The 60,948-nt window shown below is 44.4% G+C and overlaps 1 protein-coding gene across 1 annotated transcript; it reads right to left on the reverse strand.

The window, feature by feature from the left end:
- Window positions 1-23,057: 23,057 nt before the first annotated feature.
- Window positions 23,058-57,403, reverse strand: SUSD1 (sushi domain containing 1). Its single transcript, XM_033173297.1, has 16 exons — window positions 57,224-57,403; window positions 54,448-54,579; window positions 52,031-52,186; window positions 50,066-50,218; window positions 44,764-44,940; window positions 44,273-44,455; window positions 43,357-43,536; window positions 40,796-40,887; window positions 39,055-39,241; window positions 37,752-37,840; window positions 36,966-37,152; window positions 33,484-33,577; window positions 31,576-31,834; window positions 27,482-27,521; window positions 25,852-25,945; window positions 23,058-23,240 (listed from the first exon to the last, which is right to left on the reverse strand). Exons 1-16 carry the CDS (start codon window positions 57,333-57,335, stop codon window positions 23,096-23,098), a joined length of 2,280 nt encoding a protein of 759 aa, XP_033029188.1. The 5' UTR covers window positions 57,336-57,403; the 3' UTR covers window positions 23,058-23,095.
- Window positions 57,404-60,948: the final 3,545 nt, after the last annotated feature.

Raw genomic sequence — 60,948 nt, forward strand, 5'->3', positions numbered from 1 at the left:
TCAGGGTTATCTATCTTTTATTATTATTTCAAATGGTGAAAATATCCAGCGTCTTCCTCTTGGAACATAAAGCAGTTGAACCAGAATCCCGCTCACTAAAGTCCACCCAAAATTGACTTGATAAAGAAGAGTTTTGGGGACAATTGTGTGTGCTTCAGTACAGTACATACAGTTCCATATCTTGGTTTTCTTCCTAGCCCAACCTTTACCTTGGAGGCACCTGCAGGGACGTCTTAGCCATTGAGGCTACTGGCATAAGGCGCCACAGCGCCATGGCCTGAGGAGGGCGCCTGTGCCCTCCAGCCCCACTGGCAGCGCTGCTCTCGCCCACCTCTCCTCGGGCTGCGGATGCGGGGAGGCCATCGGCGAGCCTCCCAGCAGTACTGCAGCCAGGGCTCCCGGGACGGCAGTGCCGCGCCGCCACTTCAGCCGAGCAGGCGGAGCAGAGGCAGAGACCGAGGCAGAGGCGGAGCACAGCTGGCAGCATCCCCACCCACCCCTCCACGCCCTCTGACTGCCTGCCGCGCCTGGCCCTGCCCAGCAGAGCACGAGTTCGGCGTCCCTGCCCGCTGCGCCCTCCAGCTGCCCGTTGTGCCTGGCCCTGCCCGACGGAGCGCGAAGGGCGCCGGAGGGATCTTCGCACCAGGGCGCCAGATTTACTTAAGATGGCCCTGGGCACCTGCATGGGAAGATGAGGCTTATCTCTTCACCTCCCTGCAAGATTGGAGTGGAGATTCCACGCACACACACACACACAGAGAGAGAGAGAGAGAGAGAGAGAGAGAGAGAGAGAGAGAGAGAGAGAGAGAGAGCTAGGAGCCTTTGGTGGAAAAGTCCTCATGGGCACCAACATCCTTGCACCAGAGTGAAAATATTGCTGCATGTCGGAGAAGCTTCCCAAAATGAAGAGAGGTCATCCAAGAGCTCAAACTAGGACCAACTGGTGTCGGTAGGGGATATCCCCTCAATACAAAAAATAAAATAAAACTAGCTTTGTGCAAATATTTTCTTTAGGGTTGCATTTAGTGAGGAAAGGGTTGAAATCTCCTCCTTTGCTTGCTGCGATCCCATTAACAATCTGCCCCTCTGCTGATGCAACCTGCATTTAAAAAAACCAAAAACTTTGTTTAATTTTGTGGTTTAAACACAACACACACACACACACACACACACACACACACACACTTTATTACGGCCCAAAGACCAGCAAAAACAGTGAAAGCAAAATACAGCAGGGGGAAACATTTCAAAGCAGTCACTATGTTTTATCCAGAGTACTGGCGGAGGAAATGGGAGTGGGGGGAGCGCACCGCCCCAGCACCATCAGTGAGGGGGAACCATCACGGCTGCCCCCCCCTCCAGAGATGCACCGCACATACACACACACCACGCCAGGCTCTATACCCCTGCAGGCAGCGTGTCACACCCCTGCGGGTGGCATGCCACGCCCTGGGACACGCACCACGCCCTCCCGCAGACCCATGCCAGCCACGCCCCCGCCTGCTCTTCGTCCCTGGTGCCAGAGCATGCAGCTTCGCCACTGTTCCGGAGCATGTTGATTTCCAAATCTTATTACCTCTGAGAGAACGTTTGCCACAGCCAGAGTAATATCATTTGTCTTATCTTCGAGAAAATACTTAAGATGAAAGGTTTCGGAATTTCCAGATAAATTTACCAAGGAAGGAAGATGCAAAATGCAAGCTATAAAAATGAATAGGGAAGAGAGGGGGGTAGAGAAAGGGAATTTCCCCTCTTTGCTCCAATCAAACTACCCCTATCCTGGCCAATGTACATCATCAGCCCTGTGGGATTGAGGAAAGAAAGGCAGGGAGGGAGGGAAGAGCAAAATCATCTAGCCCTGATCCAGACACACTGTCCCCTCTCCACCACAGGGCAGGGATTGAGGCAGGAAGGCAAAGGCAGCTGTCAGATTGTCTGCTGCATTGGCTCATTTTAGTATTTTAAGATTGCAAAGTGCCTTGGGTGCCTTGCCTTATTACAAAGGCAATAAATAAATAAGTAAACCCTGGAGCATGCCTAGAAGCAGAACAAAAGTGGCAGAAAGTCTCAGCTTCATATTCTTCCATGCCGGATATACCGTAGTTGGGCTTTTTTAATGTCAGCATGGATGGATAATAATAATAATAATAATAATAATAATAATAATAATAATAATAATAATTTATTTATACCCCGCCCATCTGGCCGGGTCTCCCCAGCCACTCTGGGCGGCCTCCAACAAATACCAAAATACAATACAAGTCACAGTTTAAAAACTTCCCTAAACAGGGCTGCCTTTAGGTATTTTCTGAATGTCAGGTAGTTGTTTATACCCTTGACTTCTGATGGGAGGGCGTTCCACAGGGCGGGCGCCACTACCGAGAAGGCCCTCTGCCTGGTTCCCTGTAGTTTTGCTTCTCGCAGTGAGGGAACCGACAGAAGGCCCTCGGCGCTGGATCTCAGTGTCCGGGCTGAATGATGGGGGTGGAGACGCTCCTTCAGGTATACAGGACCGAGGCCGTTTAGGGCTTTAAAGGTCAACACCAAGGATTCTCTGTGCTTTGTGTTTGCTGATGGAATATTACCTGCTCTGAGAGCTGCCCTTTGCAAATGTTTATGTTTTCCTGTTTTGCACTGCAAAAAAAGGATCCCTTGTTCTTCGAGAAGGGAAGAACGGTAAACATGTAACTAGAAGATTACATGTCCTCACGATAACTGCTACTTCTAAATAACCCACATACCTCTTGCATTGTCTCCTGATGAGTGTCCTGCTGTGGCTAGTGGGATTTGCTAGAAAGGTTAGCAAACTACAGCATCTAGTGCAACTGCAGACCCTCCAAGTGCCCCTATTTTTCAGGTACGTCCCTGATTTAGAAAAGCTGTCCTGGTTTCTGATTTGATCCCGGGATGTCCCACGTTTCCTTAAAAGTAAAGGTAACGGTACCCCTGACCGTTAGGTCCAGTCGCAGATGACTCTAGGGTTGCGGTGCTCATCTCGCTCTATAGCCCGAGGGAGCTGGTGTTTGTCTGCAGACAGCTTCCAGGTCATGTGGCCAGCATGACTAAGCCGCTTCTGGAGAACCAGAGCAGTGCATGTAAACGCCGTTTACCTTCCCGCCAGAGCGGTACCTATTTAGCTACTTGCACTTTGACTTGCTTTCAAACTGCTAGGTTGGCAGCAGCAGGAACCGAACAATGGGAGCTTGCCCCGCCGTGGGGATTCAAACCGCCAACCTTCTGATCGGCAAGCCCTAGGCTCATTGGAGAAATGTTGGAGGGTATGGAGCTATCTGACCCCCGAGCCATATATGTTTTTATATATGTTGGAAGCTGCCCAGAGTGGCTGGGGCAAGCCAGTAAGACATGTGGGGGTATAAATAGTAACATTATCATTATGGAATGGGATGTCCTTATTTTCACCGGAGAAATGTTGGAGGGTATGCAGCTGTCTCTCTCCCTTCCCTCAAATTCTGTGGCTTTGAAATCTGCTAGAACAAAGCAGAATAAAGCCGCTGTTTGTTCTGATTTTAAAGCAAAATAATGAATGTCCTTCATTTGTACTACTCCTTTTAAAAACACAAGGGACATGGGTGGCGCTGTGGGTTAAACAACAGAGCCTAGGGCTTGCTGATCAGAAGGTCAGCAGTTCAAATCCCTGTGACGGGGTGAGCTCCCATTGCTCGGTCCCAGCTCCTGCCAACCTAGCAGTTCGAAAGCACATCACAGTGCAAGTAGATAAATAGGTACCGCTGCGGCGGGAAGGTAAACGGCGTTTTCATGCAGTGCTCTGGTTTCGGGGTTCTGTTGTGCCAGAAGTGGCTTAGTCATGCTGGCCACATGACCCGGAAAAACTGTCTGCAGACAAATGCCGCCTCCATTGGCCTGTAAAGTGAAATGAGCGCCGCAACACCAGAGTCGTCTGTGACTGGACGTAACTGTCAGGGGTCCTTTACCTTTACCTTTTTACAAACAAGAAGCGCACGCCAATCCTAAAGGAGCTTTCACCAAGGAATAAGTGCATAAATGAGCAGCCCTACATTGCAATCCTGTCCTTGTCTCTTTGGGGACAAGCCCCACTGAGTTCAGTAAGGCTTAGTCTCAGGTAACTGTGTATAAAGGGATTGCAGTCATAATCTTTCACTTTCCCCCACAAGCTGTTTACGGAGATTGTCTTAATAGCTTTGCAATTTTAAAGGGAACAATATTTGCATAGAAACAACTCTCTTGAACTTTGCTTGCCCTGATAAACTGGCTTCATCCCCAGCATGTCTCCTTGGCTGGAATTAATTATGAGCACCATGAGTAAAATCTTGGGGTGGAAAGGAAGTTTAATTTCTTGAAACCATGCTGGTGTTCTTGAGCACCATCTACTGGAACATATTCTAGTGGCTTTCTGAATCATGGAGTTGGAAGAGATTTGAAGGTCATTACTTAGCTCTTTGCATTCTCTAGCTCATTTGGGTGTATTTTTATCTTTTATTTTAAAAAGGATGGTAAGAGTATTAATTTTTTTAAAAAAACCTAAAATCATAAAATTCATGTTGGATGCCCCCTGCTCATATAATGACGTTGTTTCAATTGCCCAATCATGTGTTAAGTCTCTATAACTTAGATCAGGCATGTCCAAAGTCTTTCCATGAATACAAGCTTAGAGCAGGTGTATTTTAATATTTGTTGGAAGCCGCCCAGAGTGGCTTGGGGGACCTAGCCAGATGGGCAGGGTACAAATAAAACAACAACAACAACATCAACAACAACAACAACAACAACAACAACAACAACAACAACAACAACAACAACAACAACAACATAAAGACTTGAGGAATGAGAGTATCACCCCTCTTTTATTGTCCATTCCAGGTCGCCCAACAACTGCCACAGTGCCCTTTCTCTTGGCAGATCAAGATGAGCAGGTGACAGCAAAGGTTGATCAGAATAACATCCACTATTTGACTATTGATTGAAAACCCTAAAATGTATTTTATATAACTGACTTTTTATTTCTATTATTTGTATATCGTACTGCTGTTTTACTGCTATGGCCGATGGCTAGTGCAAATAAAGATTCATTCATTCATTTGACCCCCAAGCCAAGGAGATAAGTAACCATACAACCTTTAGAAGACATCTGAAGGCAGCCCGGCATAGGAAAGTTCTATAATGTTTAATGTTTTATTATATATGTTGGAAACTGCCCAGAGTGGCTGGGGCAACCGAGTCAGATGGACAGGGAATAATAATAATAATAATAATAATAATAATAATAATAATAATGTCCGACTCTGGGGTTGCGGCACTCATCTCGCATTACTGGCCGAGGAAGCCGGTGTATAGCTTCCGGGTCATGTGGCCAGCATGACTAAGCCACTTCTGGCAAACCAGAGCAGCGCATGGAAACTCCGTCTACCTTCCTGCCTATTTATCTACTTGCACTTTGACGTGCTTTCGAACTGCTAGGTGGGCAGGAGCAGAGACTGAGCAACGGGAGCTCACCCTGCCGCGTGGATTCAAACCACCGACCTTCTGATCAGCAAGCCCTAGGCTCTGTGGTTTAACCCACAGCGCCACCCGCGTCCCGGTAATAATTGAATAGGACATCCCTATTTTCATCAGAGAAAGGTTGGAGGGTATGGGAGCCCTGCTGAAGAGTGGCATGCAGTGAAATTTTCCATAGGGGAACAGAGCCAGCTTGCGAGGGCGATTGCAGGTTGTGTGTGTGACGTAGTGATGTCTTAACGTTGAGTGTGAGAACATTGCACCTCCCTCCCTAAACCGGACAGGAACTTCCCAGGCTTTGGGAAGGAGACACCAGGCCTCTGACAGAATGCTGGAGCTCTGCTGTCTCCTTATTCCCCAAACCTGGAGAGCTTTGGGGAAATGGCAGGAGGGCTCTTAGATCTATTCTACTGAGCGCACTCCACTGCTGCTTAATCCCACCAAAGGCCAATCTAGTGCAGCGTCCCCAACAGCTGACCAGACAGGTTTCCACTCAGATGGCCTCCAAGGCCAGGCATGCTTTGTTTTAACCCTTGGTTTCATGCGCCTTTGTGAAATCAGCCAGGAAGGGAAAGGGGAACTCCTGCAAAAGGATATCCTGGCAGATTGTGTGGCGAATCTACAACAACAGGATGCCTTGAAAGGAGTCAACTAAAAGCCACTTTGTCATAGCATGTAGCAACAGCTTATAGGTTCTGTTCAAGGAAAAAGAGGCACTAAAAGCAGATGACCTGTCAACATTGGAAATATTAAGTTTCTGCTTCACAAAAGATGCAAAAGCAAGGCAACGTTGCCAGCTATCCCCCACCCCCAAAGGGAAACAAATAAGAAATGAAATTGAAAATTCTTTCTAGTAGCACCTTAGAGACCAACTGAGTTTGTTCCTGGTATGAGCTTTCGTGTGCATGCAAAGCTCATACCAGGAACAAACTCAGTTGGTCTCTAAGGTGCTACTAGAAAGAATTTTCGATTTTGTTTTGACTATGGCAGACCAACACGGCTACCCACCTGAAATAAGAAATGATACGCCAAGACTATACAACTCTAATACATTCCTGCACACTTGTGGGAGAGAAACTGTGGTCCCCTTATTTCAGCTCCTGAAACCAGTGAGAGCTTATTCAGAATCCTTCAGCAGAGTTTGGTTTTATTTTTATTTTTTTCCAAAACTTGGATTCGGATTTTTATTTTATTTTTTGCAATCTTTGATGTTTTAAAAATAAGCTTCTAGCCTTCATTGGTCCAAACATGAATTGGAAATCACAAAGGCAGAATTACAAAAGACTCCATTGACACTGCACATCCTTCCTGCAAGAATTTCAGTCCCTTTTTCTGATGAAAGATAACACCTCTGTTACACATCTCTTCCATCTAAATAAATAGATACAGACTAGCAAAAAGAATTTACTCAAAATTTGCTCAAATTTGATACAGAACTAGAACAAATCAAATATAACAACAACAACAACAACAACAACAACAATTTATTATTTATACTCCGCCCATCTGGCTGGGTTTCCCCAGCTACTCTGGGCGGCTTCCAACAAAGATTATATATGATGAAATGGGCACAAAGTATTGGAGAAAATATTCCTTTGGACATCTGGGGAAATCTGTGCACATCAGGTTCACAATTTCCCCTTCAATATGGGTAATCTAGAAAATTGCTGCAAAGTTATGAGCGAGTGGTACATTACACCAGCAAAGATAAATGAAATTAACATAAATTATCCCCACTCACCCCCCCCACACACACACACACGTGGTGGAAATGTAAGCTGTCAAAAATATTAGAAGATGATAATTTTTTAAAAAAGTCAAGTCGCAAGCATTTTGGGATATGAAGTCCCACTTCCCCCTGTTTTCTTTTTACTAACCTACAGTATATGAAACAGTTGGCTCAACCAGAAAATAAAGAACTAGTTTCTTATATTGCTGCCTCAGCCAGAATTATTCATGCCAAATATTGGAAATTACAAACTATACCTAAAATCAAAGAATTGATTGATAAACATCAAGATTTTGCAGTTATGGACAAATTGAGAAAATATCAAGAAGGAAGAAAGAGACAAGATAACACATTTTGGTAAAATGGCAGAAGTTTCTTTATTATAGTAAAAGATACAGTTTAGAACCAAAGAAAAGCAATGGGTTTGCAAAGTTGACAATGGGTTTCAAATTTATGGTGCCTTATGGTAAGTGGATATGCTTTATTGTTTTGAGAAATGTTAGCAAAATGGTGAAACTGTGCTCCTGGTGTGTTTATAATTTGGGACTAAAATAGGTAGGAATGAAAAGGTACTGCTCCGGCGGGAAGGTAAGTGGAGTTTCCGTGCACTGCTCTGGTTCGCCAGAAGCGGCTTAGTCATGCTGGCCACATGACCCGGAAGCTGTCTGCGGACAAACGCTGGCTCCCTTGGCCTATAGAGCGAGATGAGCGCCACAACCCCAGAGTCATTCGTGACTGGACTTAGGCTCTTGTTAATTCCTGCTCGTGGGTGAAGCAATTATAGTGTTATTGCTTGCTCTTGTTAGGACCAATAATTTTTTTTTATTCGGCATGAAAATATGTATGTTGTTGTGAGTATAATAATCAGTGGAAGTGCAAAGGAAGTAATATAATAGCCATCTCTATAAGATGGAGTAATATAATATAGTAATATATTATATAATATAATATAATAGCCATCTCTATAAGACTATTATATAAGTAATATAATAGCCATCTCCGAAGAATTGATGCTTTTGAATTATGGTGCTGGAGGAGACTCTTGAGAGTCCCATGGACTGCAAGAAGATCAAACCTATCCATTCTCAAAGAAATCAGCCCTGAGTGCTCACTAGAAGGACAGATCCTGAAGTTGAGGCTCCAGTACTTTGGCCACCTCATGAGAAGAGAAGACTCCCTAGAAAAGACCCTGATGTTGGGAAAGATGGAGGGCACAAGGAGAAGGGGGCGACAGAGGATGAGATGGTTGGACAGTGTTCTCGAAGCTACTAACATGAGTTTGGCCAAACTGCGAGAGGCAGTGAAGGATAGGCACGCCTGGCGTGCTCTGGTCCATGGGGTCACGAAGAGTCGGACACAACTGAACGACTGAACAACAACAACAACATGAGAGAGAGAGAGAGAGAGAGAGAGAGAGAGAGAGAGAGAGAGAGAGAGAGAGAGAGAGAAATGTCCAGGTTGGGTTCCATATAGATGTAGCCATCACCATGTCACCTCCTGCCACAGAGCCCTGGGTTGGTGACTGAGAGATGGCTGCTTATGGACTTAAGCTCAACCAGGACAGTTCATCATTGAACGGCAATGCAAAAGGAGTTCTACTTGATTAGGCAAATGCTATAGACCAGTGTTTTTCAACCTTTTTTGAGCAAAGGCACACTTGTTTCATGAAAAAAATCACGAGGCACACCACCATTAGAAAATGTTTAAAAAATTAACTCTGTGCCTATATTGACTATATATAAAGTAATTCTCTTGAATAGGAATCAAATAAACACAATTTTTCCCACGGCACACCAGGCAACATCTCGCGGCACACAGTGGTTGAAAAACACTGCTATAGACACTATACCGCACTGCTTCTCCCCCATGCAAAGATAGCCTGGGGACTGTGGGTTCAAAGCCCTCTGTCCCTCATGCTGAGAACAGGCAGGAAACAAACCAATAAATGTGTTATTATTTATTCATACTTTACTGAATGCTCTATTGAAGAATTCTGGTTTTGTTTTGTTTTTAATGAAAGTGCCCTTTCAGAACTGAAAACCATTAAAGGCTTTGCTTTGAAAGATGGCCATGTGTCCTACTTTACAAAGTATAGCGCTCTGTTTGAAGGAGTCTGGTTTTGAGATAAAGAAGATTTGGTTTGAAGATAAAGAAGGGAGAGGGGCAGAAGCCCTAAAGCTGCCCATCAACAGGTCACCTGCTCAGTCTTCTTCACGGTGGTGAGATGTATTGCATTTCTACTTAAATCATAGCAATTATTTCTAAATTTACATCAATGCAGCTCAATTAGAATTTGCAAGCTTTATTGAAATCTGTTTCTTTGTTTGTTGTGGGGTTTTTTTGGCGATTCGTTTCCTCTCTCATTTTGGTGGTGGGTTGGTCATCCCTATTACTCTGTCCTTGCTGCTGCCTATCAGAGGTGAAAGGCACTTTGCATGTGCTCAGAAGAACTGTGATATTAGGTTCATTTCTGCAGACACTGGTTCCCATCAGAAATAAAAGGCACTCTTCAGAGAACCTAAAGGTACTTAGATTAAGGAGCCAATTTTTATTTAAAAGAAGAAGTTCACACTCCTGCTTGTTCAGCCAACAAGGACAGAGTCCTGTGCACTTTAAACAGAATGTGCACTTTTAACAGAATGATGATGATGATGATAATAATAATAATAATAATTTTATTTATACCCCGCCCTTCCCAGCCAGAAAACCGGGCTCAGGGCGGCTAACATCAATTAAAATCACAGCAAAAAAAACATAAAAACGATCAATTTAAAATAACAGATTAAAATACAAATTTAAAAATTCAATTAAAACTGCAGGTCTCAATTTCAAAATAACCCACCAATAAAAGATGAAGCATAAATATTAAACAGAAACCAACCCAAAGGCCAGGTGGAACAGCTCCGTCTTGCAGGCCCTGCGGAAAGATGCCAAATCCCGCAGGGCCCTGGTCTCTTGTGATAGGCTGTTCCACCAAGTCGGGGCCAATATTGAGAAGGCCCTGGCCCTAGTTGAGGCATGTTTTTTTTCTTTTTTTTTTGATGAGCATGTTTTCCAGAAAGCACTTGCGAACTAACATCCTGTGAATCCACTACTTACTCACCCCTGTCAAAAAATTCTCCTCTGGCATTGGAACACAGAGGAAAATGTTTGTTGTTCTTTTTTCCAATCAGAACTCTCTTGTCCCAAAATTCTCCCACGAGATTCCAAACCATCAGCAAACTTTCTGGGGGGAAATTGCTCTTTGGAAAATCAGTCAGGGTTAGGCCTTTTTTCAAGGCAGAACTTACCGGAACTCAGTTCCAACCCCTCTTATTTGGGCGCCGTTGCCCTTCTAAGAGAATGAGAGAAATGTTCATGGTGGGTTCCTCATTTTCTAGTAAAATAGAACTGGTCCGGGTGATAAGATTCTCAATCCTCCACTCCCTTTTTTTTAAAAGTGTTTTAAACTGCTTCCTTTGAAATGAACAGATATATCCTAGTCTGACCAGCATTTCCCAAACTTCTGACCGCTGAAGGACACTTTGTTTCCAAACTAAAAAATAGGAGGCATGCATTAATCTTAAAAAAAATATTTTCATTTACTGTAGCATGTTTGCTAGTAAGGCTGCATACAGATATATATCAGTTCAGCTGGGAGCCCAATGTGAAAGTATACCCATCACATATCTGATACGTGTCTTCTGATTTGCTTCAGTTGAGCCTTTTCTTGTAGTTTAGAACAGAAAACAAATTTCCACAGCACAGACCTGCTAACCTTTGTATCAATCATGAAACAAATCTATCAGAGCCAATGTTGATTGGGGGTAGCCTTTTCATATCAGTCCTGAAACAGCCTCCCCTTCCTATCAGAGTAGATTTCAAGGTTAGGTTTGAACAAACTGTGGGAAATAAGCTCTTAAAAATGCTGAACAAACCAAAGCAGGTAACTTACCCGGAACCTAGTGCAGATAAGCACTTTCAATCTCATGTGCTATTGAGGAACAAAAAAGGTTTTTTTTGTTTTTGACGATGGAGGAGATAACTTCTCTGGCTGCATCCCATTTGTGAATGGCTGAGTCAGACAAGTTTGTCCACCATTCTTAGGATGTTGTCTATATGGATAAAAATCAGGGATGAATATGTGGGGTGCTCCCTGAAGTGTAGGTGGGTCCCACGAAGCAAGACACAATGATAACAACAAGAACCTTTATTGAACTAACAGAACTGGACAACAGGGGCAAACCAACTGCTTATATACATTTCAGAAGGCCTGGGCCACTCCCACTCTCAACGTGATTGGCTGCTTAAACTCCCACGCTGCAAATCATGACTCAGAGTTTAAGGGCCAATGGTAGAGGCCCAAATCCTGAAATGTTCTGTGATTGGATATCATGTATCGAATCAGATCACAGGGGCTCAGAATCCTTAATCTAGACTCAAGCTCAGGCAAACACAGGCCACTGAATAGAAAAAGACTCTCATTCACTAATCCAGCCCATGGCATTTTGTGGCCACAGAGCACGCTCAGTACTTCCTGGGCTGTTCAGTGTTCACTTGCAAAAATGCACCTATTAGAAGATATATACACAGTAAAAAGCAGACTAATTGTTCTGAGAATTCTTTTTGCTTGGGTCCATTCCTATCAGCGACTCATTAGGAATGGATGGATCTGTCAATTTCAAGTTTTTGTAGAGGGAAGTTTTTAATGTTTGATGTTTTACTGTGTTGGATGTTTTAATTTGTTGGAAGCTTCCCAGAGTCACTGGAACAACCCGGTCAGATGGGCGACCTATAAATTATTGTTGTTGTTGTTGTTGTTGTTGTTGTTAGTTATTAAGTTCATTAATGTGGTGAAGGGAACCTAAGACTGAAGAAATGAGAAAAAACAGAGAGACTGAAACTGTCCATCGCTGCAGAGGGGTGAGCCCCCTTGAACGAAAGTAGACTTACTTCTCGGTAAACAAGCACAGGAGTACCCTGAAGAATGATTGTGTGCCAAAAGAAAACAAGGAAATAAGACTTTTTGAAAAGCTTTGTTTCTCTCAGGAGTTTCCAGAATAGGCACGCTTGATAAAACAGTGCAACAAAAGATTTGGGCGGCATAGGACTACATGTGACATGCAAATCGATATATGCAGTACAAGCATGTGCATGTTTACTCAGAAGTAAATCCAGTTGAATTCAGTGGGGCTTAGAACAGGCTTCCTCAAACTCAGCACTCCAGATGTTTTGAGACTGCAATTCCCATCATCCCTGACCACTGCTAGCTAGGGGTCATGGGAGTTGTAGGCCAAAAACATCTGGAGAGCCGAGTCTGAGGGAGCCTGCCTTAGAACGTATGTTTAGGACTGTGGCCCTGTTTACATCGACCGAGTTCCAGCATTCAGCCTTGTTTTATATCCCTCTGATGGGTGGTTGTGTGCATAATACATGTCCAAGCATAAGTAGACACATAAATGCACACCCTCTGCGTGGGAAGCCTTGTAGACCAAAGCATAGAAGCTATATATGAGGCACTCGTGACCTTTGTTCCAACAGAGCATGGGAAGATTTGTTTTAAGGGCAGTGCTTTCCAAAGTCTGTAAAAAAAATATTCAGTAATGGTTGGCGATTAAAAGCATATCGGAGCCACATCAACATCTCAAGGCTGCTGAATCCCCGGAGTGACTCATACCTCATCATGTGCTCAATGCGGTCATTCTTTCAACTTCCCCTCTCCTGTTAGTTCATGAATTTTACTATTGCTCTCAGTCAACAATCACAAAAGGGAAGCTTCGGTTAATGGCAGAACATTGTGAGGGTGTGCGAAAGCGTCATCCTACCTTCCACATTTCTCATTTATAGGGCAGAGATGGGGAACCCACGTCTCTGAATCGGTTGCTGGGCTCCAACTCCCATCCGCCCCACCCAGAACAGACAGTATTAGGAATGCTGAGAATTGTAGTCAGGCAACATTTGGAGGGCCACCATAGGTAAACTACTCTGTGAATTCTGCCTTTAGTAGCCATATCACTAGATAACATATACTAATATGTTTGTTTCCATATGAACTGACCCAGATCCTGTGCTTGTCACTGGAGGCCCTTCTCTATGTACCCGCTCCCCAAGAGGTTTGGAGGTTCTGTGGTGGCTCCACGTCTGTGGAATGCTCTCCCCAGAGAGGCTCGCCTGGCACCATCACCAGGGGCGTAGCTAGCCGCTGGGCTGCCGGGGGCGGCAAGCCAAGCAGCACCCCTGGGGTCGGGGCGTCACTCCGTGCGCATGACATCATGACGCATGCGCACGAAGCGACGCCTCCGCCCGGGCCAGCTGGCCCGCCCCTCTCCTTTCCCCGCGAGCTCCGCTCAGGGAGTGCAGCGGGTTTTTCTGCTGCTGCGCTCCCTGAGCGGAGCCGTCCCGGGGCATGGAGAGGGGTTGGGCCAGCGAGGGGGGTGACACCCCTCCTCGCTGGCCCGCCCCCTCCATTTCCCGCCGCCTCAGGGAGCGCAGCGGTGAAAAAAGCCGCTGAAAGGGGGAAAGCCCCCTCTTTCAGTGGCTTATTTCGCCGCTGGCTGGAGGCGGGGATTGCGGGGGCAGGGCCCCGCCCCGAGTGTCAACCCCCCCAGGGCGCTACCCGGGGCCCCCCGCCCCCCTTGCTACACCCCTGGATGTCTTTAGGCACCAAGCAAAAATGTTCCTCTTTTCTCAGGTCTTCAGCCGTTAAATAAATCTATGGCCTGTTAAAAGTTGTGGGGCGGGGGACTATTATTATGACTATTTTTATTATTATGGTGTCTAACACTATGCTTATGTTTTTTATGTGTTTTATAATTAAGCTCTGTAAAATATGTTTTCAGTGTTGTACGCTGCCCTGAGATATTTTGATAAAGGGTGGAATATAAATCGAATAAATAATAACAATAGCAATCATTCCCATTTTTATTCTATTCAACTGAGGGCATGTAATGGTAGTTTCAAGGGCAGGAGATGCAACGGAATACAATACCCAACAGAGCTGCATATCTTTTTCAAACATTTGCTGGACAGTTGCGGGCAAACCAAAAGCTCAGCAAAAACAAACACAGAGGAAAGATGGTTTCTCCCCAAATTTTGGGGTGGGGGTTGCCGTTTCCTTACCCTTACAAGGTAGAGAAGACTTTCCCGCTTTTTTTGCTTTTCAAACTTAAAGTCCCCCTACTGCTCAGGAGCTGCACTTCCCGGAATATTTTAGATTATAGATCACTGAAAAGATCTCTCCTCCCCCCACCACCACCACCCACCCCATATGTAAAAATAAAAAAATAAAAATTCACATACAGCTTCCCAGCTGGGTTGAAATGAGTACATGTAAGTACATATGTACTATCAATTGGATGGATGTAGAATCAGAGAAGGGGAGCTGGCATTCTGTCAGCCTAATAAATATATTTGGATGCAACTCTCCCGCAGCTGGAGCCTGTGATAAGAAAATGCTTAACAATACAAGACAGTTGCTTTGCCAATGTGCCTGCCCTAAATCAGCTCTACGCAAGGCTGCACCAAAAGGTTTACTTTGGCTCTGTGCCGATGTGTGTTGCAAATCCCAGAATAATTTTTGGAGTAACTTACTTTGACTCAAAAACCAGTCTAAGAAGCTAGAAGAGGCCAGAGGTTCCACTGTAGGTGAGTGTGAAGTCTGGGTCAATATCATTTTGTGCAATAAATAAGCATTGGTTGGGAGGGGTGTTCTGAACTCACCCTCCAGCCCCAGAGGCCAAGGCAAAAAGGTGTGCCTTGCCTTGACACTGAGATGTATACAGTGATGAAGCTAGGGACACCTCAGAGGGGAGAGTGAACCTTGGGGCCGCTGTAGAAAAGGCCCTGTCACTCACTGCCAACACACTAGCTTCACAGAGGGACACAACTGCCAGCTAAGCCCAAAAAAATTGCATATTGCTGGGGTAAATGTGAGCATTAAAAATGTGTATAGTCATGAAAACCACAAACAAAGCATTGTTCTACTGGAAATATCACTGCAAAAAATATTATTAGGGGAAACTGCATAGAAACATGTATATTAAGACAAATTCTTGTAAAAAATGTTCATGCATTTTCATGGGATTTATATATATATATATTAATTGCAAACTGGCGAGGAAATTTGGGGAACTGGCTTTAAAAGTGAAAAACTGAGATAAACTGAAATTCTCCGATTTGGCTTCCTATTAGTAGATGGATTGGGTCTTTATAATTCATAGCTTCTTCTTTTTTCACAAACCGATCATAGTTTTAACTTTAAAAAGTGCTCCCCCTCCTTTGTCAACAAACCATCCTTCAACGAGGGAGGAAATTATATGACAAGGACACTGAATGTTCCAGCAGGTACACGACCGGATGGCTGCACGAGAGTAGCAGCAGCAGTACCATGATGATAAACCTCAGTGACCCAGTGGAAAGGACATATTTTCTGTGGAGTGAACATTTTTTAAAACAACAACAACTTGCATCTTTTGCCAAGAAAGGCATTTGATTTATACTTTTTGAACAACTCTGATAGAGATAATAATAATTAAAAAAAAATACTGGCAGAAAGCATTTATTCAGGGTCTTTTTTGTAGGGAAAAAAATACATTTCCACTTAAAAGCCAAAATAAAATAAAAGCCTTTCCCAATGGCTGCTGTGAAGTCCAGGTTCTGTATAAAGAAATCTGAGCATAGATACATCTACTTTAAGGATTGCTACCACCCCCAGCTCTCCTAACAAAAAAAACCTAGATCTTTTCACAGGTTCACCACAGGTAGGCTATTCTAATGCGCTGGTGCAATTTTCCCCAGTGTGGAACTGTAGTGATGATTTCAGATACTGAAGTTCTATATGATGCAAGAATCCCGCCAGGAAGAAAGAGGGCAGCCCCACACCACTCCCGGCTGCTAATATGATTCTGTGGTTTTATCGTTTGGATGATTTAATTGTATTGGTTTTTAAATTATATGCCACCCATTGTGTCCCGTTAATGAGGGGCAGCTTATCAACAGCCAAACTAAGTAAATAATATGTGAATATTATCACATAAGCAGAAACTATGTATATGATCTGTTTAAGCTTTTTTTGTGCTTATCCTGCTTTTGATCTCTGCGTTTCTTCCTGGTGGCAAGGGTTCCTAAGTAGAACCAAGGAGCCTTTTAACAGTGCGACTCTCTCAAATATCCCAGTGTGACTCTCAAATCTGTCAGAGCAATGTTATAAGTCTTTGGAATGTGTGTCACATGCTAATCAGTCCCAGGAAGAAGGGGAGGGGGAAAAACCTCTCACTCACTGCAACCAATTATTGTCAGGAGTGATTTCAAGGGCTTGCGGGGGGGGTGGGGGGGAACTGACATGAAAACCCAGCCAAGAAAGAAGAGACTTTGAAAATAAACATCACATTCCCGTGATGAAGCCAGAGCGGAAAGGAGGTTCTTATAGCAGCCGCAGACAAGAGGAATTTCTCATTCACATGGTAAAGCACAGAAGAATTACTTGTTAAAGGACACGGGACTTGTCATCCTAGACTGTGTGGGGAACTTTCGTTCAACAACAGTGAGAAGCAGTATTAGACATCTGGTCAGGTTAACATTCTACCATTTCAGTCTGACCCATGCCCAGATTTTGCAATAAGATTGTCATTGCACAGAGATTCTGCTGGGGAAGTGAGCATGTTTGCACGAGAGCAATGCTTTTACGTAATGCTTTTGAAGCATTGTTCCTTTGAAATATTTCTTCACTCTCTTGGTGTTAGAGCTCAGCACCATCAGGTAGCTGCCAGTGGCCCATTTTCACAATGAGTGTTCCCGACATCAAACGGGGTGCGCATGTTGCGAGGTTGCGTGGAGGCCTGTTGAATCACGGTGGCAGCTCCTGGCAGTTGGTCTGGCTTCACCTTCCCAGGTTGGGATACCTGTGGACTCCACCTACTCTACCAGCCGCCCAATCCCGGCTGGGGAGGTGTTGCCAGGGGGATTGGCCAGGTAAAGGGAGGGATTATACAGTACACACAATAGAGCTTGAGTCATGCCTGGGAAGCGGCCGTTGGATTCAGATCAACCGGACGCCTTCATCTGCCCCAACTGCAACAAAACATGTCTCTCCTGTATTGGTCTCTACAACTACAGCAGGTGCAGTATCTCTCTAACGGTTTGACTTCACCCCCGAAGGTGGACTCTTCCATTGTCTCCCGAGACAGACTGATGCCAACCAATGAGAAATTAGCACTAAAATGCTGGTGAATTTTCATGAGAACCTTTTGGGGTGGGGGAATAACCAACTGAGGTGGAACTGATTGGAAGAATAAGAAACCAAAACAGACAGATTCAGTCACCCATCCCTAGGCACAGGTGGCTGGGGAGAAAGTCTGGTCAGATTCCCAGAGGAAGCATGGCTTACGTCTTGCCACTAACTCAGTGTGGGAGACATGATCTGACCTACAGTGTAAATGAGAACCTGGCAATGCCCTCATGGAGAACTAAAGCACAGCTGCCATGGCATATATTGGAAGACAGTCCAAGCGTCCTTCCTGGCAAAACAAAACATAAAGGCAGTGATGTCTGCACCCAGTACTGAGATAAAGACAGCAGTGACCTCATTCCTTTAACTCAGCGTTGGCCCAATGAGTCTGTAGCATCCCGGCACGTCCCCTGTGGCTCAGAACATGTGTCAGAACAGAACAAGAAGAGATCACGGCTCCGGCCTTCTGCGTTTCATTGGTTCAAAGTATAGCAAACAATGTCCCAGGTTTCATAATGGAATATTAAGAGATAATTGGTAACAGGATAGACAGTAGTAAGAGAGAAATATCGCCAAGTCGAGAGACACACGGGGTCCTCCCCAGCGGAGGCTGGGCTCAGAACGGCTAACATCATTTAAAAAATCCATTTTTAGAGAGAAGGGAAGAGAACAATACCAACCATGAGGTCCATGAGAAGGGACTACAATTCAAGACTGAAAAGGGCAGGGTTCCTTAGCTTGGACAAAGAGACAATTAAAGTGAGGGCATGATTGAAGCATGGAACACTTTCCATGGATTTTCAGAACGTAATGGCGATTCTTTGGAAATCCTGTATAAACACCAACTGGGCAAGGAGAAAGCGGGGAAGCAAATAAAGCTAGCATTCCATTTCAGTCCAGGCTCTCCGTTAACCTGGTCGCCTTCAGCGATTAACAATTCTAATTAACTGCTCTGGTTAAATGTCTAAGTCATATTTGTGTGTGGTCTGGTTTGCACATGTGTACAGGGCTCCATTAAAGCCCAGTTTGTTCCCAGTTGTCAGAGGGGATGGGACTAGGGGTTCATGCAAACTTACCTGTTGCCCGTGCTTTGTAGGCATAGATCCATGCATTCCCAGTCCATGTCTGAGCACTCCGCCCCACCCCACCCCGATGCTTTCCCTGCCAAAATCTTTTTACCACTGAAAACAATTCTGCAGGAAACATGAATTGCTGTTTGCTCCAATTCCATGTTAAAGAGCAGGGTTTTTTTTCTGGAGAAAGCCACAGGAGCTTTAAAGCACAGACCTGTGCCTAGAGGTGTGTCACAAAAGGAAGTCTGGGTGAGCCCTGTGTCCACTGGCGTAGGAAGGGCAGGGTGTAGGGTGTGGGGTGTGGGGCCCCCTGGGCAGCGCAATCCCGGTAGGGTTCCATCTCGGCTGCCCCCCCCACCCGCACTGCATGCCCCGCCCCCAGAACACATGCCCTACCCCAAGAACACATGTCACGCCCCTGCGGGCGGCTCACCCCGCCGCCAGAACGCGCGCCAGCCCTGCCCCCACCTGCTTCCCGCCCCCAGTGCCAGAGCATGAAGCTCCGCCACTGCCTGTGTCCATACCATTAGGTACCTTAAAATCCTTAAAAATCAGGCCCCCTCCATCAAGCTGGTATCACTTCCCCATAATTCTGATAGATCTTCCATTCAAAACACATAAGAAATACCTAATCCTATAAAACAACCCAGCGGAAAACTGTGGAGTCCATCATCTGTGAAAGCCTCTGAACTGAATTGAATCTGTTTATCTTTAAACAGATTTTCAGTAATTGTTGGACGGAGACAAAAGCCCCGACATTTGGGTTACAAAACATAATAACTCAAAACAGGTTCAACTTGAAATAGCTCCTGGAACTAACCACCAAGGGTTGTTGTGGCCAGGGTGGCATCCTTAAGGATTTCTTAAGCTAAAGTCTGAGACTCTTCTGTGCAAAGGTTTGAGACATTCCCATTGTCATCAGAGGTCTTCTGGTGAAGCTTGAAAACCCTTCTTAAAACCACAAGGTCATATAACTTCTTTAAAAATAAAACATAAAACCCTCTTAAGGATACACATACCTCTTTGCCAGAACAGACAAGATCAGATTCAAACACTAAAATTGAAAAGCTCTAATTACATTATTAGTGGTGATGAGAAGAAATGCCATCTTTCTCAGCTCAGGCATATAACCAGGCCTGTAATCCTATAGGATACACACTTCCCTATGAGTAAGTTCAATGGAGCTCAGTGAGGCTTTCTTCAGAGAAGTCATGTATTGCTGGAAGGCAAAACAGCCGTCTCTCTCCCCCTTCCCCCCCTTCTCCAAACTTCTGGCTGAGATCCCAACTTTTCATTTCTAGCTTGCCCCAGTGCTCTGTCCCAACAGTAACAAAGAGAAACAATTACAGGTAGGTAGCCGTGTTGGTCTGCCATAGTCAAAACAAAATAAAATAAAAAATTCCTTCCAGTAGCACCTTATAGACCAACTTGTTCTTGGCATGAGCTTTCGTGTGCATGTACACTTCTTCAGAAGCAAAACAGACCGTATAAAATATATGCAAGCTATTTAACACAGAGGTAAAAAATATATGCCATATTTATTCTTAACTGCCAGCTTAAACGACAGGCCCCTCTAGATGGTTTGGCTTTTTCTCAGGTGGACACTGCAACATGCCATTGACACAATAATAGTGCGTGAGTGGTAGATTTATACTGGAATAATGAAGTTATTCGTGGGTGGCGCTGTGGTCTAAACCACAGAGCCTAGGGCTTGCCGATCGGAAGGTTGGTGGTTCGAATCCCCACGATGGGGTGAGCTCCCATTGCTCGGTCCCAGCTCCTGCCCACCTAGCAGTTCGAAAGCATGTCAAGTGCAAGTAGATAAATAGGTAGCGCTCTGGCAGGAAGGTAAACAGTGTTTCTGTGCTCTGGCTTGCCAGAAGTGGCTTAGTCATGCTGGCCACATGACCCGGAAGCTGTCTGCGGACAAACGCCGGCTCCCTCGGCCTATAGAGTGAGATGAGCACGCAACCCCATAGTCGTCCGCGACTGGACCTCACGGTCAAGGGTCGCCCTACCTTTACTGAAGTTATTCCACTTATTAGTTGTTCTGTGTTGCCTGGAGGGGCACTTCTGAAACAGTGCAACAAAAGCAGGACAACCCACAGCATGTTTGTGGCAGAGATATTTGGGTTTGGACATGACCCATGACTCCAACCATGCCCCAACCCTCATCCCCACTAAGCCTCATGTCGTTGCTCACCTCCTTCTCCAACAATTTTTGGGTATTTCCCAAAGCAAAAGGATGCCTGCCTGCCTGCCTGCCTGCCTGACTTTTCTCTGACTTGTCATGTGCTGCAGTTAAGGGTGTCCTCAAGCAAGTTTCCTTCTGAATCAAACAAACCACTAGACAGCAACGTAAGAGAAAATGGCTGGATGGACAACAGCCAGGAACTTAATTGGAACAGTGTTCGTTGAGATTTCTTTTCAGGCTGTAGAAGCTGGGTTTGTATCTGCAGCATTAATAGAGTGTCAACACAGTCCTCAGTTGCCATGTGACAACCCACTGCAGATGTTACAAGGATTTTGATCACATTAACTTCTGGAGCCGTGCTAGAGACAAGCAGGAGAAACTGAGGGCAGTTAAGACTGCCATGGCACTGTTTCATTATGCCACGAGCTTGATAGATGGACGTAGATATTTCCATGTGGCCGGCCTTGATTCTGAGAAATCATTCCCACTCAGACACAGGGAGGTAACACACCTGCAAGGGACAAGTGGGAAGAGACAGGTAGAGGCAGCAGTCTAACATACAACTAGGTCCCTACATAGGGCTTTCTGGCTGAAGAACTGCAGACAAATGTATGTGCGTTCTCCAGAACCAGTAGCATATCGTTCTGGAGATGTCCTCACTCTGGATCTGTCATCCAGCTCTGATTTGTGCATGGGTGAAGTGGGCACTGTTGGTATTCTGGAATCAACAGTCCTGAGCCCTCCATAAGGAACTTTTTCAGTGCCAGTAGGGTGCCAATCGGATGCTTGGCAGAGCATGTCTAATGCGCCAGCTTAAGCACAATGCTGTACCTCTGGTTACAAACTTAATTCATTCCGGAGGTCCGTTCTTAACCTGAAACTGTTCTTAACCTGAGGTACCACTTTAGCTAATGGGGCTTCCCGCTTCTCATCCTGAGGTAAAGTTCTTAACCCGAGGTACTACTTCCGGGTTAGCGGAGTCTGTAACCTGAAGTGTTTGTAACCTGAGGTGTTTGTAACCCGAGGTACCACTGTACTACAACCTGCAGCATTCAAAGGGGGGGGGGTTGGCAGTGGTGGAGAAGAAACGACATAGGAAAGATAGGGCATCTGAAAGCTCAGTCCCTCTCACTTGCATAGAAATGGATGCTGTAACGAGTTTCAGCACCACAAAGGTCTGCTTGCAAAAGTTATGCTTGAAATTTGGAGCAGGGCAATGGCAGGTAGATAAAGGGTTATACCTGGAGTGTGGAACCCGTGGCTCTACAAATGTTTATTAATTTTTTTTAAAATGTAATCTGTTGTGTTATTTAAAAAATATCAGAGTGGCTGGGGAGGCCCAGCCAGATGCGCAGGGTATTAATAAATAATAATAATAATAATAATAATAATAATAATAATAATAATAATAATAAATATTTCAGCAACACTTGAAGGGTCCTAGGATTTCCACCACCAGGCTAAGTGATCCCTCTCTTGCCGATTCTTCCTTCTTAATTGCTCCCGCCCAAAGTGGCATTTCAAATTATTATTTTCTTAATTTATTTTAAGAACGGATTACAGTATTTGTTTGTTTGTTTATCACCTTTCATATAAATTTCAACTAAAAATAGGTTTTCAAACACAAAAGACAACAATTAACGATACTTTTACCTTTCTAAAACAGTATGACGAAAACTGTAAGGCTACAGTAAGGCTACACTTGAGTGTAATATATAGCTTCACCCCAAGAAATACTGAAATCAAAGCAAGTTTTAAAGCGAAAAAAGACAAGGTGAAAAATAAAAGCTTTTCTTCTTTTAATTCCCAAGTGAACAGCATGGCTTTGGAAACATTTTGCCTTGAAGAGGATTCCAGTGACAGCAATGTGATCAAAAAAGCATGTAGCAGTATCTAAAGCACAGAAGAATATTTTATTATAAAAAAAGCCTCAGACTTAGATGGCTCAGCGCTTTGTGACTGCAGCCTGATGCAACAGACCAGCTCAGCTGAAACATGAGATAGTATTTCCTTACTTCATACATACTTTTTACCGGGGCATGTAAAAGCAATGCTTCCCTTTCTTTTTGGATCGAGAATTTACCTCCCCACCCCGCAAAAAAAACGGCCTCAAACAGAGGCTGAGGGTAAGTTACCACACTTGCTAAGGATTTCAAGTGAAGATGTGGGTATACAGAAGAACTTTCCCCCCCCCCCAACACAGTTCAGAAACGAAAAGCAAAATGAAGGAAATGAGGAATCAAAACAGAAAATATCCCTTGGCTTCCTAATGTGGAAACAGTGGCTGACATTCTGTGGGTGGAGGATTTGCTTGTTCTAAGCACCCAAGACAGGGACTGCCATTTTTTTTAAAAAAAAAACAGGATTCTCTCTTTACAGGTTATTGGTGGATGTGCACATTAGAGAAGAGAGACGGTCTGAAGCATGGGAGAAGAAGACGATGCAATGTTCTTCCTGGCAATATCGACAGTGATTGATAAATGTCCAGTATCGTTGGAAAATGCTTTTCTGGGCAGCGAAGATGGAGATATGTGCTGTGTCGTGCTGTATTGTACAGATAAGAAAGCACAAAAGGCAGTTGACGGAGGGAGGGAAAACAACAGTTAAAAGTTAAAATACTCTGTGCATTGAGAAGAATCTGATTCACAGTCGGCCACTTCCCAGAATATACAGTATCTGGAATTTATCCAGCGCATAATTACCCAACCCTGCAAATGGGCCAGGGTTTGTTTAGCCAAGACTCCATGATAAAAAGGTACACATTGTCCTGCAAAACTGGGTATAAATTATATTGCTGAATAGTGCCCTTGAGCAGAAGGCAAAGTTGCAAAGCTTTCCAGTTCTCCCCCTCCCCACAACTGGCTCCCTAGCAGTCCCCTCACGTTCAACACATCAAGTCAATTTCCTGCGTTTCTAATAAAGGCACAATCCTATCTTAATCTGCTACCATCTTTATTGTTAAATGCCTTCTGCAGTAAAATAAATAAATAAATAAATACCCACCCCAGATAGTTATCGTTCTAAACAAAGCTCAGTTGGGAGTTTTTAAATTACATTAGATTTATCATACACTCCAGAGTCAGGAGGGGACAGGTATCAGTGCTTTCCTGGTCAACTACCAATTATGAGCACAAAGGCACTATTGGGGAAAAAACTTTGCTTTGGGATTTGAATCATGAGGATCTAATTAACTCCCCCCCCAAAGCAACCCCCCCTTGTTCACTATTCCCTCTCTCTCCAAATATCTCTCATGCAATTCTGAATGCCAAACATGCAGATTAAATTGACTAGAACTTCCCAGTTCCTAAGCAAAAATAAGCAGGCCATTTGCCTCTCGGGTGAGACATAAAACAGGAGAACAGAGATAAAGTGTCTACAAAGACACCTCTTGGTTGAAAACGTATTTAAAATTACCAGACAGGCAGAGCCAAGTGGCAAAGGGGATCTTATATATTAAATGGAGTCACCTGAAGAAAGAGGGCCTGTTCAGACGTAATGGGAAACCATGGATTATGTAAAGGAGCTTGAACAAGAATCGGGATTGCACACTTCCTCCTTATCCTGCCTCCTTTGGAGTGGCCATGAGGATGATATCTGAAGCATTCACTTATTTTAGGGCTTATCCACACTAGATTTTCCCAGGCACAGTCCGCACTTTGAAGCTCTGTGTCTGGGCGTTGGTTTTTTTGATCTGGAGCTTTCCCGAACTGATGTTTGCTCTGATTGAGCGCTAAAGAATGGGTTTTCATGGGGAAAGCTCCACAGCAAAAAAAATAAAAACAACGCTATTGGTCACATGTACCTGTGCCTGGTAAGAGCGGGGCAAAAGCTAAGTGTGAATAAGCCCTAAAACAAACCACAGCTCTCCATTATGTCTGCATTCAGGAACTGTGGTTTGTTTAAAACTGTAGATTGTTAAAACAAAACAGGAGCAAATCGTGGTTCCGGCTTGTTCTAAGAAAGCACAATTTAAGCTTCCCTTTGTATGGACAAAATAAACGGAAAATGATTTCTTTAAAAGCAGAAGCTTTTGATATCCTCCTTGTTGCCAAACAAGAAGAGAGAAAGAAACAACGTATGAACCTGAGGATCATTTGTGTAGCAGAAAATTGTGGTTCCACATTATGTCTGAACTGGCCCATATTTTTTTAAGCCTTGAAATACGTTGTAAACATGAAACAATTACTATTTCTTTCCCTCGATCAAAACAACTGGCACAGTAATAGAGACAGGGGTGGTCTGATACTGTTGCCCACGTTGGTCTCTAGATGTGGTTGGACTCCAACTCCCATCAGTTCCAGGCAATGGTTAGAGATGAAGGGAGATGTAATCCAAAGGAATCTGAAGGGCCACAGGTTTGCCACATTTTGGTTGCCACTGTCTTTCTCATACATACACTTCTATCTTTGAACAAGACCTGAGAAGCAATGAAAGGCTCCGCAGATTTTCCAGCGTGAGATTTTCAACACAGTTCTAATGTGCATGTTCCATCAGTGCAAGCATTTCTCATTGTGCAATGGGAGGTTCCTCCCTCTCCTTTCCCCATGCCCTCCCAAATTTGTTCTAAATTTGTCCACCAACCCTCTAGAGCAGATTTGGAGACAACGCAGGGCACACATGGGGTGGGGTGGGGGAATGGGGAAATCCTGTTGTGCAAGCGGAAGTACTTCTGCTTGCACAATTGTTTAACTGAATGCCACTCTGAGTCTTTTTGACCTGATGGTGCCTTATGGATAGTGTCAGTGGCACTAGGAACCTCACTGTCTGTCCCAGTTCCCAAATTAGTTTTGCAAGATAAAGGCGAAAGGTACAAGTTTTGTGTGCATGTGCAGTGCTGCTTTTTTTTTTTTAAGGACACAGATTGCCCAAAATATAATTTGGGAATGGGGGAGACAACTGAGGGCTGGCACAATGTTGTGGAATGGGAGGCAACTTGCTAGCGAAGCATTCAGCTCCTTCATATGTATGTCTGTAACAAAGGTTTCAAAGTGGGTTCACATTGCAGGCAAAGGTCTCCTGTAACTGCCCTTCAGAATTCTACGTCTGTCTCCCTCTTAGCTTCCAAGAAATTTACTGTGTTGTCCGTTCTTTTGTACACAGTTAAGTCTAGCAGACAAGAAGAAAGTTACAAAAGTGAATTCTTAGCACCACATACCATGCCACAGAGAGCAACAGTAACAGGATGGAGCAGAGAGCAGCAACTGACCCCAATAAAACAATAGTCAGGCGCTGTGGCGGGGATGATAAATCTGAAAGAAAAGTAAATTAAAATTCAAGTAGGCGCCCACCAAATGACGCAGTTCAGTCTTGTGATTCATTGTCAGAAGGGACTGAAGTTCACATACTGTTAACAAAGCTCAAATGCTGGGTCTCCTGCTTCCCCCCCCCCCCCAGACATCAACCAGACAGTAGCCAGCAGCCAACTGAAGAAATGACATGAACTACATGGAATTGTCTTTCTCAAAAGCAGTTGTACTTCTTACCCATGGCTTTCTTGTCTCACTCTTCCTTTACGGTAATGTGGTGACCCCGAAATTTCCCCATTTATCCTGGGGCTTATCCAGGACGCTGAACAAGCTGGATCATATGACAGATGAATTTAAGCAAAGGTAAAGGTAAAGGGACCCCTGACCATTAGGTCCAGTCGCGGACGACTCTGGGGTTGCGGCGCTCATCTCGCTTTATTGGCCGAAGGAGCCGGCATACAGCTCCCGGGTCATGTGGCCAGCAGCGCACAGAAACCAGAGCAGCTCACAGAAACACCGTTTACCTTCCCGCCAGAACGGTACCTATTTATCTACTTGCACTTGATGTGCTTTCGAAATGCTAGGTGGGCAGGAGCTGGGACTGAGCAACAGGAGCTCACCCCGTTGCAGGGATTTGAACCGCTGACCTTCTGATCAGCAAACCCTAGGCTCTGTGATTTAACCCACAGCACCACCCGTGTCCCTCAAGCAAAGGTAGACCCTGTTAACTGCATACAATGGTGACCAGCTGACTTCTAAGGTCCAGAGACAGTCCCTGGGACTTCCCACATCACATCCCAGCATGCAGGGAAATGCCACCCTGCAATAGCACCACGCAGAAAAAATGAGGGGACTTCTTTCCTCTACATTTTGGGAGTTTTGTCACATTCACCCATCTGCTCTAGACCGTCATCTCTTTAGTTCTGAAGCATGATAGTGTAACATATTGTTATAGATTTAAGAGGAGGTTCCCCCAGAACCCTAGAAATTAATTAATGCCAGGGTATGGATTAATTGGAATAGGGATTAAAGTACAGAAGGGTGCCAGATAGGGAATTCAGTGAATTCCTGGGCTGGCTTATGCAAACCAGCCTGAATGACTGAGTGAAGGTCAAACCTATTAACATGACAAAAGGTGCTGATGGGCCATTGGGGAGTGAGATGTTACCAAGGTTTGAGGGGAAAGGAAAAGAGTTTCTGGGAAGAAAGAGGATGAAGAGCTGAGATCCATCTTGGACAGGCAGGCTGAAGGTTGCCTGCACTGCGGTTGGCCATGCTGTAAGATCTGGACTACCTCCATGCAGACTGGAGGTGTAAATAGATGAATAAACCATAAACGACTGTCTCTGCTACGTCTTCAATTCTGCCAAGGAGCACAGACTGCCTGGGATCACACGGGCTCTTGCCACCGCTCGGCAGAGCGAGGGGAAAGGCATCTGACTTTTGTAACAATATAGATTTGTTAAACAGCAGCCACATGAATTGCTATTTTCATAACAGGAGCAACTGGATTGGTTCCTCAGTCAACAGAAAACTTACCTTTAATTTGAGCCCAGACTACACAGGATTGCTTTTTCACCTGAGGGGGAGGGGGGAAATAACACAACCTACATCATTGCTCACACAGATTTATAAATGCCAAAATAAATAATTATATCACCAAATTGCCAGGTCTTCTGGACACTTTTTTTGGGGGGGGAACCCTCACCAATAAACTGCAAATACAAACAAAACCAATACATGCAATTAAATATCAAAACAAAAAGAACACAGCATAAAACCGTTGCAAAACCAATAAAACCCAGCAAGGGCACTAAATTGCACTGAACCAAAAGCATCGAAAAGGCTGGTAGAATAAAAAAGATATTTGCCGAAAACTTCCTAGCACAGGCACAAGGTCAAGCCTTTCTGTAATCTGTATCTGAACTGCATTATATCAGATTACAGATTGGGGAGAGGGATCACTAAATATGACTGGATGATCCTCCATACAGAAAAATAAAATTCCTGAACACACAAAGCTGGCATGTCAAGGAGAAGTGTTCTAGCCTCGCTTCATAAACCTATCAGGGACTTGTATTTATTTTTTTATGGAGGAAAATTCTGTCACGTGAACTGCACCTGCAGTCCGGATTAATACAGTTCAAGAACAAGATGGGAATTAGGGCACAAGGAGAAGGGGATGACAGAGGACGAGATGGTTGGACAGTGTTCTTGAAGCCACTAACATGAGTTTGACCAAACTGTGGGAGGCAGTGGAAGACAGGAGTGCGTGGCGTGCTCTGGTCCATGGGGTCACGAAGAGTCGGACACGACTAAATGATGACAACAACAAGATGTTTTAGATGCAATCCTTTGCGTGTTTACTCATTTAGTTCAATGGGAAAGGATAGCAGTCACAGAAGGGATTACTGCTGTTTAGCTAATATCTTTTTTAAAAAAAGAAGCCAGTGGTGAAAAGCAAAATGGTTTTTAGGATAAATGAAGCTGCTACGAGAAACAAAAATAACAGTTGAGCAACTTTCTTACACCGGCTAATAATGTTTGGAAAGGGAGTGATTGAAGCTTATGACAATGCATAAATGAGCAAAGCAAGTTTCTAATTGCCAAGAGCGCTGGTGTTTGCCTACATTTTTGTTCTGCTTAATAGCACTCACTGTTCTGCTGTTTCATTTAGACCAGTGCCGGATTTACGTATAAGCTAAACAAGCTATAGCTCTCTTGCCCCCCCCCCCCCAATATCCTTCTTCTTAATTTTATTTCAATTCAACAATTACTTTGAAAAATACGTATTTTGTTATGTGGAAATGGCTTTAGATACCTATTAGGTCCATAAATTACCATACAGCATATATTCAACACAAAAAAACAGTGATAATTTGTTGTTGACAAAGGACAGCTGGACATATTAAGGGCCCCATTACCTTCAGTAGCTTAGGGCCTCATCAAAACTAAATCCGGCCCTGATTTTAGACTATTTGTCTAAAAATTCACTGCTGTTGAAAGCGGTGAAGACTGGTCCATAAGGATGAATTGGGCCCTCTCCCACCAACCTCAGTCTCTTTTCTTACTTATAACCAATCAGGAGATGGCACTGCCTGAATGAATCAATTTATTACGGTCACAGACCAGAGATAGGTGACACTGCCTATAATTGGCTCTGGCTCCATTTGTCACTGACTCTGACTCTACCTACTGTTGGTCTCCCTGCCATTGCTGGTTGGAAGGAAAAATAAACCCAAATGTATCGTTGATGTGATTTGAAGAAAATATTTTATCACACAAAATGGCCTGCAAAACAAATGGCTTAGCCTGGAGGTATTATACTTCAGGCTGACTAAAGGGAAAAAAAACCTGTCCTGAGACAAAACTTCAATTTCCTGTCCACAGTCGGAAGTGAACACAAAGCTTTAAAGAAAACAGCATCTTGGAATTAAACAATTTGGAAGAATACGCCACACAATAACCAACTATTGTTCACTATATATGCACAACTTTAATTCCACTGTTAATAAGATTCGGTACATGTGGCTCACGGGATCATTTTGCTTTAATTTTCTATTTTTAATCCTATTTCAACATATAAAAGGATATGTCTGTTCATGTGATGAGGATTTCTGAAAGCACTACTTAAGCTTTCTTCATTTGAAAAGGGTGAGTGACTTGAGAAGAATTTGGAAAACCAGACATTTCAAAAAATGAAAGTTCTCCTTTCACACAGGGGATATAGTGGACTTGGATACCTTTTTTTAAAAAAAAAATTTGATAGATTAGGAGTTTTATGGTACTGAAGCAGCTAGGCCCTGTTACATCAAAACACTGGGGGGAGTTCTGTTGGAAATCTTGAACTTGTTTTGGACAACTAAGGTATAGAAGTTATAATGTTCAATATTAAAAAAAACTGTAATGTTATTTAATACAATGTTTAATATCATGTTATAACATAACTTTTCCTTATAAAACACATCAGTTTGGCATTAGGGTGCCTGAAGGTCTGCTTGTCTCAACCCCTTCTTTGGGTGCCCCAACCATCTGTGTGATTGGCGGCTGCAAGAGAAAGAGCAATTCCACAGTAATAGTCCAACTGCGAAGTACTGGATACTTGTGGGTGTTATTTTGGCACGGGGTGATTATTATTGTTATTATTTTCCCAAGTTCCTTAACCTTCTGAACAAACAAAATAGAAAATTCTCAACACGGCTACCCACCTGTAACTTCTGAACAAAGTCTTTTAAGCTGCCTGGTGTCTGTTTTTTAGTTCCGCTAACTGCATTTACAATGTACAGTCGCACCTTGGATCTCGAACGCCTTGGGTCCCGAACAAATCGGCTCCCGAACGATCAAAACCCGGAAGTGAGTGTTCCGGTTTCTGAACAGTTTTCGGAAGCCGAACATCCGGTGCTGCTTCTGCGGCTTCCAATTGGCTACAGGAAGCTCCTGCAGCCAATCAGAAGCTGTACCTTGGTTTCTGAATGGCTCCGGGAGTCGAACGGACTCCCGGGATGCATTCTGTTTCAGAACCAAGGTGTGACTGTAGTCTTTTCGGCTGCATCCACCACTCATCTACAGCTCCACAACTAATCTACAGCTTTTCAGTTCAATGGAAGTTGGGGGCAGACCAAGACATTTTGTCACCTGAGACGGACCCCCAAATGCTGTCCCCCTGCCTGGCAAGGAAGAAGGGGTGAGGAAAGATCTACATCAGGAACAAGGGAGGGGTGATAGGTTGACATCAGAACCTGCTGTAGTGGCTTCACCTGGCCTCATGGGTGGGACTGACTTCTGCAGCTTAGTAGCAGAGCATCTGCTTTGCATGCAGAGGGTCTCAGGTTAAATCCCCAGCATCTCCAGGTAGGGATGAGAATGTACCTGGTCTATCCTGTAGACGATGAGGAGCTAGGTGGACCAATGATTTGACTCCATCTAAGGCAGCTTCTGACATTCCCAACTCAATAAAACTTACTTCTGAAAACACCTGTATAGGACTGCAACCAGGGCCGGATTTAGGTGTGATGAGGCCCTAAGCTACTGAAGGTAATGGGGCCCTTTATATGTCCAGCTGTCCTTTGTCAACAACAAATTGTCGCTGTTTTTTGTGTTGAATATATGCTATATGGTAATTTATGGACCTAATAGGTATCTAAAGCCATTTGCACATTAACAAAATATGTATTTTATCAAAGTAATTGTTGAACTGAAATACAATTAAGAAGAAGTATATTAATAGTGAAATACAATTAAGAAGTATATTAATCGTGATAGTGATATTTTAGGGAGCAGGCTAGCAGGCGGGGCCCATTATTTACATCATAGGAGCCTATACAACACAAAACACTGTTGCTGTATGTAGGTTTTATTTTATTTGTTTTTTATCTTATATTTTGGAAATTTACATCCAGGTGTTTTTTTCTTTAACTTTTTTTGGGGGCCCCCAAGAGAGTGGGGCCCTAAGCTATAGCTTGTTTAGCTTATATGGTACGTAGATCCGGCACTGATTGCAACGTTCATGTTTTTGTTCTAATTTGCTTCACCTTTTGTAAGTCGTCATGGGAATCTGTTGAAAGGTAGGGTATAAAATAAAATCAATAAATGCATCATTCTTATTCAGGAATAATTTTAGCCTGCGTCCTTACCCCATTCCATTTACTGATTGTCCTCAGTATAACACAATAATCTTTTCCTTGTTTCAGGGGAGCATTGTAAAAATCCCCATAGTAAAGTCTGTCTCCGAGGGCAAAGACCAGCATGTTGTCAGCAACGACCTTGGCTGGGATCTCGGCTGCCACATAGCCTTCTGAGTCAGTGCCTTTGCTGAAATAGTCTAGTCTAGTCAAGGAGTAACAATTAAAGTTGCACTGTAGGCTCCAGGGAATGACAATCACTTGGTACGAACTAGAAAGAGACGGAAGAGCATGAAGGAGTTTCAGAAGTGATTTATACACAACTGCCTTTTGATTTCTGCATCGATTTTCTTCAACGTGCTGCTTTGTTTAAAAGCTCTTAATCACTGGCCATCACTGAATGGCTTGTTGTACTATGTGTATACATACATACATACATACATATACACCCCTGTAATCCTAAATTGTTATGCTTTCTTCAATAACGCTAGGCTAAACCACACTATTCAGAGCGCTGGATTTGCAAAAGAGCAAGTTAACTGGGGGGCTATATTGCTTACCGGTACTTTACCCAGAGGCGTAGCAAGCCCAGAAGGTACCGGGGGCAACAATTTTTTTGTCACCCCCCCCGGGACTCAGGGTGGCGCCTATACGGCACCCGGTACGGAGTGCGCATGTGTGGAATTCTGCACATGCGCACTCCGTACGGTGTGGCTCCGCCCAGCCCTTAAAAAGAAATAAAAAGGGAAAGGAAAGCAGCCGCCGGCCGAGCAAGCAAGCGGCTGCTTTCCTTTCCTGTTTTTTTAAACGGGCTTTCTTAGCGCTCAGCTGCCGCGGTACAGAGCCAAGGGGCGGGCCAGCGAGGAGGGGCGTGGCGTGACACCCCTCCTCGCTGGCCCACCCCTTGACTCTGCGCAGCAGCAGCCGAGCACGGAATTAAAAAGCCCTTTTTAAAAAAGGGGGGGGGAGCAGGCACCGGCGGCTGGCCAAGCAATCAAGCCAGCCGCCGCCGCACGCCGAGCAGTGTAGGCTCGGCTTTGCTTTGTTTGCGCCGATCGCGGGGGCGGGGCCCCACCACAAGTGTCACCCCCCAGGGTGGTACTTGGGGCGGCCCACCCCTTGCTCCGCCCCTGACTTTACCAATGCTGGGAAACTGGGAAAGAGGGGCATATACTGCAGGGATCCCTGTAGAATGTAGTGTGTCTCTTTGCATTCCTCATAGAGAGATCAATTCCATCTATTGTTAGGCATTTCTCTCCATTGAGCACAGAGGCAACCACTATTGGGGGCAGGTGATGCTGCATCCAGTGCCTTAATCCATACGAGTAAATGGTAGCTTCTCGTTTACAGGGAAGAAAGCACTCTCTGGAACCATTTGGGTGAAGAAAGCTAAACCCACCCCTCCCTTTGAAAAATAGGCTTGCCCCCCATTCTAGCAGTCTTGGGTAGTGCAACCATGAGCTTCCCCTGCTTCTATGGAGGCCACGTAAATCAAGCTTGCCTCTTCACCTCCATTGTCCGGCCCTAATGCAAATTAGATATCCGTTGTTGTCTTTTCCCCATACTAATGAACCCACAGAATGAGTACTTACTTATGGTGAAATGGAGATTAAAATCTATTATGGACTACAGCTATGGAACTGAGGGGGGTTGTCTAGATTAAATAAAGAAGAGCGTAAGGGGTATAAATCCTGCATACATGGCACAAGATTCTGTGTTTTGGTTGATTGTGGCATCTTTGGGTCATAAAGCAGTTAGCTATGTGTGACAGAAAGTAAATCCAGATACGAAGGAAATTAAATCCTTTGAATTGTAATGAAATTTGAAAGGGGGAAAAATAATCTAAGCAAATAAAGTTCAAAAGTGTAAGTGTTATATGTCTGGGGAGTATCTTAAATATGTAGCAAAAAATCCAGAGACCTTATTGGACCATTTCTGTCTTCTGCCTTCCTCAGGCTGAATAATGGTGCAGAACCTTGTACCGATACGAAGTCTACTTCCGGAGATGGCGGGTCTAAAAAGCAAACCACATGTCATTCTTATTATAATGGTATTATTCATGAGTTACTTTTGTATTTTTTTAATTTTTTATTAAAGATTTTCTTGATTTACAAAGGTAGTGCAATGTCTCTCTCGTATTTTTTTCCCATGTAACATTTTTACACATCAGTTTCGTTCGTAGAGACATTAGAAAGAAAAGGGAGAGAGAGGTGGGCGGGATGGGGAGGTGGATGGGGTGGGGTGACGATGTTTCTATCTTACTTAATATATGTAGGGTTTGGTGTCAGCGTTGTTGGGCAGGTTCTCTGTTGTTCGCTTGTGCTCCTTTGGTGGCGAGAGAGGTCGGGGTTGGCATAGGGTGTGATTGGGGGGGGGGAATCATAACCTGGTCTTCTTCGCAAAGAAAGCAGAGCAACTTGCAAAATCGAATGCACGGCAATATCAACAGCAATGATAAAAACCAATAAAGTAGCAGAACAAAAAACAAAACAAGGGTATTCCTTAGACTGGTGCCACAACCAAGGTGGCCCTGCTCCTCATAGACCAATGCATTTCAGCTGGCTGGGAAATCCAGATCAGAGCCTCTGATTTTCAGAGTGCTCAGAGAGGAACAAGCAGGATAAGTTAGTCCTTCAGGCATGTGTTACACAACCATTTATACTGTGCTGTACATACTTTTTTTAAAAAAACAACAACATTATTTGCCATCCGTTTTAAAGATAATAAACTGAAGGCTTATGCATGCTGCCATCTTTAATTTTTGTAAGTATTTCTATTAAAATTATTGATTCCGCTCCCAACTAACTGGGCTACCTTTTTAGGTAAGTAAAGAATCTAATTATAGATTATTTTCTATATTTTAATTATAGATTATTTTCTATATTTTAATTATAGATTATTTTCTATATTTTAAACTTTGCCCATTAATTAAATCAGCCCACCCTGTTCCCAATGGTAAACATGCAACTAGTGCTCTGCAGGAAGGGAAAAGATATCCAATGGTGAAAGTTGCAGGTGGGGGGGGGGAACTGTTGAAGAAAAGATTCTGCATGCCCTCAACATCCCAAACTCCTTTCTGTCTCCCTGCAAAACTTCAACCTCTCAAAGCTGTGTCTGTTTACAAAAACCAGGGCTTTGTTTAGCATGTGGGTTTTGCCCATCAATCCCTTTCTCATAACCCAAAGAGCAGGCATTTGAATTGAGAGCACCAGTAATTTGAAAAAACTGGGGTACCAGCAGACAGAATAAGGAAGTTTCCTGCTCTTGGTCTGCAAAAGGAAATCAGCACAGACTGTGAATCCTTGCAATGTGGGCTCGTCCACATTCCTGCTTGACTAGTGCCTAGAAAGCACAGATCTGACCCATTTCCCGCTTCTCTTCTGCTCTCTAGGCAGGGGTCCGAGCGGTTCTGCTTTGCCCCACCGCTTCCCGTCAGAAAACCCACTCTTTAGCACAAACGGCAATTGGCAGAAAACCCAATTTCCCTTTGTTCCGATTCAGCGCTAAACTCTGGGTTTTCCCAGGGGAAAGCAGTGTGGCAAACAGAGATATGGTTGAGCCCTAAGCTGAACTCAGTCCACCGGACATGGATGATAGTTCCGAAACCAGCTCAGCACATCTCCTGTTTATGCTGCCTGGGAATGTAGGAACTATGGAGGGAGGGATGGGGGCATCAGGCAGCTGGAAGAACACAATGAATGGCTGATGGTGATGAATTTTGCTTGGTGAGTCACAAATTCTGAAGGCTTGGAGTACAGGCAGATGAATAATTCAGCAGATGGTTATATCGAGTTGGTGGACAAGAACAGCAGCAGGATCCTCACCAAGCTATTTTAAATACAGAACTATCCACAATATGTGGCAAATACAGCACACGACTATCAATCGGAATTTTAAAAAAATTAGATTGTGTTTTAAGTTTTAAGCTCAGCTGCAGTGCGCAGGCAGAGGAAAAGAAGGATAGGAGCAGTTAAGGTTATTGGGGGGGGGGGTGCTTCTCTGTTTACCCTAACAAAGGAAGGAACAGCTGAAGACGCTGAAACAATTTATCTGCCGAAGATAAACAGCTTCACCTAGTGGATGGTTACAGACTGGGGAGAAATGTAAAGAAATTGCAGAGACTGCCTTCTTCTGGTTAGCAGACAGAGTAACCACAAAGTGAATGAGAACTGGCAATGTCTCTTCCTCTTTCCACACAGCGCATGAGAAATGAGGATGTTTTTTCAAGTTTATGCAACATTACAACAACTGAGACTGTATGGTGTTCCGTACAGAGAAGCTATTCATTCAGTCAGTAACTTTCCCAAGCCCACTCACATATCTACCCCATTCATATCTAAAGCAAGCACAGGTGCCAACTCCCTGGGGTCTTGGTTGCCCAAGCAAAATTCCCCATGAAGAGGCCAGGCACCCACAAATTTCAGTGCCAGGGCCATGCACACTGCATGGCACCCACGGCCCCGGGGACCCACAGTCGCAGGGCCAAGTTGGCACTCCTGAAAGCAAGGGGTGAGAGGCGTAAAAGGAACACACAGAAGAGGAGACTTGAACCCTCTCCCTCCTGGGCCTCATCTTTCCTACAACCATTTTTCTCTCTTCCTGGTTCTGATATCAGAAAAGAGCCCAGAATGCAAAAAGTGGCTGGAGAAACAAAATTAGGGGAGGTAAGGAATGGGGAGGGTTCAGAAAGCTTCTTTTGCTGTTTGAGAATCCCCACCCACCCATTCATCAGTGAATCAGAAAGGCACGTGAAACAAAATGTACCTGTCATCATCACTGCTAGTTCGGCAATCAGCAGGTTATTGGAAAAACATGTACAGTCGCACCTTGGAAGTCAACCGTCTTGCAAGTGGAACATTTTGGCTCCTGAATGCCGCAAACCCAGAAGTCAGTCTTCCGGTTTGCAAATGTTCTTTGGAACCTGAATGTCCAACGCAGGTTCCGATTGGCTGCAGGAGCTTCCTGCAGCCAACTGGAAGACGCACCTTGATTTCCAAATGTTCTGGAAGTCAAACAGACTTCCAGAACAGATTCCATTTGACTTCCGAGGTATGACTGTATTTGAATCTAGGTGTACTCAAGTCTGAAGGTAGCTCTCGTTCCTTCATGGCAAGAGCTGGTGCCTCTGCTGCTTTAAGACCCAAAATAAGCACTAAACCTCACTCTTCATATTCTACAACTTGCTAAGTCACTGTGGTGTCATTAGGGTAATTGGCATAGAAAATTATATGATCCAGTAAGGGAGGGGCTTCCTTAGCAAGAATGGGAAAGTGAAAGTAAAGGTAGTAAATTCTATGGCTTTCTTCCAGATGATATAAAAATCAACTGAAAGTGACTTACTGCACTTTTAATTTTCCAACCTTGTCAAAATACTAGGAGAAAAATACAAAGCAAGGCCTTACCAGTGATGGGGGTTCTCATGTAGACGAGAGCACTGTGGTTGAAATCTGTTGCGGAGATGTTAACGGTGTAATTGCTGCCCGGCAGTAAGTCAAGGCACACTTCCGGAGCCCGAGAACTTGTGGTGAAGTTATAGGTCATGTTATCACGGAATTGTTTCTGATACCACCGTAGGCCCTGTATCTGAAGCTGCAAATGGAGTGTGTAACCCAAATGAGAATGAAACACTTTAAACATTTGGCAAGTATATCTCTTCCTTGTCCACACGATCTACCTCAGAATATGTTGCAAATAAGAATCTATGGCATGCAAGTCCCTCACAAACATTCAGCAGTTTACTTGCAAATCTAATCAGTCACTGCAAAGTATCTTTGACTGCTAACTTTTATATCTGGTATGTTTTTCAACTGCGAGGTATTATCAGAGTTCAAGGGTACACTGCAGCTAGACAAAAATACTCAAGGAGGGTGTAAAGTAAGGCTGCTGATAGATGTGGCCTGAGGAGAATTCCAGTTGTGAAACAGAGACCTAGTGGGCTGCATTTGGCCCCCTAGGCCTGAGTTCTCTACCCCGTAACAGTGGCATTGTTGACTTTCTTGAATAAGTAGACATCACTGTTGTCTCTGATCAAACCGTTTCTTTGAAACGCACCCATCATCTGCAAAACTTGTATCAGGGGTGACAATGGGATGAATGCTGCACTGCTGTCAACACTCTGAAACATGCATGTCAACATGAGATTTAGTGCCAGTACTTCCCACTGCAATCAGAAACTGTACATCACTTACTACATAGTTTTCCTCAGATGATGATTCTCTTTGCCATTTAATACAGGTGTCATTAAATATGGAGATGTTGCTGAATGCAGCTTTCTTTTCTGGAAAAAAAAAGTGTGGCGGGGAAGAGAAACTCTTAATCAACTATGCTATGCTGGTATTTTATTAATAGTAACAGGTAATGCAACACAAAGAAGTTGCCTGCAGTCAGAACTGCTTGGTTTGAGCAAATCCAATAGGCAAAATTCAGTCTTACTCACCTGTTTCTTGACTGACATGGCTATTTTTGGGTAGCCAGGTGACAATGCCACTGCAGAAGACACAGTTGGCATAATTCCTGATTTGCAACCCAACTCTCTTTTGGCTCCTTCCCTTGCTTGCCCTCTTTCTTCGTGGTCCAAAGCACACAGTCTCTCTAGGCCCTATATGTAGCTTTCCAATTTGGTACTCTGGCTCGTTTTAATCCATTAATCATTATCACAAGGGTTCACCAGCCCATTGCACTATAGAATCTTTAGCATACAGTTGCAATCAAAATCATGCAACTCCCCCATTGCAAATTCAGGTTTATTATCAAAAACTTACAGACTTTCAGCTGTTTGCAATGAGCAAATCAATTGAAATAACTCAACGCAATGGGTGCTTCAAGTGGTTCCCCCGGATTCAGTTGAAATTGCAACTTATACTGGCTTCTCCAGTCTTAAAGGTAAAGGTAAAGGGACCCCTAACCATTAGGTCCAGTCGTGTCTGACTCTGGGGTTGTGGCGCTCATCTCGCTTTATTGGCTGAGGGAGCCGGCATACAGCTTCCAGGTCATGTGGCCAGCATGACTAAGCCACATCTGGCAAACCAGAGCAGCGCACGGAAACGCCATTTACCTTCCGTCCAGAGTGGTACCTATTTATCTACTTGCACTTTGACGTGCTTTCGAACTGCTAGGTTGGCAGGAGCTGGGACCGAGCAACGGGAACTCACCCCGTCGCGGGGATTCGAACCGCCGACCTTCTGATCAGGAAGCCCTAGGCTCAGTGGTTTAATCCACAGCGCCACCCAGTCTTACTTTTATTCAATTCCTTCATGCCAAGCATCTTTAGTACTTAGTAGAGCAGCCTTCTGCTGCTATGATCTGCTGCAAACGAGATGCATGGCCAGATCTTAGCCAATCTTAGCCCGTTCCTCATGAGCAGCGGCCTCCAGTTCAGTAATATCAGCCACTAGTTTAAGAACACTGTTTTGCGTCATCACCATTTTCAGGTAAAATTTCCTAGTTCATTTAACTATCAATACTGATGATTTGCAAAACGGCAGTACCTACCAACTACTGGGTGCATTATTCGGACTTTTAAAGCCAAATTGGTGGACCCTGTGGTTACTTCCACACTGTAGTTTGCATCCTGACGTAGCTCCAAGCATATCTTTATAGCCTCCTCGGCTGTGGTATAGCTAATCTTTGATTCAGCCTCAGTTTTCTTTGATTCGTTCCCTAGCATCCTCATTGTGAGCTGCATGGGAAATGAAAGGGAAGTCAGTTCTCAGAAACAAAACTTCAGGGCATAGCTATAATATAAACTTGGTTAACGATCCATTTTGAGTCGCCAGAGAACTCTGGAGATGTTCATTCTGAAAAGGCCACACTTTACCACATGGGGTTTTTTCCAGGAGTCTTTGGGGAAGAAGTCAAGACAGAAAAGCTGGTACAAATTTGTTTATTTGTTAAATTTCTATACTGCCCTTCATCCGAGGATCACAGACAGGGCCGGATTTAGGTTTGATGAGGCCCTAAGCTACTGAAGGTAAAGGGGCCCTTTATATGTCCAGCTGCCCTTTGTCAACAACAAATTGTCACTGCTTTTTGTGTTGAATTTGAATATATGCTATCTGGTAAGTTATGGACCTAATAGGTATCTAAAGCCATTTGCAAATAACAAAATATTTATCGAAGTAATTGTTGAACTGAAATACAATTAAGAAGAAGTATATTAATAGTGAAATACAATTAAGAGGAAGTATATTAATAGTGAAATAATTCTTAAGCTTTAACTTAAAATGATTTTTTATTCATAACCAACTTAATAATGCAAACACACTGGCATTTGGCAATAACAAAAGTTCCTTTAGAAACATAGTTTACAAAGACTCATAATCTAATCTTTAGAAACTAGCTATAACATGAAATAATAATAGGTGTAAATATATGATGCAAACTACTAATAATTATAAATAGCTTTATTAATATGAAATTAAGTGTTATAACCTGTACAATGCAATTGTAGTTAATAAAATGCATTTTTAGGTTTTATTTTATTTGTTTTTTTATCTTACATTTTGGAAATGTACATCCAGGTTTTTTTTCTTTAGTTTTTTTTGGGGGGGGCCAAGAGTGGGGCCCCAAGATATAGCTTGTTTAGCGTATAGGTAAATCCGGCACTGATCACAGAGCCATTTGAAACATAAAAACACAAAAATATACAACATACTAACAAGAGCCCACAATAACACACCCGCACCATGTTTAAAAGGCCATAGATTATTTAAATAGCCAAAGGCCTGAGAGAAGAGAAATGTTTTTGCCAGGCACCTTTGGATATGTAATGAAGGCGGCTAGGCGAGGCTCCCTGGAGAGATCATTCAACAAATCCTATTTAGATTTGTATATATCCTCAGAATAACTGTGAGATGGAAAGGAGACAGGCCAAGATAGTTAATCAACATTAAAGACAGAGCAGACTTGGCCAGAACAGAAGCCCTTCTGGCCCATCAAGAAGCAGTTATATATTTATGAAGTTGTAAATGTCTCCAGGCACCTCAAAATAAACACAGGTAAGTTCTGTGTTTCTACTTCACTTCCTATGTTATGGCATCTAGAAGAAACCGTGAGCAATCAAATCACATCCTTTTTTAAAAAAAACCAAAACATTTGCAGATGTTATTTAGCAATACTTTAATAAAATGTTTATACATCCTCCCATACTTACAGAAACCTGCCTGTCCCCCGCTAGAAAGCTAAGAACCTCTCATCTTTCTAGTACAAAAAAGCTTTAAAATATCTCACGCACTTGATAAGTCTCGTTGGCTGCTGTATTTCCATTAAGCCTCCTCCACGTCAAACAAGAGTTATTCAGTGCAATACCGACAAAGTCTTGCGCTTCTGCAAAAATAACAAACAAACGAAAACATTTCCCATTGTTGAATGCCATTTAAAAGCTGGTTTCTTCTTGTCACTGTTCAGGGGTGGCCAACTTCCAAGAGACTGCGATCTACTCACAGAGTTAAATACTGGCTGTGATCTACCCCCTTTGGCGGGGTTCAGGTCGAGATTGTTGGGGGTTTTTTTTAGGAAGGAAAGGCATCCATGTTTTGGGGGGTTTGGGTCAAAGTTGAGCTTTTTTTTAAGGGGGGAAATCCCTGTTTTGGGGGCTTCAGGGCAAAGATGTAGAGCTTTTTTAGGGGAACCAAAGCTGCTGAGCTTCTTTGAGGGGGGGAGCCAGTGATCTACCAGTGATCTACCACATATCCAGTGATCTACCAGTAGATCACAATCTACCTGTTGGACATGCCTGAATTGCAGGATCTAGTGGTGGTCAACTGTTATCTGAATCCAGCTTTTTCAGCATACAAACTTTGCAACTTACTATTGACAGGGAAAGGGCAGCCATCCTTTTCCATCATCACTTACCTTGCCCCATCAACAATACAGGGAACTGCCATATCATTGCTTTAGAATGAGACCTGTTACGGCTTCTGCTAACGCTTCATATTCTCTAAGTTTAAAAGGTAAAGGGACCCCTGACCATTAGGTTCAGTTGTGGACGACTCTGGGGTTGCAGCGCTCATCTCGCTTTATTGGTCGAGGGAGCCAGTGTACAGCTTCCGGATTATGTGGCCAGCATGACGAAGCTGCTTCTGGCGAACCAGAGCAGCACACGTAAACTCCATTTACCTTCCTGCTTGAGAGGTACCTATTTATCTACTTGCACTTTGACGTGCTTTTGTACTGCTAGGTTGGCAGGAGCAGGGACCGAGCAACGGGAGCTCACCCTGTCGCGGGGATTCAAACCGCCAACCTTCTGATCAGCAAGCCCTAGGCTCAGTGGTTTAGACCACAGCACCACCCACGTCCCTAAGTTTACATCTTGTCTATTTGCTGAACCTGGCTTTGATCAATCATCATTACTATACAGTATTTGTCACACGCATGTTGTTAACAAAGAAAGCCACTGGATGCCACTGTTGTTCTGTTAAACACAGAGCTCCAAAAACTTCAAGAATCCTCTCTGAAAGCTCAACAGTATTGGGAGAGGGTAGTTCAGTTAAACATCAAAATTGGAGAAGGTAAAGCAGCATAGAATCAACATGGGATTTTGTGAATCAAGGAGGGGCGATTGTTCTCTTGATCTTTCCTCCACGGTAAACGTATGAAAGCAGCGGCAGGGTGCATCAGAACACCAAACAAACACAAAAAAGACTAATTAAAATGATTAAAAAGCACACAAAAGCTCATACCAAGAACAAACTTAGTTGATCTTTAAGGTGCTACTGGAAGAAAAACTACAAGAAAAATCCTTTTGAAACTCCCAAATATTTATCAGTGAACCAGTTTGATACCCAATTTCAGCAGTTCCTTCAGCTATTTAGGTTGGACCTTTCTCGCATGCAAGTCGGTTTTTGAAATCAGATACTGGTGAGCCCGCAGTCCTCCCGAATTATTGAACTACACCTCCCCTGATCCCTAAGCACTGATCATGTTGGCTGAGGGTGATGGAGGCTGGAATTCAGCAACATCAGAGGAGCAACAGGTACCTCATTTCTGCATTAAATTTATGGCCTTTGTTCCCCATCTTTCCCCTCCACCATCAATTCTCCCGCAGTCTGTTGCAATCACAATTAGGCCATTCAATACTATCCCAATTAGCTCAGTATTGCCTGCATGGACTGGCAGCAGTTATCCAAGGTTTCAGATAGAGTTATTTACCTGCTTTTCAGATAGAGGCCTTACCTGAAGATATGAAATGAATTTAGCATGAGCTTTGTCACTTAGCTATAGCCCTCCTCCCTGCAGAGAGAGTAACACTATGGAAAAGAGGAAGAAGAATTCCAGAACAATTGCAACGTGTGCACTCACACAAAAAAAAGTCCAGTACCCTTCCGACATCCACTATCAAAATTATCAGCTGCTCTCACCAGCCAATAACTCATCTTCCAGCTCTCACCTGGAGCACTTTAACCCTTTCTCCTCAGCCAGGGAGATTCCAACAAACAACCTCCTCTGGTTCTTAACCTGTAGATGCCTACCAAAGGGATAGTACCCACACTTCGCCACAAGAACAATAATAACTCCAGTGTCACGTACAGGTAGGTAGCCGTGTTGGTCTGCCATAGTCAAAACAAAAATTAAAAAATTCCTTGCAGTAGCCCCTTAGAGACCAACTAAGTTTGTTCTTGGTATGAGCTTTCGTGTGCATGCACACCTCTTCAGATACACTGAAATAGAAGTCACCAGACCCTTATATATAGTGAGAGAGAGAGGAGGGGTATTACTCAGAAGGGTATTACTCCAGTGTCGCGTAGTTAGAACTTGCCCACAACGTCTGTGCTAGGATTATCATCATGCACTTACTTTCACACCTTAGATCCAAGATTTCCCACGATCCATTTTTGGTACAGAATGAATGTTTTTTCATGCTCGTGTTGTAGAAGCCTTTGGCACATTTGTATTCCACAAGGCTTCCCGGCTTTGATATCCCATTCCATATCATGTCGGAGTGATGTATGGCAGGAGGTTCGCCACAGGTTATTTCTAAATAGGATTAGAAGCTGTTTTAATTCAGAAATGCATCTGCAGTAGTCTAGACCTTTTGTCATCCCAGTCTAAACCACTGAGCCTCTTGGGCTTGCCGATCAGAATGTCTTTTCTTTTTTTTTTTAACCCACAGCCCCCACCCGTATCCCCAATACAGTAGATACCTGACTGCAAAATAATAAACCTCTTGTCAAGCATGAAAGTTGAGCAGTTGTCCCTTTAAAGTGCTCAGATGCAGCAATGGGATAGAACTAGGAATAGGAATTATTATTATTTATTTATTTATTTATTTATTTATTTATTTATTTATTTATATATACCCTCCCATCTGGCTGGGTTTCCCCAGCCACTCTGGGCGGCTTACAGCATGTATAAAAAAATTGTAAAACATCAGGCATAAAAATTTCCTCGATACAGGGCACATGACCATCATGCCTTGTATACCATGTTCTGCAATTTCCATAACCAAATAGAAAATGTAAACCAAGAATCAGCCATCTGAGCGGATGAGTGGTGGGGCTTTTTCCAGGGGTGCTGTTTAACATCTCAATTAGTCTGACCCTGAATCTCTAACTTGTCAAGATACCTAAAAATTATTTTGCCATTGTTAAGAAGAGGTAAGAACCTTGGGATTTTCAGGAAACATTTCTTCTTCTTCACAAAGGATGGTTATTATGGTGTTCATTCATAAATAATGAGCGTTTTTAATGTAGATTACAGATGATATTTTTACCTTTGCATTCAAAAGTGACGTTTCCCCACTTCTGAGATGTTGTACATTGTGAAAAATTATGCTCTCCAAAAGACTGAAATCCTTCCCTACATTTGTAGTATATCGTGCTTCCTAAAGTTGTTCTGTTATCCCAGATAATATCTGTATTATTTGGAAACCACTGTGGTTTTCCACAATCGATTTCTAATGGGAAAGAAAGAGAAAGATGACAGCATTCTTAAGATAACGGTTTCCCCATTAATATTTATCTATCAGTAAAATATTTGCTGCTGAGTATTTTGTGAAGCAGCACTTTGACCAAATGAAATCACGAGAGCCGAGCCATTCAACTACATACTTAAGTCCCATTGACTTTAATTATAAAAACTTTGATTTCCTTGCAATTAAAGCATGCCTAATTTTTTTAAAGATCTGCTTACAGTTAATGTAACAAATGGTCTTTGTTGAAATAAATGCTGCAATCATTAAAGCTTTTAAATTGTTTTCTTTACCTTTGCATACAAAATCAGCTTCCTTCCATTGTCCACTGGAACTGCAAACTGCAGTGGAATTTCCACTTTCGATGACATAACCAGGCTGGCAATTATAAACAACTTTGTTTCCATAGGTTGTTTTGTTGACTGCAGAATATGCATTTGGAACGGAAGGTGGGAGCCCACAGTCCACAACTGCACCAAAGGGGGGGGGGAGAATAAGTTAAGACACTATAAGGCAAAGACACGCTATGATTTGTTAACGACACACTATGATTTGTAAGTGTTCTTTCCTCATAGAAAGGACACGCAAGGCCCAATTTCTTAAAGCAACAATGGCTGCCACCAGGGCCGTCTTAAGGGGATCGGCCACCCTGGCGCGACGAGCCCTCGGCGCCCGCGGTAGGTCGCCTCTCCGCCCACCTCCCTCCCGCGCTGGCCGCCCCTCGGGAGGGGGGTGGGCGAGCGGGGGATGATGGGCGTGGCGCAAAGCCCCGCGCCGCTCCAGCGCCACACCCCTCATCCCCTGATGGGCGGCCAGCGCGGGAGGCAGGTAGGCGAGCGGGGGATGAGGGGCGTGGCGCTGGAGCGGCGCGGGGCTTTGCGCGCCCTTCCCAGCGCTCCAGCTGGGGCTCCGGAGGGCAGCCGGCTTCCAACTCGCCCGCCGGCGCGTGAGCGCCAGCCCGCCCACCCATGGGGGCGGGCGCGGGTTGGGGAGAGGGCGCCCGGTATGCCAGCGGGCTCGCGGGGGCGCCCCTGGGGGGCCTGGCGCCCTGGTGCACCGCGCCACCCAGCCCCTATGATGAGACGGCCCTGGCTGCCACTAATCACACATCTGAAGCACATTTGTCACCCCAAAGAATATTGGGATCTGCTGCTTAGCCCACAAAGCTATAATTCCCAGCACCCTCAACAAACTACAGTACCCAGGATTCTTTGGTGAGAAAAATGTACTTTAAATATATTGTATGTATGTAGTCCTAGGGTACACAACAATTCAATTCAATTCAACACCTTTATTGGCATATATAAGACAATAAAATCATAAAAGAAAAAGGCCATCCATATGCATTATATTTATATTACATACAGTAAAAAGAGGATCCTCCTCAGCCTATTATGTAGATCAAACAGCCCCTGATTTAACTTCAAAGATCCTGATCAGAAATTGGGGTACACAACACAGAACTGAGGCAATCTCAGCTGCTTAAATCATGAATTTACAAATATATTTTGCTACACTTATATGTCATTACTGAGCAGTGCAAGATTCCCGGGATCTCGGCACTTAATCAAAGTTTGTTTCCTTTGGGGGAAATGAGGCACAGTGGAGACCGTAGCGCCTTTATGAAATATGGTTTATTTACACATATTTACACCTGAGCTTGGACAGAGAGAGGATTCTGAGCATCACAACTCGCAAGGGGCTTGCTCCCCGCAGCAGCGCACCATTGGGTTCAAAAGCAGCCCAAACACCATCTCTGCGTCCCCTCTACACACCTTGTCCATCCCTCGGCCTGCATGGCATCCCTCTCCACCCTTCTTCTTCCCAAAGCCCTTGCTAAAACATGACCCGAGCCTCATGCAAAAGGGACACTTTTTTCTGTGGTGACATCGCACCCCCTGTAACCCTGGCAACCTCCCCCTCCCAGCTCTGCAATTGGCTTTTGCTAACTGTCACACAGCTGGGGGAGGGACTCCACCCCACTTCCTGTCTGCCACTGAATGTCCCGATGGGTAACGACTCTGCCATCGCCTGTTTTGTTCTTTGATGGCCCCTCTCGCAAGTCAACCTCCTGAGGAAGCTGTCTTGACTTTTGTAGGCCTTGCTAAATCCATTGACTGAACCCCACATTTACTGATTTCAGAAATTATGGGGAGAACTGGCACCCAGAAATTTTAGGGGATCCTTGCCCCCTGCAAACCCATAACAATACTGTTAAGGAACTAATGGGCATAGTTTTGATGCTATACTTTTTTTGGAGCGGTTGGGTGGGGTTGGGGGGGTTGGAAGCAGCTTTGTGATGTGCCAATTTAAAACAGAAAAGCAGCTGAAACCCTTTCCCATCCGTTTTTCTGCTCAAAATCACAAAGCCAAGCAGCTTTCTCTCCCCAGTGGAAAACACCTATTTTGGAAGAAGAGAGGAACGTGAGGATAATCTGTAGCAAAGAAATGGCAGGTGAAACACCTCTCCCCATTCACATCTCTGCTCTCTGCTCAAAACTGCCCTCCAGCAGAAGCCTATTTTTAAGGGGGAAAGGTTGCAGAAAACAAAGACAAGAAAACATTGAGATTTCCAAGCCCATTTAGTGAATCTGCAGCTCTGCCTACTAACTATTCTAAAAGATTGACACTTTTGCACTTTAGGTGTGGCATTTAGGTCAGATTGGTGTTGCATGTCGAGGTCCCCAAACCACCCCTCAAATGAAACACACTTCACACAGATATTTAAGTTTAAGGTTTTTTGGCATAATTTTGGCCACAACTTTATTAAAATACAAACTATGTGAGTGGTTGCTTAGGCATTGGTTCAGACTACCTGTCCCACTGGGGACAGAACTGACATCCACCTGCCTGTGGAAGTCAGTAAAGGGAAAACACTTTGGGGAGAGAATGGGAGCCGGAGGTCTGACCCTCGCCTCTCCCCTAATGCTCCCAGTGGCTCTTGCGTGGGCCCTGGCACCCGACCGGGGGATACGGACAAGCATGGTGAGCCCCTGGATTCCTTTAACGGAATTCCCTGCACAGCAGCAGCAGCATTGGAGGGGCAGCCACAGCCAACCCTGCCCCTCCACCAAGCAATTAATAACCAATGCCTAACCGCCAACCTTACAAGTTGTGACTAACTGCTACGCAGTAGGTGAAAACCAAATGGCACCAGCCAATCAGCCAAATGGAAAAATTCCTACCAGGCCCCTGCCCCAAAAGCAGACAACCCCATGACAGGCATAGCAAGATCATACGCAGAAGCCTAATAATAGGGACGGAGGGCGGGTGATCCGATGCACGCAGCAAAGAGGAAGCTCATGCTGCATGTAAAGACATATATAACCTCTGGGCTATAACCTCTGCAACATAGAGATCTCCCCAACGACACCCAGAGCCCAATCACAGCAATGGCCATCTATACGATCCCGCCCAGCAACAGAGGGGTGACTTGCTGGCCCCCACCGCAACATGTGCTCTTCATGAAGGAGAACCCGGTTTAGTGCAAGGGCTGGAACCATCCCCTCTTTTATCAGATCCTAGAGCCGCATGCTGCAGCACATGGGACAACCAACTCTCTAAAATCCCATACTTTGCATGAGCCCTGAGTGGGTTGAGCCAGTGCCTGGTAGAGGCACTGGATGTTTTTCACCGCAGTTCTAAAACATTTCCGCGCCTGCCTGCAATGTTGCCATGATGCTACTGCAATGCCTGCATAGCATGGCCTTCTGAAATGTGCTGGCACACCTATTGGCACGGCTCATCAAAAGCCAGCACCTGTGCGCTGGTACAACGAGTCTTGCACTCAAGCAATTACGGTATATAGCCTCCTTGAAGTATTCTGCCTTTTTATGATCATTATTATAATGACTATTTCTACTGTATTATTACGATGACTGCCAAAGCACAGTTCTCAGGAGGTGCTGCTGTCTTATTTAAAATGAGTCATCCGAAGATTATGCCAACTCCACACAGCAAAGTGGTAAAAGCTCCTGGCTCTTGCAGGAGTACTGCTGTTATTGCTTCCATTTCTTTACATTCCCCCCTGAAAACACAAGTCACTGTGATTATATATTTCCCCATGAGATAACTATCAGGCTAGGCATTTTCTCAGAGAAAAAAGTGACAGGACTTGGCAGTTAAATTCTGCGTGTTCTTCCTCTTTTTAGGGTCCCAGGCACTCGTACAAACACACAAGCGACAATGTCTTACACCAAATTGCTCCAGAAAACAGAAATTAAAAAGCAGAGGGCTGTTTTACGGGTACAGGCGCAGCTACATTTTTTCTGAGTCGTATCAGGAACAGACTTTCCTGCTCCCCCTCCTACTCTTAGCAGCGGATCTGTTTCAGTGCTTGAAATGCACCCATATATAAAGTGTCCGTTTTTATTTTAAAACTTTAATTTCACTCTGGGGTTGTTGTTTTTCAGTGTGAAGGTCCATTACAAAGTCCTCCTGGTGGAGATAAAGTAATTCTAATTCTGCAAGATATACTATTTGTAAGTTTATCTAAGTTTCTTGGAGGAAGATTGGGGTACAAGTGTAACAAATGAGTAAGAAGAAATGATAAAATGAACAAAAGCAGCCTTATGAAGTAGCTGAAGCTCAGAACGTACGGTTTGTTTTTAGTAGGGATCTGAACCCCTTTGCTGTGTCCGAATCTATGGTGGATGACAATGCCCCCTATATCATATTGTTTTGGTTTTAATTTGCATGCTTTACAGTACAGGAATAAAATGGAAAAAAGGCATAAAGCATTTTACAGCACCGTGAATCTCAAGCAGCAAGCTTTTAAGAATGATGTTCCTCGTGTCTGTACAAACACCTCGTGTCTGTGCAGACACCACAAAACAACGGTAAGAGAAAGATAGGGTACTGGTTTCCCTGCAACAGAACCCAAAGGTGGAACTTTAATTAATTCATACCTTACATCACCAATTAATCATAGGAGAAGGGATGTATTCATCACATATGGATGCAACACTGAACGTAAATCATGTGCTCAATACCCATAGCGGTTTCTCCATCACCTGCCTTTCTCCTGTAACAAATCTTGAGGTGATTGCTTCCTGCTCCACACCAAAGTATTTTACTATCAATAGATGATGTATTTAGCCCAGTGTTACCTGCTCTAGAAGCACACACACAAGTCCTGTAGCCTCTGTCGTCCTTTTAAATATTAATACAGTGGTACCTTGGTTCTTCAACTTACTCCGTTCCGGGAGTCCATTCGACTCCCAAAACCGTTAAAAAACCAAGGCACGGCTTCCAATTGGCTGCAGGAGCTTCCTGCATTCAAGCGGAAGCCGCATCGGACATTCGGCTTCCAAAAAACGTTTGCCAACTAGAACACTTGCTTCCGGGTTTGCGGTGTTCGGGAGCCGATTTGTTTGACAACTAAGATGTTCAGGAATCAGGGTACCACTGTACTAGGGATTCAACCTTGGAATTGAGTGCTTGTCAATCATCCTGGCACTGCATCAGCTAGAATACTGGAAGATGGGTTTACTACTTACTGCACAATTGGGCAGAGCATACGGACATGTTTTCCCTTGTATTTAAGTACCTAAAGAGGGCTAAAACTGTACTCTTTTTAAAAATACAAATGTTCACCTTTGCACGAAGTATTCGCTGTACGTGAATGAAACGGTTCCACTCCATTTTCTGTTCGGTATCCTTCAACACAGTAGCACTCATAGCTTCCTAATGTATTCACACATCGTCCTCCAAGGCCACAGATGCCTGAGATTCCACATTCATCAAGATCTAGAAAACGTAATACAATTGTGACCATCTTTTTATGAATGCTTCAAATATTTTGAACCCCGGTGATAGGCAAGAGCCAACATGCAGCAACAATTATTGTTTAGAGCTTCCCATCACCATAAAAGAACCCTCCAGAATTGACTCCCAAGCCTCCCCCAGCTGTCAAAATGAAAGGGGAAGGGGGGAATGCTGCTGGCAAAGGGATGCAGCTCCCCTCGCCTCCCCTTACGGCCAAGGGTAGGCTGGGAGTTGCAGGCTGGCAGCACACCAAATGTCACCCCCCTCAGCGAATATACCCAGGGTGGTCCTCCCCTACCGCACCCCCCCTTCCTCTGCCCCTGCTCCTGGTGCCCCCAGGGTCAATTCTGGAGGGTTCAGGGTGAGAAGCCCCACTGCACAAGCAGAAATTAGGAAGAATTAGGAAGAACTTCCTGACAGTGAGAGCTGGTGAAAATTATAGTAAATAATATAGCAATTCATGTAGCAAACAGAGACAGCTTACCTGTCGTTTCTTAGTTTTACGGTCAAAGTGTACCGAGTGTGTCTGACTAGCTAACTCTGTTTGCAACTTATACATAAGAGTGGGGCAAGCTCACACCAAAGTTTCAAAGGTAAGGGCAAAAAGTGAACACTGGGCATAGAAGGGGATGGAAAGCCAGTAAAAACATCTGAGGAAAAGCATCACATAATTAGACAGCTGGACATAGATCAGGAAATCTTGGACTCAAGTTCTACCCCTGCCACTGATTTGCTATATGGCCTTCAAGAAGTCGAGACCTCAGATATCAGAGTACAAAACAGCCGTGGGAGCTGTTATCAGCTGTGGGAGAAAACAGATGCAAAATACGTAGAACAATAAGCCTGGACTTGGACTATGATGGAGAGGGGCTGGGGTGATCTGTCAGACCAGCAGCACGAGAGGCCTGGGTGATAGAAACCGACTCCAGCCTTGAATTGGGGCCTCCAGAGTCCATAAAGGATCATGCAGACTCCTGCTTGGTCCTGCCACTTTCTCCTGTAGAAATCTGATCTTTACTGCTGGATCAGAGCAAACATCAATTGGATTTCCTGTGGACTGACGTTTGCTCCGATTTAGCACTAAAGAGCTGGTTTTCCCAGGGAAAGCAAGTGAGGAAAACAGAAGGTTTGTCCACACTTCCAGTTGTTCTGTGCCTTAGAAAGCATGGGTCCGAACAGTTTCCCATTTGTCTCTTGAAAAAACATTAATATAGCACATTTTATGCAATTTCAATGTATATATTGCTACAAATTCAAAGCTTTACCTGGAAATTATTTTTACGAGAAAACTTGTAAATCTATTGCAGACACAAATATTCCCTTCCCTGAACAATTAATTAGGTTTTGGAGGTGGGGGAATGAAGGCTTCTCTAAATCAGTTAAAAATAATAATAACTACAACTTTTATTTTAGATTTGACTGGTATATATTTTAGTTGTCAGTTTAATCAGCATGATAGTCATTCCTGTATCTTATTAATTTTAATGAAACAATGCATTTCTAAAAATGAAATACTTTCTGCCAAAAATATATAACAGAAAATTCCCCCTCTCCTACATAACTATGTGGAAATATGGGTTTGATCTTTCTCAATTACTGCTCCCAGCAATTTTGAAAATGAAAAGTGTCAATTTAGACATGCTCAAGTAGTGAAAAGGACATACATTAAAGAGAGAAACAGCTTTAGTTGAAAACTAAAACTCTGTGTAGTGTGTGTGTGTGTGTGTGTGTGTGTTCTAAAAAGAACATAAAGGAAAACAGTAAAAATTCCTTATGACTTGTTGCTGTACTTACCTATACATTTTGTGCCATCATTGGGAATAAATATCTTGTTTTTACTGGAAGCCTGGAAGCCTTCTAGACAAATGCAATAAAAGCTTCCTTGCGTATTATGGCATGAAGCATGCTCTCCACAAATCTTGCTTGCCCCAATATCGCATTCGTTTTTGTCTGACAAAACATTAAAAAAAATTGCAGAGGTTAAAGCAAACAATTAAATATCAGTATTATTCTCTAATTATTTTCTACCATTTAAAAAAATGTTTAAAAGAGAATTGATACCGTCAGAGGCATAGCAAGGTCAGGTGGTACCCAGTGCGAAAATTTTTTTGTCACACACACACACACACACACACACACACACGGGATAGGCTTGGGAGAGACACATCTCAGGATCCTTGGAGGGGTGTGCTTTAAATCAGTTTGCAGCCAAAGAAAGGCAGAGAGGCAGGATCACGCCTGCTGGGTTGCACGTGGTCTCCTTAGAGACCCTGCCCAGCACCGAAAAGAGCGCCCTGTCTCCGGTGCAATGGAGCTGCTGGGAATACGAAGGCCGAGGCCCCCGCTCTCCCATTTCCCTACCGACCTACCCAAGTCCCTTCTCGCTGCCTTACTCCATGCTGGCACCCTCTGTTCCCATGGCAAAACAAAACAAACTTCTCCTCTTCCTTCGTCTTTCTTTCTCACCCGCATCTAAAGTACTGATCCAGCCCAGATCCACTCACTGCGTCCTGGAGAGCGCGTTCCTCTGGATGCAAAACAAGTTCAGGAATTGAGGGCTTTTCCGTCCCCTTGCAAGGATCTGTTGTCTCTCTTTGCTATGGCTCTGTCCCTATAGGAAGCTCAACCCTGCCAGGCTGAGCAGAAAGGATTCCGGAGGGCAAACTCCTCCCCTCCCCTCAGTCCCAAGGCAGGAGTTGGGGACTATCCAGTCATCCAACAGCCCAGAATGCTGTGCACCCGGGCGGGCAGGGCGAGCTGCACAGGGGGGTGGCACGATCCGCCGCGCGCAGCGGCACGGAGAGCCCCCTGCAGTGTGCCTTTTTGTCACCTCCCTCACGGATGACACCTGGGGTGGATCGCCTCCACCGTCCCCCCTTCCTACAACCCTGGATTCCATACACTTGATACCACAGGTGTATGATTCGCATAAATAAAACCATTTTTTAAAAAAGGTTGTATCCCATTTCTGCCGTACTCAGCATAGACCCAGTGAAATTAATGAACGTTACTAACTGAAGTCCATTGGTCTCAGTGGGTCTATTCTAAGTAGAACTTTAGATGTATACATCCCATTGTTCAGATAATTCACCCAATTTACTGTGAGTCCTATCTGCAGGGCCGGATTTAGGTTTGATGAGGCCCTAAGCTACTGAAGGCAATGGGGCCCTTAATATATCTAGCTGTCCTTTGTCAACAACAAACTGTCAAACATATGCTATATGGACCTAATTTATGGACCTAATATGTATTTAAAGCCATTTGCACATAACAAAATACCGTATGTATTTTATCAAAGCAAAACTGAAATACAATTAAGAAGTATATTAACAGTGAAATAATTATTAAGCTCTAACTGTAGGTAGGTTTTATTTTATTTGTTTTTTATCTTATATTTTGGAAATGTACATTGAGGGTTTTTATTTTCTTTAAAAAAAATTGGGGGGCCCCTAAGAGAGCGAGGCCCTAAGCTATAGCTTGTTTATCTTATATGTAAATCCGGCACTGCCTATCTGTGAAGACAACCTAGCATGCCAGGGGAGTGCTGGTGAGGCAAGCTTCCCACATCACAAATCCTGCCTTACCAAACTCTAAAGTCCTATATCTATATAGGTTTATGTTCTAGTAAGTGTGTCTATCTCTTTAAGGGAACAAACTTTCACAGAGAAGAAGCAGAGCAAGCTGAAAGTTGCAAGCTACGATTCATGGGGTTCAGTTTGTTCAGTAAAGGCATATTATTAATATCTAGGCAAGGGTGACCAACTCCCAAGAGACTGCGATCTACTCACAGAGTTAATAACTGGCAGTGATCTACCCCCTTGTGTTGATCTTCTTTTAGGAAGGAGGAAGGCCCATTTTTGGGGGGTTTGGGTCAAAGTTGTTGAGTTTTTTCAGGGAGGAGGTAAAATGTTGAGCTTTTTTTAGGGGAGCTACAGTTGTTCAGCTTTTTGGGGGGAGCCAATGATCTACCAGTGATCTACCGCAGATGTCCAGTGATCTACAGGTAGATCACGATCTACCTGTTGGATGTGCCTGAATTCTACGGTACATCTGAGCAGTTCTGCGTGAGCAGCAGTATGTCACGCCATCCACCCCTGGAGGCCTTTGCGTTACTATAACAAATCCTAAATTGTAACAGTTCAATTGTTATTCCACACACGCCTCTGTGAAGTTGCAAGAAATCGCATACCAGCTTGCAAATGTCCACCTACCTTGACAGTAAGTCCTCCCATTACCCACAAATCCATAATTACAGGTGCAGACGTTTTTGCCATCTCGCTGCTGGCATGTGGCATTAGCATGGCAAGTGGCGCACACGTCAGAAGGTAAAGCACTTGTGGCATCTATTAAAAAAAAAAGCACTGTAAATTAGGACTGGTAATTACCTAGCAATGCACTGGACAACTAACATTTGGGGCATTTTCAGCCTCCCAATGAATCACACTCAAGGATAACTGCAACACAGGTATACAAGATAATGTTAGTTCTCATACCAGCACCATGTGCTTCTAGAGCCAAGGAGCAGATACATGAGGCAGACATAATGATACAAGCCTTCTTCTATCCAGATAACAGGCCTGGATGGGCTCATTCCCACAAAAAGCAAAGGATTAATAATTACTGCAATGCGTTATACTGTATGTAGGGATGCCTCTGAAGGTGGTTCGGAAACTTTAGCTGGTGCAGAATTTAGCGGCCAGGTTGTAAGACGGTTTGAGCATATTACACCGATCCTGGTCCGACTGCACTGGCTACCAATTAGTTTCCAGGCCTAATTCAAAGTGCTGGTTTCGACCTATAAAGCCTTAAACGGCTCAGGACCGCGATACCTCGAGGACCGCCTCTTTCCATATGAACCTACCCAGACCCTGAGATCATCTTCTGAGGCCTTCCTTCCCTCCTCAAGAGGTCCGGAGGGTGGCAACCTGAGAATGGGGCCTTCTCTGCAGTGGCTCCCCATCTGTGGCATGCTCTCCCCAGGGAAGTTCGCCTTTAGGCACCACGCGAAAACATTCCTCTTTAACCAGATCTTTGGTTGACCTGATCAATATCCTATACCCTTTTAAAATGTGGCTCTTTGCGGGGGGGGGGGTGTGGATATTATTGGGTTATTGTTTTTATTTTTATTTTATATATTGTGATCTGTTTTGTGAACTGCCCTGAGACCTCTGGGTATAGGGCGGTATATAAACTTAATAACAACAACAACAACAACAACAACAACAACAACAACAACAATAATACAGAGTGGTGGAAAGAAAGAAATCTGAACTACAGAAGAGGTAGCATGATTGCGGCAACAAGCACTCGTGGATTATTTTATATGTTTTTTTATGTTGTCAGATGTTTGTTTTACTTTATTTTTAACTGTATTGTTTTATTCACTGATGAGTTTGCTGCTTTGGGCTCCTCTGGAAGCAAGGGCAACATAGAAATTTAAATAAAGTAATAATACTGTCACTACCTGCTCCAAAGTAGGGCAATCCACAGTCCGGTTACAACATTGAGTCTTGGCCTAGGTTTCTGCACTCATCTCCGGCACTGTGCTGCTGCCAGCCTAGGAGCAAAACTACCCAACACAGGCATGGGGATTGGGGGGGGGATGTTGGTCAGTACCCGGTACTCTTTGTAGATTACTCTGTTGGCCCCAAGTAACTCTTGGTTTTGGAGTAGCAATTTTCAGGGCCAGGACAAGGGAGAAAATAGTTAGCATCTTGAACAACACCAACTGTGATCCCGATAATTATTAGTCTACCCACCATGAGTGCTTACTATTTGCATTTTTAAGAAAAGTGAAGGCTAAATGCAGACATTAAGCCAAAGGTTCATAACATGCAAATACATTTTAAAGAAAATACTGAGCACCGTTATTTGATGTGACATAAATTTTACTCGGAATGCTAAAAATGCACAATTGAGCGCTCAAAACAAAACCTGGAAGCGGGCAACCCCCCTGCAGAAATGTGGGCGGTTTTCAGGAGAACTGCTATTTATACATATGTATGCATTAGCAGCTTAAAACGTGGCAACGTTGTCCCCCGACCCCCAAAATCATATTTACATATTGCTGTACATGCCAGAGGGGGGGGCAGGGATGTCTTCACCTGGTGTGCATTAAACCTGTTTTATTTTCCTGGTTCTCCCCCACCCCACCCCAAAAAACCCAACCCTTTTCGTGAAAGCTGTCACCATCAGTGCACATGCAACGGCTGTCTCCGACACACACACACCCTTTGGCTGCTAAGTGAACGTGGCTCAAATTTCCAAACCCAAGGAACGCTGGTTGGAGGAGATATGCAATAAACAGGCGTCTTTCTCCACGAACAACAGGATAGATATGGATCATGGCCCATGTCCTGCACACACCGCTTCCAACAGGGGAGCATGCCGGAACCAGAGTATGCAAAATTGAATAAAATAGGAGGAGGGGGCATGGGCATAACCAGGATTTATTTTGGGGGGGAGGCTTTTTGTTGGGGGGGCCAGAACCAAGTTATCTGTGATGCAATTGGTCAGTCAGTTAAGTATTTTAATTGATGGGGGGACAGGTAATCCCTGCACCATATAATTTATCACATGCACATCTTCTGGATGGCAATGCGCATCAACTGGGGGGGGGGGTTTGACTCCCTTTAAAAAATGGGGGGGGGGGCGAAGGGACCTCGGCTCCTATGGCAGCCAACACAGAATCACACAACTCATAGGAACAACACATCGTTCAGTTGCTTTTCGGTGCTCCCCCACGCCGTCCCCATCCTCGAGCTCAAAGCATCTTTTTAAAGGTGGGCTAGGGGAAAGTTAAAGAAAGTGAGCTGGAAACACGTCCTTCTTCTGCACTGTTTCCACGGTGGCTGGAGCTCAGCTCCGCCTCCGCGCGCTCCCCTCTGCACATGGCCAGAGGCACTCTTGCTCCAGCAGAGATCCACGCCGCGCGGGTGTGAAACGCGCGCTAATTTCTCCCTTTTGCGGGGCCGAGGCGACGCTTACCCGGGTCCGCCTCTCCTCCTGAAGGGGACGAGAGGAGCAGCAGCAGGAGAAGGAGCAGTAGCGACGGAGACGGAGGTGGTGGCTGCCGTCGCGTCTCCGCCGCCGGGCTCATGGCGCCTCCAGGTCCGCCTTTCCGCGCCTCCCTGCAGCTCTGAGGCCCCGGAGAGTGAAGGGCGCCTCGGGCTCGCTCTCCACGCCCCCTCGGCTGCCAGGAGCGGAGCGGTTTCTGCCCGAAGCCTCGGTTCCCGCCCGCGGAGGAGGCTTCGCCTACTGTTTTGGTCCCCACCCATAGGTGCCAACTCCCTGGGGTGCCCGAGCAAAATTCTCCAGGAAGGGGCAGGGCACCCACAAATTTCGGGCAGCAGCCAGGATTTTTTGGGGGGGGAGGGCGCAGCAGAACCTCAGTTTGCTATATATTTTTATTTATTTTTATTTATTTTGGGGGAGGGCAGCTGCCCCCCTCCTTGGCAACGCCCATGGCCAGGTGTAACAGCGACAACTTTTAAGCTCATGTCATGATGACTAAGCCCAACTCTGAACCATGTTTCTTGCTTTGTCTCAACATTTGGGGGTTTTTCAGTCCTGAGCTATTATTCCTTGAATATTGCCTATCTTCTTTCCATATGGCGCCCTTGCTGTGGTCTCTGTTTGAAACACACAAGTGGCTGTGCTGATAAGAATTATCTGTGGCTTTAGGAAACGGTGGTTATTTTCAGCTAGCAGCCAAAATGGTGATTCTTTATTTCTTTAAATCCCCTTATTCTTCCTGTTCAAACTGAGAAGTCATATTTTCTAAATGGAATATGTAGTTACAGTCTGGGGGGAAAAACGCATCTGAAAAATCCAGCCGCAATCTTCAAAAATACCTGTATTTTTTAACAGCAGGACAGCTAACAAGTGTAATTTAGGTCAGGGTAACAGCACAGAGTTTAAAAACAAAGCCTTCTCCAGTTTCACCTCTCTGATCTAATTAAAACCAGCAGCGGGCGATCTCTGAAGCAAAATAGCTGTAAATCAATTGTTTGCTTCCTTTTGGCTATTTTCTTGTAAGCCATCCCAATAACTTTATGTTACACAGGGTTGCAAACAAATGTCACAAGTAAATGAAAATCTGCTTATGGCTACCTGATGAGCCCAAATTATAAGAATACTACAGACAGAGGTGGTTATTTGGAAGTTACAATGTTTGAGATCCTAAGGGCTGCACACAGCATTGAAAGTTTGTCGCACACTTCAGTCCATTTTGCAATGCTTGCAGTGGGAAACATGGTCAGGAAGCTAGAACCTCACGTTGTGGAAGTTGTTGCAACATCATTTCAGTCAATTCCTTGGTCATATGCTACCCTGCACATGGGATTGTAAAAGGGAAACCAAAAGGTCTGTTGCAACATGTTACAACTCAAGCTGTCCTGTGCAATTCTTACCATGCCTGCTCAGAAGTAAGTCCGGATGAATTCAGCGGTGGGGTGTATTCCCCAGAAAGGCAGGTTAGGATTGCAGCTGTAGTCTTTCGAAGCATAACTGAGTTCCCATTTTCACAATCAGTTCCCAGTGTAGTAGACTAGTTGGTCAAAGAGATAAGCAACTACTTGACATTCAGAAGACATCTGAAGGCAGCCCTGTTTAAGGAAGTTTTTAATGTGTGACATTTTAATGTATTCTTGGTTGGAAGCCTCCCAGAGTGGCTGGGGAAACCCAGCCAGATGGGCGGGGTACAAATAATAAATTATTATTATTATTAGTTATACCATAAAAAGGAAAACGGTGCTGGTCATGAAAATGGACTTGATGTTAGAAAATAGGAGGTCGCAAGTTAGAAATGGTTTACTTTCCCATCAAGCTACTGTATTTTCTCTTGTCCTGAGAAGTATTAGAAGGTTCAACTGCCTTGCATTGGAAGTACACTAACAGTTTACGCAGCATACTTTCAACAGGCTCTTCAATTCTTTCAAGCATAAATATAGACATTTAAATACAGCAAATAAATATGAAGGAGTTTTATGGCTTTGCTAGCAGTTATATATATGTATAATGTTTCATGTATAATGAAAGTTACCCTTCAGTAACTTGGAAGTAAGCTCAGTGAATATGGATTACCCATTCAAAATGCAACTTGCATTTATTCTTGTATGCTCTGTTGGTTGCCTGCTGACCAGATGAGATGAGAGTTGACGAAATCTGATGGAAGGCTGCCTATTCGTGCCTCGCATGGGGAACAAATACTGTCCTGGCCTATTTGCAAATCAGATTAATTAACAATTCCTCCTGTTTCTCCCATTAGGTGACAGGGCAAGCATAAGCAATAAAGTGGGACTGAAAAATGGCTGGCCAGACTAGGGTTCTCTAATTCTCATCAAAAACGCTTCAGTGGTTATTGTGCCACCTAAGTGTTTTTCTTGTAATAACACTCACTGCGAAGAAAACATGCTATCACTCAAGTCTGATGGTGTTGGTAGTGTCTCTTAAGTTCATATTTCTTGTGATTCCTCACCCACAAAAGCGTAAAATACACAAACAGAACAAGAAAACCAACACATTTTGAACACAGCTACCACTATAGAAGTATAGGGAGGGGAAGTAATGTGATGTAAATTTAATATACATTGTTACCTCTGGTTGTGGACGGGATCCGTTCTCAAGGTCTGGTCGGATCCCGAGGTTTCCGCAACCTGAGGACGTGCACAGGGGCGTAGCAAGGGGGGCGAGGGGGCGGTCTGCCCCGGGTTCCATAATGGAGGGGGTGACAAATTATCAAGGAACAATTTTTTTGGGGGGGGGAATTGAAATTATTTGGGGGGGGGGAATTGATTTTTTTTAAATGCCTGCTCCAAAGGTCTTATCTTACTATACTAGGGATTATATAGCTATATATGAAATTTCATGCATATCAGTTAATATCTTGACCCTCCTCCACCAAAATAGCTGTTCACTTGGCTGTTTTCCTATGTCATGAAGGCTGAAATTTCAGTTCAGTGGAGCACTTACTGTTCCCAAACCTAACCCTGTGGAAAGCCATCTAATTATTTCCCGTTTTTAATGGAAGCAGCTCCTCCCCTGCTGGCCAGGGACTGGGTGGGAAGACCTCGCCTACTTTGAGAGAAAAGCCTCAGCCCTCAAAGCAAGTGGGAGCCATTTCCCGTGCTTACAGGGGGGTGTATTCCTCCCCCTGCATCAGCCCCTATCTATTGCCGCCGAGCCCCTCAGCCGGCCAATAGGGTTAGCTGGTGGGCGGAGCCTGGCTGCCTTTGAGCAGCTGCTGCTTCCTGTCCTGTTTTGATGGGATCAGACAAGAAGACAATGGGGCTCCATTGCGCGGAGCACATGGCTGCCCTCCTCTTCGCTGGCTGCCCTCCTATTTGCTCCGCTCCAAGGCCGAGGCCGCTTGGAGTTTACATTGATGCTCCGCCCACTTTTGCTTCTGACTCCGCCCACCACTGACATGTGACTGTCCCGGGATAGGTGAGACTGCTGATCCCTTATTTTTAAATCCGAAACTTGACAGCTATGATCCCGCCCTCCCCAGCCAAAGCTGGGGTGCAAAGATCCCCCCGGTGCCCCCCCCACCCAGGTTGCCCAGTCCCAGGCGTGCAGGAGGATGGAGCCAGCTGGCTGCCTCAGCATCTCGCTGGCTCAGTCACCCCCAAACTCGTGGCACAGAGCTGCCCGCAGCAGAAGAGCCCACTGCATCGCTCCAACCAACAGGCAGGCTCTTCCTTGGACACAAC

Source organism: Lacerta agilis, chromosome 16, assembly GCF_009819535.1.
Source record: "Lacerta agilis isolate rLacAgi1 chromosome 16, rLacAgi1.pri, whole genome shotgun sequence".
In the NCBI taxonomy this organism is placed as follows: Eukaryota; Metazoa; Chordata; class Lepidosauria; order Squamata; family Lacertidae; genus Lacerta; species Lacerta agilis.

Bases quoted from the DNA above. Each gene is read 5' to 3' on its own strand.
- SUSD1 (XM_033173297.1), bottom strand. From the start codon at position 57,335: ATGAGCCCGGCGGCGGAGACGCGACGGCAGCCACCACCTCCGTCTCCG. The intron at 43,537-44,272 runs GTAAAAATATCA...AATCCTATTTAG, and splicing joins CGTCACTTTTGAATGCAAAG to AAATAACCTGTGGCGAACCT. The intron at 27,522-31,575 runs GTAAGGACGCAG...CCTCCCCCTCAG, and splicing joins CAATCAGTAAATGGAATGGG to GTGAAAAAGCAATCCTGTGT.